At 42.7% G+C, this 70866-nt stretch overlaps 3 protein-coding genes across 4 annotated transcripts in view; 2 read left to right on the top strand and 1 right to left on the bottom strand.

Moving 5' to 3' along the window:
• The window catches only part of LOC136099463 (endonuclease domain-containing 1 protein-like), a 14012-nt gene extending 9030 nt beyond the window's left edge, over positions 1-4982 (top strand). Inside the window, exons 2-3 of the mRNA XM_065833704.2 lie at positions 799-1116; positions 3284-4982. Coding sequence (XP_065689776.1) covers positions 835-1116; positions 3284-3829 — 828 coding nt within the window. The 5' untranslated portion in view covers positions 799-834 and the 3' untranslated portion in view covers positions 3830-4982. The remainder of the gene's footprint in view (positions 1-798; positions 1117-3283) is intronic.
• Positions 4983-11761: 6779 nt separating this feature from the next.
• Positions 11762-29672, bottom strand: LOC136112338 (interleukin-2 receptor subunit alpha-like). Its single transcript, XM_065856935.2, has 8 exons — positions 29323-29672; positions 19341-19526; positions 19013-19147; positions 18499-18735; positions 16791-16832; positions 15815-15862; positions 14837-14900; positions 11762-13778 (listed from the first exon to the last, which is right to left on the bottom strand). Exons 1-7 carry the CDS (start codon positions 29381-29383, stop codon positions 14857-14859), a joined length of 753 nt encoding a protein of 250 aa, XP_065713007.1. The 5' UTR covers positions 29384-29672; the 3' UTR covers positions 11762-13778; positions 14837-14856.
• Positions 29673-52569: 22897 nt separating this feature from the next.
• RBM17 (RNA binding motif protein 17) lies at positions 52570-67482 on the top strand. Of its 2 annotated transcripts, none has more exons than XM_065853804.2 (12): positions 52570-52650; positions 54666-54806; positions 56294-56410; positions 57317-57483; positions 59043-59137; positions 60088-60144; positions 61989-62130; positions 63997-64148; positions 64856-64929; positions 65300-65398; positions 65718-65790; positions 65936-67482. In XM_065853804.2, exons 2-12 carry the CDS (start codon positions 54684-54686, stop codon positions 66037-66039), a joined length of 1203 nt encoding a protein of 400 aa, XP_065709876.1. In that variant the 5' UTR covers positions 52570-52650; positions 54666-54683; the 3' UTR covers positions 66040-67482. The 2 variants fall into 2 exon arrangements, with proteins under 2 accessions (XP_065709876.1, XP_065709867.1); XM_065853795.2 differs by having other exon boundaries at positions 59040-59137.
• The last annotated feature ends 3384 nt before the right edge of the window (positions 67483-70866 follow it).

Genomic DNA, 70866 nt, shown 5'->3' with positions numbered 1-70866 from the left:
TGCTGCCATCTGCTTGGCCTGTAAATTCTGTCCGTAAATGCATTGTTTGGGGTTCAACAACCCTAAAATGCAAGCTGAGTAGCAGGACAAACACCTCCCGATGTCTCAGTGTCAGGACCTTAAGCTGGACCACTTTGTGTTAAACACCTGACCTAACTTTGGGGGACATTAACCCTGCTGTGAGCACAGAGGAGTTGTGGAAGAGCTGCATGTCTGTGTGGACATGGATGGGATTAGAGATGTGTAGGAAGCATCGCTGCTATTTCCTTTCCTAATCCTCCATGAGACTAAAGCCCAGCTCAGCACCGCAGGTGGCTGAGCAGAGTATGTGCCCAGCTACAGGTCCTCTGCAGTGGAAAGGTCCTCAGAGCAGAAGGGAGCGAGATGTAGGGGCTCCCAACCCCTGGTTGCTTCAGGCTTTTTTCTCCAGTGCCAATGCAAAAACTGAGCTCTTGCCAAACATAAATCGGCTGGAAAAGGTGTCCTTATCCCAACACCATGCCGCAGCTCCAAGAAGACTTTGCTGTGTGAGCTGATTAGACACAGGGTGGGTTTGGATCCCTCCTTAGACAGGCCAAAGTCTCCCACTGCTACTGACTCCAGGCATCTGAAACTTATTTTAAATGTCATCCTTATTTCCCTGTTGATTTTTCCATATCCAGGAGGGCAGAAAGTTGTTCCCTTCTTGGTCTCTCATAGCCCCCTTCTTCTAACATCCATGTTCCACAAGCACAGAAATGACTCGAGGCCATGATGAGCATTCTCCAAGTTGAATGTCTCTCCTCATTTTCCCTCCAGGTGAGCAAGAGCTCTTCACTTGAAATCCTCCCCGTGATGCTTCTGCTACTGCTGCAGGTCTCAGCAAGCTGCTTCTGGCTGGGACGCAGCGAGGTGGTGACATCCTTTGAACATTCATGTCCTCAGTTTTTCTTCCGGGAAACCCCCCCAAATGAAGCCCTGGAGCCAGAGAACCCAGCCTGGATCTGCCAGCACTACCAGAACCACTATTACTTTGCCACCCTGTACGACAGGAACAGGCGGATCCCCGTGTATTCTGCTTACCTCTACGAACCCGCATCTGGCACAAGACCCAACACGTGGCTGGTTGAGCCCCAGGTAAGTGTCTTCTCTCATTGCACGTCACCCTCCAGTCACTAAAAGATGAACTACAGCATTTAACCACACGCTTCTTTTTCCTCCCACCCCCACGCACATGCAAATGGACTCGCTGGATGGGATTCGTCTCATCTAACTTCAAACACCTTCACCACACGGGGCCTCCAATGCATCTGAGACATCAGCAGGAGAATGAGTCATATCCTAAAAGTGCCCACTTTTATGCATTGACCTCACAGGAGTATTAAGTCAAATTACATTACATTACGTTACATTAATTTACGTTACATTAAGTCAAATGACCCCCCCTTCTCTGTCCCATGCTGTGGTGGGGGACTGAACGATGGGGAAAAGACATCCAATGGCAGTTAAATTTGAGGGACCAACTGTGCTGGGCTCTTATCTTCACCCTGAGCTGTCTTACATTCCTGACAACTTATTTGCTCCCAGTTAAAGAGTGAATCTGGCTTTTAAAATGGCATGAGAGAAACTCAGAATTGGGTGAGATGACCCAGTGAAAAAGTCTATGCAGAGGCACTCAGTGATGAGAGGGTTAGGTTAACACTGGGTGAGTTTATTGAGTGATATTTCAGGCAGTGGAAAGTGAGTAGGACTGGTATCAGCCAAGCCAGAAGTGCGTGTTCTCCATCCACCGGCACTTGCCCCATCCTGCCATTGCCTTAGGCTTGGGTCAGAAGGGTCCACCAGACACATGGACCTCTGCAAACTATAGAGTCCTCCCAAACATCCTTCTGACAAACCTCAGACCATGCAAATTATGGAACAGAAGAAGAGGAAATTCAAGTGATTGCTAGGGATACATTAGCAATAGGGAATTTAGGTGAAAATGAGCCGTAGAAGACAGCCATATGCCCTGTTCCAGAGGAAAGCTAAATATGTTTCCTTAAATAAGAAAAGAAAAATGTTATAGTTATTAAAAAAAATGCACGTTTACTCACATGGACTCAAGCAACTAATTCGGTGTTGCACCTGCAGCTTCCAGATTTAGAGGGAACAAAAACTTCTGTCTTTTCTTCCCTGGACCATGTATCCAGGCCATCTGCAAAATCCATGCTTTTTTTAATTGTCTTCAGAGGTCTTTTCACAGTATTTTGGTTCCGTAAGTCTCTTGGGGGATTTTGAGCTCCCTTAAAAGGCTGATCATTTCTAACTTATTTTCAGTGATGCTGCAGAAGGAACATATCTGTGCTCCCTTGCTCAGATCAGCTCTGAGACACATTATTAGTACTGCAGTAACAGATCCCACTTGCGTTGAGGTATTTTTGCTTACTGAGCAAAAAGGTTTCATCCTCACAATGAGCTATAGCCCAACACATCTCCCTGTGGGCTCCACGGCTCTTCTCCTCATTCTCTTCCCATCCTTTCCACCATCAAGGACTCCCTAAAGCACCCATCCTTCAACGAGGATATCTGTCCACTTGTTTTCTCTAAGCTTGTAAAACTCTAGGGTGCTGACAGATTGCATTAAAAATAGGCAGGAAAACCTTTCATAGAGACTGTGGAAATGGGGCTGAACGGAGCAAAGACCAGGGCTGATGACAATGTGATTAGATGCAGGTGATGAAAGTTGGATGTGATTAATTGGGGTGGGAGGAACAGGGGAGAGCTCTGGGTAGATGTAAGATGTGAAGAAGGGAGGAACGAGAACCAGATGTGACAGGGGAGATGTCTCGCCAAAGTCACCTTTCAAACCTGAGAGTGGAAAATGCTCATTGTCTCATGTGTCCACCCACACTCCCAGCTCAGGCTGGATTTTAAAGGTCACAAGTCAAATCGAGAGCAGTCAAATTCTGAGCTTTATATATTTTTTTCTCTCTCGTGTTTGTCGAGGAGGAGCAGCTTTATGATTTCTGCCTGATTCATGCATTTTCATACACTGAGATGACAAAAAACGGGTGCTCAGCACCCAAGGACTTTTGCTCCAGGGAAACCTGCTACATTGCCCCATCCCTGGAGACATCCCAGGCCAGGATGAACAGGGCTCTGAGCAACCTGATCGGGGTGAAGATGTCCCTGCTCATGGCAGGGGTTGGACTGGATGACCTATGAATTTCTCTTCCCACCCAAACTATTCTGTTATTCTATGCTTTTTATGATTGCTCCCATCCTCAATACTAACAGCTTTTTCTTGTCTTCACCTATCAAGCTGATGGGTCCGACTTATCCCAAAACTATGGAAAAAGAGCGGACCCTCTTAAATAATTTCGACCTCAGCTTAGATCAGATCAGTGAGAGCCAGGCCGTCCTCCAAGACTACAAGAACCTGACAGACTTGAACCGTGGCCATTTGAACCCCAGCGGCCAGCACTCCGACTCCAGCAGCAGGACAGCCACCTTCACCCTCACCAACATAGTTCCCCAGAATGAGAAACTCAACGGCGGCGCCTGGAACAACTACGAGCAGAAAACGATGATGAGCAAGACCGAGGGATGTAACACCACCTATGTCGTTGTGGGTGCTGTGCCTGGGAATGACTATATCGCCAATGGGAGGGTTAATATACCCAGTTACCTCTGGTCAAGTGCCTGCTGTGAGGTGGACACCCACCACAGGAAGTCTTGGGCAGTCATTGCTGAGAATGACAAGAATGAGGTCCAGCTCCTCACGCTGGGGGAGCTGGAGGATGTATTGACCCAGCTCTATGGGAGGAAGCAGGTTTCTCTGTTTAACAGTGACTGTCCCCGGGAATAAGCCCCACTTCACTTCCCAGATGTAAAAGGCTCAGGAGCTTTCACCACATGCCCTACACAGTGTCTGTCCTCCTTCCTTCTCTAGCGGTTTTCCAGCTCTGTCTCTCAGAGCACCTTCTCTAATAAAAGGGAGAAAGAGGTCAGCAGAACCTCCAGCTGGTTTGCTTTTCTGCCCACCCTTGGAGGGACCTCTGAGGAAGGAGTCTTTGCCCTGGATGCTCTGGAGGGCCGGTTGGATAGCAGTCCATGGGCAAGGAAATCAGAGCTGGTCACTGAGATGAGAGAGCTTTGCCTTTTCCCCCTTTTTCTCCATGCCCATTTACAGATCATAGTTCCTTCCTCTCCTCTTTAGACGTCACTGATAATGTGGTGCTGACTTGTCCCTGACCTCCTCAGGAAGGGTGTGAGCCTAGGGTTGTTCAGGTTGCCCTGAGAAGCTGGAGTCTCTATCTTTGGAGAAACTCAAAACCCAATTGGACGTGGTCCTGGACAACCTGACTAGAGGATCTCAAGATGTCCCTCCCAATCTCAGCAATTCAGTGATTCATCCTGGCACAAGGAAAGCAAAGAGGATTGCTGAGAGTCTGTAAGAATTATGCCCAACCGAGACAATGAACACAGCAAAGCATAAAGGGAGGGAGGAAGGTGGAAAGAGGGAAGACAACTAAGCATAGGAGGAACATCCCAGCTCTCTTGAAGTCTGCAGATAGGTAAAACAAGGAGAAGGAAGGAAATAACTTACATAAATCATTAGGCTCCTGATCCCTGAACTTACATAAATCACTAGGCTCCCAATCCCTAAACTTACACAAAGACATTGCTTACGTAAATTTATTAGCAGATTTTTGTTTGCTTGCTTTTGGACCATACACCTCGAGAGAAGGAGCTGAGGTACCAGACTGCCAGGCTTGGGCAGCAGGCATAGAGCAGGCTTTGATCAGTCAAAGATAAATTTCTGTGATACACGGGTGGGATATTTCCATTCTCTGCTCTGTCTCAGCGCCTTTTCTGCAGATTTATGTATAACTGATTTTGTGAAATATATTCAATGGGTGTAAAAGATCAATGTATGCTATATAATTTAGGTCCTGAATAGTTTACAATTTGCTACAACGCTGTATCATAGCTTCACCTTATATATAAATCAGAAGTTTCTTCCCACTGAAATTTTGACTACTGGTAATGCCCTTAGTAACTAGAGCATCCTAGCAGGAGGTAGGCTGTCCAAATCCAGTCTGAAGATGCCATAACACCTACAAAAGTGTCACCGTCAGACACTGGTTACTTTTCCTATGAATGTACATGAACAAAGTGGATCATGGTGCAAATGGCTCACACAAATGGTCTCACTTCAGAGATACCAGCTTGAGCCTGAACTTCTCAGCTCAGGAGTGGTTCATCAGCCTCCTGGGTCTCGTCACTCACCCAGGACAAACCTCTTTGGAGGCTGCACAGAAACATGGGGTGGGACTCAGGTGCAAAGTCAGACACCTACTTGCAGGTGTCTCCATGTGCGCTGGGTGTCTGAGCTCTGATTGCAGCCAGCAGAGACCCGAGCACAGTTCAGCTCCACAAATAGAGAGATCCTGAGCCACTTGAGTTGTGCAGAGGTATGTAAGACATCCAGTGGGGCTGGCTGAGCTGCTGCAGGGTGCTGGAGACACCTGCACCCACCTGGGCCAGCAGCCAGAGGCCAGGGAAGTTCCCTAAGGGCATCTCCTGTGACTCTGGACACCTGAGCAACCAGATCCCACCACAGGATAATACCAGGGCAGTGCCTGGTAGCATCATGGACTTCTATTCCTGTTGTCTCTAGGTCTCAGGTCCCCTGCCCTGATGGATTTTTCGTCCTTGGTTCAAACGCTGACAAAATCACTGATGGGTGGAACCATCAGTGCTATTACAGGTTGAGGGACCTCTGCAGGCACCTCTGGGCTTGCTCATGGAGCATCTTCTGACTCGCTCAACCACCTTCTCATGCCTTATGGGGCCTGAAACCACACTCATCCTCACCACTGCCACCCCCACGTCCCAGGCTCTGCTGGAATCCCCCACTCCCTGACCATCCCCGTGAGTCACCCCTCCACCAGCTCCCTGGGTTCACCCCAGAACCTTTTCCCCTGGCAGTACCCAGAAATGCCCTCCCCTCCACAGCAAGCAGGTGAAAAATGCATGGGAAGTACAAAAACAACCCAAAAAGAATCAGTTTGGAGGCTGCCTTCCAGCAGATATCAAGGGGTGCTTCACACAGCACCCCAGCTTGAAGCTGAGCAGAGATGCTGCCTCATGGTCCCCAGCTCCAGGAGCATCCTCCCGGGTAGCCTTCATACGTAATTTACTCTGGTTTCTGCTGCTCCTGGTTATGAACAGAGAATAAGGACACAGCCCTTTGGTGAGCCCGTAGCTGTGCATCACGCTCGTGCCCCTGGTGGGGTGGGAAACTCCTCTGTCCGCCTGGAAGAGACAACTACGCTGAGACGAGAAGGTAAATACACAGTTTGCTCTGTGTCTGTCTGTCTTTGGGGAGAGCTTTGGGCACTAGTGGGTGACTGGGGTTTTAGACAGAAAGGAAACATGATTTTGCCCAGGAGATGCAAAGGGATGCTGAGCTAATCCCATTAACCTGTGGTTTATTGCATCACCCGCTTGAGTTGCCTGAACGGACTTGCAGCTCGCTGAGGGCCCTGCCACTGGCTAAGCTCACTGCACTGCAAAGGGCTGGATCATGAAGGTTGTTTAGTCCTTTTCCAAGAACACGGATGGTTCGAGTTCTTTGAACTGAACAACGTTGTCACATCCTGTCCCCCCTGCTCCTCCCCACAAAAAAGAAGGAAACAGGAAAATCAGAAGAGTGGCATCATCTGGCCTGAGAAAGCAGTTGGGCAAAATGGCTTTGATACATCCAGATATTGAGTAGCTGTAACATTTTGCAGCATGCTTATTTGTAAAGTTCTCCAGGATCGCCTCTGGCTAACACATGGGGAAGGTAGGCTGGGAGCACCTTACTGGGGCTTTGCCATCTCCTGGGCAAAGGAGATGTCATCTCCACCTGCTGGGTCGAAGACACCGAGGCTATTGGATTTCCCTGTCATCTCTTTTGTGTAGCCAGTAAATCACAGAATTATAGAATCATTTTGGTTGGAAAAGACACTCCAGATCTTTGAGTCCAACCATTAACCCAACACTGGCACTAAACCATGTCCCTAAGAACCTCATCTATGTGTCTTTTAAACCCCTGCAGTGATGGTGACTCCACCACTGCCCTGGGCAGCCTGTTCCAATGCCTGACAACCCTTTCTGGGAAGAAATTGTTCCCAAGATCCAATCTAAACCTCCTCTGGTGCAACTTGAGGCCGTTTCCTCTGCTCCTGGCGCTTGTTCCTTGGAAGCAGAGCCCAACCTCCCCTGGCTCCAAGCTCCTTTCAGGCAGTTCAGAGATCAGAAGGTCTCCCCTCAGCTCCTGTTCTCCAGTTGAACCCCCCAGGTCCCTCAGCCGCTCCCATCACACTTGTGCTCCAGCCCCTTCTCCAGCTCCGTTCCCTTCTCTCAAGTCACTCCAGCACCTCAAGGGCTTTCTTGTCATGAGGGGCCCAAAACTGACCCCAGGATTTGAGGTGCATGGTTCTGACCGAAACACGTGCTTTTTTGTGACATTTCCAATCTGATCTCCTGGCTGTGTGTCCCAGGGGAGCGCACATCTCTTCATCTCAACCTGCAGGGACAGGCTCTTTTCTGGTAAATGGGGCTCAAAGCCGTGAGGGTCCTTCCTGACTATCACAGGAGGTCCTACTGGGAATTCCCTCTCTTCAGTTAAATGCAGATCTACAAAAAGTGGAACACAAAAGGGTCCACTTAAATTTGAGAAGAAACTTCTTCTCAGTGAGGGTGACAGACACTGGCCCAGGCTGCCCAGGGAGGTTGTGGAGTCTCCTTCTCTGCAGACATTCAAACCCACCTGGACACCTTCCTGTGGAACCTCAGCTGGGTGTTCCTGCTCCATGGGGGGATTGCACTGGATGAGCTTTCCAGGTCCCTTCCAACCCCTGACATTCTGGGATTCTGTGATTCTGTGAAAATGAAAAAAAAAGAATACCATTTGCATTAACCTAACTCCTTTATCTTGCTGGGAGCTACAAGAAGAGAGGAATGTTCAGTTTATTGAAAAACAAACATCATCTCTATTTTCACATGCGAGTATGCAAAATATTATTGTTAGCCAGTTAAATGGAGGAACAATGAATCATGGCCCTTTGCAGCTCTGCAGCATCTCCTGTCTGATCTTCAGTGTCCTTTCTGGGATCAAAGGGCTAAAATCGTGGTCAGCAACTCCTAGAGCAAAATGCAGAGTGGGATGAACACTGAATATATGAACTAAAGGCTTGACACAGCAGAAAAGTCTGTTGAGAGCTTATAAAAGGGGAACGACATCACCTAAACAACTGGATTGTTGAACATATTTGCATAGAGACGGGAAATGAGTAGATGGGGAAGACAAAAGCTTCTGTCAGACCAGCCATAAACTGGGCTTGGAGGAAACCTTCAGCCAGAAGGAAAATTGGGATTTTAGATCTGGTGTGGAGGAATTAATAAGATTTTAAAGTGGGAAAGAGAGGGAAGAGGAAAAACATGTTCCGAGTTAACACTGCACATGCTGAGTTCACACTGAAAGGCTTTATGCCTTGTCTGTATGATTTTACACAACTCCCAAGATATTTGCCAGGAACACCTTTTTCCTTTTCCACCTGCCATAATGATATCAGTGAGATGAATATTTTCAGATCCAAGATGCCAGGTTGCCTGCTATGAACTAATGTTTGCTTTCAAAGTATCACATTGGCTTCTGTAAAGTACTTATAATGTAAATTCGCACTCTGTTTCTGACAAATTGCACGACTGCAACTCTTTCAGCAGGTACGTTGCCTGAATCTGATCTCTTTTTGAGTAACCTACTCACATTTTCTTAGTTCAGTAAACGATGGCTTGTTTTAACAAATTGGTAAACAGTAATTTACTCCTGGGACTTTGAGATCTTACTCTGAGTGTTCAGAGCACTGGACCAGGACCAAGACCAGTTTACAAAGTCACCTCAGTGCCGCCATTTCCAATCCGTAAAATGAACATAGAATTATATAGAATTATCTTCATTTTACTGTGCACTGTGAGCTAAGGCTGAAAAGGAAAGTATAAAAACCTTCCATTTTGTTATTTTCGTCCTAATGTGCCTTAAATTAGAACTTTACCAAAGACTGAGGGAGATTGAGCAGCACAAAAACGCAAAGAATTGGAGGAGAGAGAAACCTTTGGTTTTGAGCAGAGCGAGCTGGAAAACAGGGCTTCTTGTGCACAGGAAATTTTGTCATTTCAAACTGTGGTTTCAGTCTGAATCAGAACAAAACCCCAAGAGTTTCCAAATTCCCCTTAAAATGGAAATTCTGAGAATTTCAGTCTGGAAATGCTGAAGCAGGGTGTTTCTGATACCCACCCCCTGCCCCACACCTGCCGAACAAAATCAGCTTTCTCATCATCTCGCAGTGGTGCTGCCACCAGCTTCCCTGAGGAGGTGGGAGGTTTCCTGGGGACACCTACGGTGACATTGTCACCAGGAGCCTCTCTGAAGATCTGGGAGCTTTTGGTGCTGCTGGACTTCTAGGACATTGCACAGCCAGGTCCTGGCACCTACCCTGTGCCTGCAGGTGGTACATCATGGAACCACGGAATAGTTTGGGTTGGGAGGGACCTTCAAAGCTCACACACTGGTTGGGGTTGGAAGGGACCTCTGGAGATCATCCAGTCCAACCCACCTGCTAACGCAGGGTCACCAGAGCAGATCACACAGGAAGGTGTCCAGGCGGGTTTGAATGTCTCCAGAGAAGGAGACTCCACAACCTCTCTGGGCAGCCTGGGCCAGGCTCTGGCACCTCAAAGGAAAGAAGTTTCTCCTCATGTTCAGATGGACCCTCCTGTGCTTCAGTCTGTGCCCGTTGCCCCTCATCCTGTCCTTGTACACCACTGAACAGAGTCTGGTCCATCCTCTGACACCCACCCTGGAGATATTTATAACCATTGATGAGATCCCCTCTCAGCTTCTCTTCTCCAGCTCAACAGCCCCAGCTCTCTCAGTCTCTCCTCATCACAAAAATGCTCCAGACCCCTCAGCATCTTTGTGTCCCTCTGCTGGACTCCTCCAGTAATTTCTTGTCCTTCTTGAACTGGGGAGCCCAGAATTGGACACAAAACTCCAGATTTGACCTCACCATGGCAGAGCAGAGGGAGAGGAACAACCTCTCTGACCTGCTGGCCACACTTTTCCTAACGCGCCCCAGGTACCATTGACCTTCTTGGCCACAAGGGCACATTAGTGACTCATGGTTGACATGTTGTTGACCAGAACTCCCAAGTCCTTCAGCAGTGCTCATCTATTCCAACCCCTCAGGTGGCTGAAGGGGCTGTGTTAGGAAGACATGAGAAGGTGGACCCTGTTGGCAAGGTAGAAGAACCAGTTTTGTTTTTTGGCAAAAACCCTAAAACCATTTATGCAGCAGCAGTGCCAGAGCCCAGGCCCTGGGAAAGCACCACTCCACCCTGCAGCTTTAAAAGTAAAATCTAGTTAAAGAATATCTTTCCTGATTTTTTTCTGCAGAAAGATTGGAAGGGAAAATAATTAGAGAATTAGAGACCTGGAAATGACTGGTGGAGCTGGTGCTCGCTGGACTCCTGAAGTCTTTGCTCAGATGCCTTTATATTCCATAGATGAGCACATATTTGCCCTGCCATGCTGTTATTCCTACAGAAAAGATAAAAAGTAATCTAGAGAATGTGTAGGTAGCTGCAGTGCTAAGGTGTTCACTGAGAGGCAGATCTGTACCATTTTACCACCTCCTTGCACTCTCACCCTTGCCTTATATCTACTTCCAAAACTGTCTAAGACAAGGGCTGTTTTGGGGCACTGAGCAGTACCTGTGCATAATCTTCTGACCTGTTACTGGTTTTTATTTGTCATTGCAACCAAAAAAAAAAGCTTAAATTTAACCTCAAGGAATTATTTTGTATTAGGACAGCAGGAAACGTTTTTGTCAGGTTCCTTCAGCAAGGTGAGTAGTAGATTCTTCAAGGTCTTGGTGACTTCTGAGGCTGGAATCTGGCTCGCTTATAGTAGGTGTATAACACATGGGGGCAATTCTGCAGGCTTGTCTTCCAGCTAGGAGTGTAGAGGAGGACAGGCCTCCCATAGGTCCTATGTTGTAGCTTCCAGCCCTATGTAGGTGGTCCTGACACTCCTGGGTGTCTCAGATCATACCTATATTTAGGCAACCAGATCAATCTGTAGGTGTTTCCATGTGAGTCTGAACTCCCAGTAGAGTCACTGAAGATCTAGTTGATACTGTTCATGAGGTCTGGACAGCTATTCAGCCTGGGTGGACACCTGCGTTTGATAGCCGAGTCTCTCTAGACCCCTCTCATTACCCCAGTGACCAGCTCACATGGAGACACCTGTATGAAGATACATACAATGGCACGTTGCATTGTGCAGGATGACTCTTACACAGCAGACTTCTGGCAAAACACATTTTCTCACTCTTGGGTTCCTGGCCATGGTACAAGAATGTACAAATCTATTAATTGTTTCCATTATCTATTTTGTAGACATGGTTGCTGGAGTTGCTTTTGCCCAAATATTTTTATTCTTCTCCTGCATTTTAAAGGTCAGTTGTGATATTACGTGTGTGATGTGAGCTTCAGCACAGGTCTTTAGAATAAAACTTCCTGCAATGCATTGCTGAGTTTGTGATACCTTTTGTTAAAATGTGTGGGTAACAGAAAATAAACATTTGATTTTTCAAAGATTCGATCAATAGCAAGAAGTACAAGCTGCCTTTCAATCACCCAAAACAATTTATTGTTATAGTTTATTAGTTGTTCCATGCTGAGAAAGTCCAAGTCTACAAAATAAAAATATTAACCACCACATCTCATAAGAGTAGCCATGGAGAAGGCACAACAGTGATGATGTCCCTTCGGTCACAGCCTCTTCCAGGGGTGGGTTTTTGCTCCCAGGATGGGTCCTACTGGTTTCCATGTCCTCTGTGTGTGTTGCGTTGGAGGATCAAACCTCAGATGCAAACATTTCTCCAGAGGGCTAACAAACCCTACTGAGAGGTAAAGTACAGCTCAACTGAGAGTTATAGCTTCCCCACAAAGTGCAGATACAGCTCCCATGCTGGAAGTGACCTGGGTTCAGATTCTTCATGTAGACACTAATAGCTAGGAAAATTAAACACTGTAATAGTTGTCCAGTATGTAACCCATTATTGCTTGCAGGTCCCTTACCAGCAGTGTGTCTCCCTTAATTTCCAAGAAACAAAGACAAAATGCAGAAAGAGAGATTCCCTGAACCAAGTTGGCCAGGGGAAGGATGAAAAACCACTGGAGCAGTAGGAGACATAAGACTCTTCTCTTGTTATCAGCATAAAAACGTGCATGCTAGGAGCAGATGAAACATTAGCCTTCTCCAGCAAAATGCCCTGAGCAGGACAAGACATGACAGCATAACTGCAGGTCTTAACCGAGGTCTTTTAGCAATAAGTAACATGCATCGACCGAATGAATCAGAAGAGCTTAGTACCACTGCTTGCAGCCTCCAGAGCAGCTGACAGGTGTGAAAACCTGTCATCTATCGCGTAAATACAGATTGTTGTTTGCTCCCATACAAAATAACAGCATGTAAGAGACCATTACATATCCATCTTTATAAAGATACATAGTACAAGTATGTCCTATTCCAACAGGAATAAAAAAAGCCATGGAAAATATAAATATCAAGGGTATGGAGTGAGAATAACTCAACAGGAATGCACGCTAGTAAATCAATGACATGTATACTCTATCATAAAATAGAAAACGATACTAGGATCTCATGCCTCCTGAATTACAAGGAAGGGATGAATCTTGTTTTGCTTTTAGCCATGTAAGCATCTATAGCTAGTCTGGTCAATCTGGGCATGATTTAGAGTCAATGTAGAGAAACAAGTGGCTTCAGACCATTTGGCCTGTATATAAATATATATATATATATATGGCATAAATAAACAAATATGCACATATATATAGGCAATAGGGTGAGAAGAACTGCTCTCTAAAGGGACTTGTTCCTTCCCATTCTCAGACATAGATGCTTGCATCTTGTCAGATGAACCACAACCTATCAGGCTGAATGTGGCAAAAAAAAAAAGAGGCCAAAGACTATTCGAACTCCACAGATTCCCAGTAATACATGCCAAGTACTGTGGATGCTTGAGTCCGTCCTCAAATGCCTTTGTGGCAGGTTCTTTGGTGCTCTGCAGCTACGAAAGGAGCCGTCGAAATAATCAACTGTCACAATCTGCAGCATCCTTCTCTGAGCTGGAGGAATCGTGTAGTAGTGGTGACGAATCTATGTGACTGGGTTTGACCTGTCTGGGTAGGGAAGGGGCAGGGGGACATCAGGTGTCCAGCATCTCTCTTTGTGGGAAGGTGGTGTGTGGGCTGTAATGACGGTGCCTGTAATCTAAACATGCTTGGGCGAGTGGTCCATGTGTATGCCTGGTTGCTTAGGAGAGGCTGCAGTTATATTCTAATAGCAATACATCTGCTGTAAATCTCCTCCTCCTATATGGTAGGAGGAGGAGAAGCGTTTCTGGGAAGCAGTTTCAGGCAGGGCTCTTTCCCTGTCTGTCAATGATAAGGTGCGCTCCCTCCACCCACGCTCTGTAGGTGGAATGTCACTCTGTCCCCATAAGAATTAAACGGTAATATTTTTGGCCTGTTTCACACATTGGATTTGAGGCTCCAGGCTTCCTTCTCTTTTGCCACCACTGGTCTTGGAGTTTCTGGTACAATTTGATTTCTTCTGTGGCAAGGCACTGATTTCATGAGCTTGGATCCAAATGCTGCAATTCCCTGAGAAATCTTCTCTACAGCAGGAAAAAGATTTTATTACAGCTAGAAAGAGGCAGTTTTCTATGATTTCTTCTATATTTACTATGAGAAACCACTCAGTACTTTTTGCAGAAGACACCACTTAGGATCTCGGTTACTATTTCATCTGGTATTGGCTATTTCATCACTTGTTCCCCCACAGGGCCAATGAAATGCAGATAATTCTTGACAATTTTTCACCTCTCATATTCTCAGAAATCACACAATGGCCCAGGCAATCTAAACCATGGTTCACCATCTTCACTAAAACATGTTTTGAAGTGTTGTCTAGACTTATGGCTTTATCCTACCATAAACTGGCAAAAAAAGCAGGCTGATGGTGATTTCACAAAGTCCTACCCTCCTCCTTTTCAAGAAAAATCCCCATTCAGCAGAGCAGAGCTGATCAGTAATTAGTAAAGAACATTAAGAGAAATTGGGATGAGGATTAGCAAAGAGAGAGGAGAAATGGAGAACTCTCAAGTGTCAAATAGGGACATCTTGGATTAACTAGGCTGGGAAGCCTGCGAACAGGAACAGCCTTTTGTGCATCTCAGAGTAGTAACAGGAACAGTGAGAAGGCCAGACTAAAATAAGTCTGAAGTACAAAGTTGACATGACATGACTGAGAAATCAGGGGGATGAAGGAAAAAGAACGACGTGGTTGTGGTGGCAGATGCTCCACCAGACTTCCCACAGATTAGACAGAGAGAAAAAGACTGGTCGTGCAATCTATCTGAAACCAACATATTTGCATAATTAACCTTAATTTCCCCACCGGATTCATTTTCCACCTGTTATTTAAATTGCCATTCTCAGTTCCACAATGGCTGGGACAAAGGGTGCTTTTTGGCTTCAAAAGCTCTGATTCCTCCTTTTATTGTGCCAGTATTTAATAGCTGAACCAGACAACCCCGAATCCAGGGGCATTCATTTAATACCAAAGAAGATACCCAGAAATCTAAGCAGTGCAATAGTGAGATGCCTGATCCAGGTGATAAATTTCCCCTTTCTTCTTTTAGACTTCACATTTTCCTGATTCCTTCCCACTTACCGTATTCTCTGCTTGGTGAGTCACACAAAGACAGTAGGAATGATAAGCAGAACAAAAACGATAGCTGTTAAAACAGAAAATCATCACAATTAGCACCTGGTTTTATCGGTAGTTATTGCAATTACTCCAACTGGTAGAAACAGGCAAGACCTGTGATAGGGGCTTATCTTGCCTCCATGCCCAGAGCCAATATGTCTTCCATATTGCCCCAGTTCTTTGCTCCTTGGGGCAAACAAGACCCAGCCAGAGAGGACCTGGGCAACTAGAGAGCACCCACGGCCAAATAACCAGGGACTAGTGATGCTGCGGTCTCCGGCACAGTTTGCAATGCTCCTCCTTCCCTTTCTTTATCTCACTCTGTTATCCCTCCTTACTACAATGTGCGCTACAGTTGTCAGTGGACTCCAGCTGGAATCAAGAGTCCTTACACAAAGTCTTGAGGGTATGCACAGTAAGAGATAATTTCTGTTTTAGCAGGTAATGGTTGAATGGAAGACAGGGGAAAAAAATCCCTTCAGACTCATCTAAATGCATCAGTTTAGCTATGACAAAATATTTTATTTGCCCATCTTTTTTTTCTTTTTTACTCCTTTGAAAATGTGAAAGAAACACATCATTTAAATATTTATATTTTTCCTTTTTTTTTTCCCATTGAAGTTATTCACTGAATTCACAGAAAGTCCCAGAGAAAGAATCTGAAAATAGTTTCATTTAAAAACTAGACTTTAGGTTGGCCTATTTTCTTTTATATCCCTTATGAGTCTTTGACAACCTCTTTAAAAAAAGCTTAAGTGCTTGAACAGTCTCTATTTACATTTTCTTTACTAACTTCTCACTCAATACATGGATGTAGAGGGATCTTGCAGTATATTTATTATCTCTTGTAACAGAGATGGGTTTCTTTGGTAGAACAAGGCAAAGTAATGGCCCTGCGGGCTGGGGTGAAGTCTGTAATTAACAATTAACAAAATGGCATACCTGTCACTGGCAGCATCACAGGTGAGGAACAGGATGGATGAGCCGAACCTGAAAAGAGAGAGAAAGTCTTGGTTTTGTATCAATTTGCCCTTCGTCAAAGCAATGATGAGGATGGAGCCAAGCTACATCTGACAGCTCTCCCTCTGCAGACAAGACAATAATTACCATGTTTGCTTCTTGGCCACCATTAGGTGTTTCCAACCTGGATATCAACATATATGCTGACCTAATCCCTGTTAATGGTGGGCATGAAGTGAACTGTATTTTCCAGGGAATGGGATCCAGCAAAGACCTGTATTACATATGAGACCAGGAAGGATTACTTTAAAGGTGCCAAGCTGGGATTTGGAAACATGGTTTCAAACAGGAACTCCTTTTCCCCAGAAATGTAACTCAAAACTTGCCTAGTGAAAGAAATTAATTGAATTTTTTCCTTATCCTGAACAAGAAGCTCTGAAGTTGAGCCAATAAATCAGCAGGTTTTTAACAAGAAGTCATATAAGAGCAGTCTCTTGATAAATATCTTTGTGCTGGATGCTGGGAGGAGAACAGAGAAAGGGGAGGATACTCCTTACCTAGCCCCATTAAAGACATCACATCATAACGAAGAGGAAGGCAACACTTTATGGAAATAAATACTTGTTGCACCAATTACAAAGACCAGACCTTGCTCAGGTTTGAGTGTACTTCTGCAGTAAACTGAAATTATTGTTCTGCCGAATGCAAAGCCAAGATGGCCTATTTTATCCTTCAGCCTTATGCTTTTCATAATCTTAATTTTAAAAATTTCAAATATTTGTAATCTCCGACTATTCAATAGGTTGTATAATTTTCTAGGACTGGCATGTTGGTGGGTTATTTCCATCACAGCAAACAGTTCCTTCATCGTGATAGTACCATGTGAAATTGTCAATGGGGAAAAATGACTGTCCTGAAGAAGAAGGAAAGACCAAACAACAAATTGTGACTGCTGTACCTGGATCACTCTGAACTGGGCACCACAGGGAAACAGGTGGATCTATAAAGAAGGGGAAAAAGTCCTCGGTTAATGCTGAAAAAGTGTGCCCAGTGAGTAAGGAGATTCATCCCTACACTCAGGGCAGTAATGAGAGGCAACGATGGCCAAGTGCTCAAATCATCCTGCTCTACCACATGGCCTGGTATGGAAAAGTCCTCTTCTGTTGACCTTGCATTGTCTCCCATCTCTTTAAAATTCAGCCCATCACACTCACCTGCCTCAGAGGAGGTTGGGAGCATAATGAAAACCTAAGGACTCTAAAGGTGCTGGACAGCTGGGTCCTTCCACCTTCAATAGCTCTGCCTGACACCCAGAGAGAGCTCCAGACCCTCAGTGCTATCACAGACACTTGGGAAAAAGGGCTCTGTTTTCTCTCTGCGTGTTGAACTCATTCATTGTAGAGTTAGAAGAGGTACCATCAGAAAAAGGTAGGTGACTTGGGTAGAGTAAGAGCCATGAAGGTCTGAGTTTTGTTTTTATGTTCACACATCTAAAGGCCTAAAAGCAGGAGGCAGAGGTTCTGCAGCCTCAGTTGAGAGCCCTGCTGGCTCCCTGAGCAGTGAGACTCAACATGTCAGATGACAATGGTGCATGTCCTGGTCAGTCTGTGTCCATAAAGACTACAGGGCAATATTGGTGGGCTTCTTGCTGTCTCTGTTCAAAACAGCATCCTGGGTATTAAATTAAGAAATGAGCCACATTACTTAAGTTTAGCTATGGAATAGCTAAACTCTGGATCCTAAAATCCTGAGCAATCATGAGGGAAGCTTAGATATACCTTTTGGAGTACCTTACTGTGAAGTGGCAATAGATAGCATATAGCAGCCAGGAGGAAGGAGAAAAGGAAATGCTTATTCTATTATTTTAACAGAATCACAGAATAATTTTGGTTGAAAGAGACCCTCAAGATTATCAAGTCCAACCATTAACCTGATGCTGTCGCTAAACCATGTCCCTAAGAACTTTATCTATGCATCTCCTAAACCCCTCCAGGGATGGTGACTCCACCACTGCCCTGGGCAGCCTGTCCCAATGCCTGACAACCCTTTCCATAAAGAATTTTTTCCTAGTATCCAATCTAAACCTCCTCTTGCACAACTTGAGTCCTTTTCCTTTTCTCTTATCACTTGTTACTTGGGAGAAGAGACCAACCCCCTCCATGCTCCAAGCTCCTTTCAGGCAGTTCAGAGATCAGAAGGTCTCCCCTCAGCTCCTGTTCTCCAGCTGAACACCTCAGGTCCCTCAGCTGCTCCCATCACACTTGTGCTCCAGCCCCTTCCTCAGCTCCATTCCCTTCTCTCAACTCGCTCCAGCACCTCAGTGTCTTTCATGTCGGGAAGGGCCCAAAACTGACCCCAGGATTTGAAGTGCAGCCTCCCAGTATATGACAGCATGGCTCTTTCTGCTCACAAATTCCTGCAATTTTGCAGTTAGTATGAAAGGACACCCAAGACAAAGTAGGATGCAGCTATGTTCTCCCCAGAGATGTCATCTCCATCAATCAGAGATGACATCTCCATCAGTGTCAGAGTCCTGAGGCCATTGATCTCTCCATCCTGAACCTCAAGCAGGTTGTTCCTTAGGACTGATGTGCTGAGTTGGTGGGGTTCTGGACCCTGCATGAGGAGATCATGACATTGATGTGATGCCAAAGCAACCACCTTACCTGGCTCAATAGTCTGTGGAAGTGACTCATTGCTATAGCTGCTGTCATTGGTGCATCGCATGGCAAGGGGAGTCCAGGTAACTTCACCATTCACCTTCACGCACGTGCTGGTGCCAGAGGTGGGGGGTCGCTTATCGTATCCGCTCTGGCATTTGAAATGCAGTACTTGCCCCACATAATATTGTCTTCTCGGACTTAAAGATGCATGTGGAATAGTCTTGGGAGGCCCACAAAAATCTGTGAGATCACAAGGCAGCACACGGTTAAAACAGGTTTTACCTACTGCTTTTGCTCTTGAAACATCATAATTTGTATTGCTACAAGATACAGAGAAGCAGGATATACCAAGCCTTCCTAATTCTTTGTTAGGATATAAAATGCTCATTCACTCATTCAGCCAAGGTATTAGAGCAATTGTTTCTTTCTCTCTGTCTGACAAAATAATTTGACATTACTCATCATTGTTACACCACTTCCACAGAAATCAGTGTAACAGTAATGAATGGGGTCTTACCTTTCTGACCAAACTCTGTCAGGTTTTCTTGCTTCTGGGGTGCAGGGCTCTGTGTTTTTCTTTCTGGCTTCTGTGTAAAATCTATCTCCTTTGTGGGAGACGTTGACAACAACTTTTTCTCATCTGTGGGAGAAACTATATGTGCTGAATTACAGTAGGATGAATAGAAGTGCAAACCCAGAGCACCTACAATTTTAGAGGCAGGATAGAACGGTTGCGAGTTCTAATTGGCAAAGCACAGAAGAACAATACCCGGATGCATCTTTTACTGAGTAAGTCATTGGAAAAACACTACTACAAGTGTAGAAAAAGGACAATAATCACTTACCAATGCATTCAAATTCCTTGTAGACCCAAGAAGCGACCCCCTGTTTCTCTTTACATTGAATTCCCGGGTACTGGCCACTTCTTCTTGTGTAGCCACTGTCACATTCATAATACAGCTTGGTCCTCAGTGAATACATTTCAGCAGAAACATCAGCAAATTTGGTCCGTGGAAGATCTGGGCATTCTTCTGCAAACAGAAACCTGAGAGTCAGGACGGCCTGTGCATCTTTCTGTGTTATCAACAGCAGAGCTCAGTGAAGTGAAGTAAACTTAATTCTGTTCCCAGGGCTGAAATCCCAGCTGAGGGATGAAACTGGATGTCATGAAAGAAACATGAGGGTGGCAAAACTTTGTTACTTCGATTGTCTCTAAGCCATGGAGGGGTTCAGAGTGTCTAGCGAAACTATTAGCTATTTCAAGTGAATGTTTTTTAATCTTAGAACAATCCCACTATCCAAAGCCTTCTTCACATTGGAGTTACTTGTTGCTGTTGATTTTATAAGTATAGATTTGTTCAGGATGCAGAAAAATCCCTTGGGATTGTCTTCAAAAGTGCTGTGGAGCCTGTATTTGTCTACACTCTCTTAGTTAGGAGGGTCTGATTTGACACCCTTGTGTTTCTCCTAGAGGAGAAAGGATGCTGAATCAAGGATGTTCTGCAGCAGCTTCTTAATGAAGCTGTACACAATCAGAGTGGGCAGCCCTGTATCTATGGAGTGAGGCAGAATAAGGAAAATTAAACATTAAAAGTTGCAATCATCTATAATCAAACATTAGAAAGGGCAGTAGGCTCTTGGTTCTGTTTGAGCACACCAAAGAGCAGCTTACTAGGAAAGAAGTTTGCAAGCCTAGATATAACTTGTCCCAAAACAAGGACGTGAAGTGCAGTGCCATCAGCAAATCACATCTAAATATACTTCGCAATCAGTTGCAATGAATTAAGTTGGATCCTTTCAGTGCATTTGAAAAGACCACTGAAGCTGAGCGGGAGACCCAGAGGTTGATAAAGGCGCTACTGAATGATTATTTAAGGCCTAAAGGCTGAGTAATTCAAAGCTGAAACAGGCTGTTTGCATTGGGGCTGTCACTTGAGATCTTCGGGTGCATGATCTGTGGCCCTTCACGCTTACAAGTAGTAGCAACAACTATTAGGAGTAAAATTTCTTAGTCATCACGTCTTCGCATTTTCTGCAGCCATAATTGATGCAGCCTTAGCAACCAGCAAGAATGACTGTGAAAGGGCCTTGAATCCCTGATAGTTGCTCATCATTTGGCACCTGCCCTTGACTCCCAAAGTGGCTTCTTGAAACGAAGCCATGTGTTGCCAACAGCAACCCGGTCAGTGACTCCCAGACCCAGCCCTGCAATGCCCTTTTCTTTCAGGGTCACCCATCATTTTCTCACTTGGATATTTTCTGCCCTTTTTTACTTTTCATTATCTTGACGCTAGTAAAAGTCATGGAGTTTGAAAAAGGCAACCTTGAAAAGCATTGTGAGTGTTTTAACAGCTAAGCTGCACAAAGGGTATTTTAATCCTGTTTTGTCTTTGTGTTATCGAAGGATTCGCCTTGTAAACTACATCAGACTGTGGCTTTGAGAGAAGCGGCTGTACCCGAAATAGTTAACCACATGGTTTACCACAGACTGTCAGGGTGATTAAAATTAAAGAGTTATCAGATTAGCAGCAAGTTGAGATCATGTACTCTCACTTTCCCTGAAAGCTAAAAGCATGTTTCCCTCAAGACTTCAAAAGCTGCTTTGAAGCAGACTGCAGATCTGAATCTCGGCACGAGGCACTAAAACCTACAAGTCTTTAGTCTCTTCTTAAGAAAACCCACAGCATTTAACCTACTCATCATAAAGGGCAACTGTTGTTTCAATCGATGATCAAGTGAAGTCAGAGTTCTTCTGAACTTGCACTGTCAGATAGGGATTGTGCAGAGATGGTGCACATGGGTGACAGTGAGCAAAATCCACTGTGCTGGTGCTCTTGGATCAACTCATCCATGTGGCAGATGGATCTCATGCAGCATTCCTAGGATCCAGCCTTTTCATCTCACCCACATCACTCAAGCTCTGCTCCTCTCACATCTAAACCACTGCTGCTTTGGCCTTTACAGTCACCTTCCTGTCTCTGATCCAGAAAGCATTTGGAAAGATGAATTTCCTAGGTTTCATTGTCACCTTCTGTTTGCTTCCCTCTGCTGACTGCTAACTGCTTCACTGTCATGTCAAGTATTTTGCTCCCATTTTCAAGAACTTTCTCCTTATCAACCATCATATCCTTTCAAAGCATTGGCTTCTCGTCCCATGCTAGATCTCCTCACCAATGGGTTTGATATCAAAGTCATCAGCTTCTGGGTTTCTTGTGGCAATCTTCACACTAGGAGGAGCTGTGCCAAAATATGGACATTTCAAGATACCAATTGCCATTATTCCTCTTCATTGTCTATAAGTATCTTAGATATCTTCAGAGGTGCTTTTTTTAAGTGGTCTTTTACCCATCTTTCAAGAACAAGTAGGCACCAACATACTGATCAGCATTACTTCTGTACTTTGTTGCTTTGTATTTGGATTCTAAACTACATGTGTTGATCAGCTATTCATACCATGCCCAACACAAATGAGTCCTAACTATCAGCCAGCACTCCAGGCATTGTGGCAGTAGATGTGATAATAACTCATGATAATGACTGCACGCTCAAGTAAGTCTACCTGAGAATGGAAGCTATGGTTTGGCCATCAAACCCAAAAGAGCTCCCTGTGCATTGACATTTAGCAGCATCCCAGGTTCAAGCTGATTACTGTATTTAAGCTCCCATCAGGAAAGAATAAGTGTCCTCCAAAGCTGCAGGGGCCACGGGTGGTGGCATGTAGGTGTGCATGGGTGTTTGATGGCACTAGACCTCCTGGTATACTGTGGACAGACTGTGCAGAGAAGAAGAAGACCTGATGAGGTCTGGATCAGATTGCCTACACAGAACGACCTTTGGAGTGAATCATCTCTAAAACTTCAGTCTTTGTGCCTGAGGAAACTGCATAGTTTGCCCCTAAAAAATCAACAACCCTGTTGTGTGGGTGATAACAGAACCAAGGGATGGGAAGAAGCCAGGAAACTAAGGAATGGCAGTGTAGATTTACTGCTTGACTAGTTTTCTGAGTTTTTACATTTATAGGGCAGATTAACTTTGGGGTTTTTTGCTGGTTTGGACCTGGTTGGGAATTAGTTTGTCAATTTGTTTGAGTTAGTGTGATATGCAAACACGAATCATATACAAGGCCAGCACTTCTAGGTGCCACCTGCCTCGTAGCCTCTGGTAGCCCAGTTTTGCACAGCCCAGCTCTCTCTGGATTCTGCATCCCTCCACAGCTACTCCAGGGCTACACTTCTGCTAATATTGGATTAAAAGACTGTCTTCACATCACCTTCACATCTTTTGGGGTTTCGGTTGCCTCCTCATTTTCCCTCCCTACATCCTCCAATTCTCCATTCCTGCGACAAGGTGCTGTGTGTCCCTATTTCCTTCTCTTTTCATCCCGATGTCCGTAGTCCTCCCTTTCCTCCATTCACAAGCTTCATCAGCCCCCACCTACCAATCTCGTCTCCTACACCCCCAAAATTCCCTGTGACTCCATTTCTTTGCACTTAGAGGTACTAACATGATGTATTGAAATGGGCCGAACAGAGAGATTGGTGTAATAGTGTTATGGGATTTAGCACTACTACCAGGTGCAGAATTGCTAGAATACGTAGCTCTCCTACGGCAGCTGAGAATCCACGTTTCTCTCCATATTATCGGATTTTTGGTGCCTACAGCATTTCTGGATATTTTGGAACTGGTTTCAAATATTATCATATAGTAGATCGAGACATGCCCTTGGAATTAGAGGGAGACTAGTGAATTCAGATGCTAGACATCTGTGAAACATAACATTTAACAAGCAGTTATTGCTTCTTCTGGTGTGCTCCTAAAATTAAGTTGGTAAATTTTCTGAGACCTGCAATCCATTCCTTATCATCTGAGCCACAAGATAGGTGGGACTCCTGCTATTCCTGCTTTAAGCAATGGTGCCTGATGCCATTTGAGGTGTCTTAGGGAATCTGGGACCTCCACATAAGCCATCAGATATCACATAGGAGTTATTGGAGGTTGGTACCAGGCAGAATACCCTGCCATGCCCCATTTTTGTGATTTCATTGCCATGTGCTAAATAAAGCTTAACTGCCTTTGGTTACCCTCAGCATCCAGGGTCATTATTTAGGCTCAGGGAAAATAAACCCACTAGCTAAATCACCATCAGTTCTTTCAGCACTTGGGTTTCTTCCCAGAGTTTTCCCATTCAAATATGTTACTGACCCAACACAAAACACTCTCAATAGATGTTCTGGCAGTATTAGGATTTATGAAGCTCTCCTGCCTGTTTCTTCTGCACATCTGAGTTGTTAGAGTAGTGTTAGACAAGGCATCAGAACAACACCTTTTGTCCAGAAGCAGCAAATGGGGAAAATTTCTTAACAGGTGTTTTTAGTGTGAGGTAAACACAGACAGTGAGTCATGCCCTGATAACCTAAACTCAGTTTCCTCTGTCATGTGGCTGTGTGTCACCAGCGCTGACACTATTCTGATGTCAAGTTAAAAAGGCAAGGTGCAAAAATAGGGCCATTTTCCACTAAACACGAATGTGGTAAGACAGGATCAGTAGGAAACCGACTGTTCTGGGTAGAAGCAGTGGAAGAAACCAGGCACTTCACACACCTGCCCAGTTCAGAGATGAAGAGAACCTTTCCCCAGAGACACCAAGAAATCAGAACACGGCAAAATGAGGACGTTCCCCGAGATGTGTCTGAAAAGGTAATTCAGCCCTGGGGGTTCATGTGCTGTTGGAAACTATGCACTCTCTAAATAGAGCATGTTCTTGAAGATGCAACTGATACGGGTGAAGAGAAGGAATCGATACCAACAACAGGACTGAAATGGTAATGAACTTTTTCTGACTTTAAAACTTATTCCCAAAAGGTCCGTTAACAAGGTAGCTACAGCTCTGCCTGCTTCTTTCCCCTCTGATTAATGTAATTTATATTTATTTTCGGTGTAGATTTATAAACTGGCAATAGATCCCAGCTCTGGGGCTGGGATGCAAACCTGAAGTTTATGGTAATTTGCCTGCCAGCTGTTGGTTAGCTATAGTGTAGATGCAAGATTTAATGTGATGAAGGAGAGATCAGCCTTTTGGGGGAGGAGATGGGTTTTAATATTTCTAGTAGTGGAGAAAAGGCATGTTCTGTTCTAAGGACTAAGTAGTTTCATGCCTGTTGAGTTTGCTGTACTAGAATTCAGCTTCGTTGGAAAGAAGTGTAAAATCAACCAGGATATTGACCAGCAGGATCTGTCTACAAATTCTTTGTAGGACCACGGAAAATAAGGTTTGGGAGAGATGCACTTCCCCTGTCTTTTGACTTTATCAGGTTAACCAGCTGTTTGCCACTGACCTTGGCAGTGAACTCTAATGCAAAAAAAAAAAAAAAGGAAATAAGATGTGTTCTCCATCTAAAGCAAGGCTAGAACTGGTTTTACAGTGGAGTAAGCTTTCTCATGCTAAGCATAACTTAGCCTCAGGAACTGCCTTAGCTCCTTCTGGAAGGAGCGGAGGTGGGCAGACCTCTGTAGAGGACAGCAGACACCTAACTCAGGTTCCCCAAAGCAACGTTACAAGTTCTTCTCTCTTTTTATTGGCTTCAGTGGTGGAAGAACAGTCCCTAAACATGCTCACACAGATAATTAGTGTGGCTTAGCTAATGCACTGATTTCACTTTAAACCCCACTTTGCTGAGATCCCAGCAGATCAGCCTGCAGAGATTGTTGTGTCTTCTGTTGATTCAGATGTTTCTTGACTGAACATCTGCTTCCCCTCTTCCTAAACACAACTATCCCCTTTCATCACCAACTCGCTCCTGTTTTAAGGCTTGGTCTCAATGCCAACCAGCCGACATGAACCAGACATTTCAATTCCTTGTGTGGTCACTAGAAAGAGACTTAAAGGACATGATTCATTGTACCCTTATCTGCAATCTGGTAGAAGAATTGTGCCCTGAAAGGTCTACTTTCTCTTCACTATGGCTGTGAAGGGGGTCCACATGTCCAGCTCGACAGAGAAGATGGTGCAGACAGTTGAAGTTAAGTTGAATATTAATCCCATGCCTGGTCTGGCAGGGAGGTTGAGCTGGGGACTTGGGCTGCAAGAGGGGAATTGGAAGAGGCAGTATTAGGAGACAGGAAGAGGACAGAAAGCCCTAGCACAGTGCACTGCGTAGAAAATGTACAAAGCGGACAATTTGAAACATTTGTTTTTCCTATTCTGTTGTTTCTGGGTGTTTATAACCTTCTTGGTTCTGTGGTGAAGCCACAGAGCTCAAACTCTTTCAAGACAACCACTGCACATGGTAGCAGAACACAGTGTCTGGTTTTGAGAATAACATACGTAAAAGCCTTGTTTTGGCGTGTGACATTTGGGGTTTGAATAGGTTTGGCTGCATTTTTCCTTGAATCTGTGACTTCAGTAACACCTACCTCTATGGTATTTTCATGTAAAGGGAAAAACACATAACTGAGAAAGAAAATTGGCTTTTTAAATAGCAGCAGAAATTCAGATCCTTTTATTCGGCTGGAACTTTCTCAGCCTTGCCTTTTGTTGGGTTAGAAGGGCAGTCGAGAACATCCCCTCCGAAAATAATTGAACTGGCTGACAAGCATGTGCCCCAGCCTTGGGTAAGAATGACAAAAAGTCTGATGGGACTCTTTTGATTTCAAATGTGGCTTTAGGACTCACCTCAGTTGACTTGTGGCCTTAGCGTGGTCATCGAGCTTTTCGCTGGAGCTCTCAAGAGCAGGATGGAAATGATTTGTTAATGTTGATGATTTTTCTGACCTTGTAATGCATGAAACAATTTGCCAAATAAAGAAGGCTGTGTATTCCTTATCTGTGGGCTTGCACTTTACAAATGGAGAACATAAAGAAAAAGCAGCAGGTGAAAGGATGGCAGGGCTGAGGAGCAAGGAGTCAAGTGAAGTAAGTCATGGGAGGGCTTTGGAAATGTGAGTTTTGGGGAAGCATTGGAGTAGATGGAGAGAAGACTCGGCCAGGTTGGGAAATTTGGGAAATCCAAGATTCAGAACCAGAGTCAGGAGATGGAAACGATGGGTAGAAAGCATCCAAAAGCTGGGCTTTGAAGGTTCAATTAATGCAACAGGAAAAACAGGAGAGAAAAAGCTGAAGGAAGAAAGCCGGGACATCAAAATTGCAACACGATGGAGGCAATAGTGAGCAAAGTCAAAGGCAGTGGCTTTCTAGCAGTAGTTAATAAGTGGATTCTTTTTTCTATGATAAAATAAAAGATGTAACATTTCATGAGGTGGGGAGAAGATTTCTCCATCTCAAAGCAGAAGCAGATACTGCAGGATCTCTGCCCATAGTATCTGCTTTACCTCAGCAGGATCACCATTTAAACAAAATATTAAACAATTTTTTAAATTGTAGCTGTATGTTGGATACCTTGGTGCTGAGGGCCACTGTAGCCGGAAGGTTTATAAAGGTATTTGCTCTCTGGTTGACCTTCCAAGAAAGAAACACTTGTACGTGTTTGACAACTTTAATTTATTCTGCATAGCATTTCAAATCCATGGGAGCGAGCACTAATATGCAAGTATAATGGGAAAGAAATTCCTCTCATTTAAATGACTGAGATCTGGTACCCATCTTGTGTGAATGAAATTCTTTCTTGTGCGAGTTTTAATCCTTTCCAGGTTTAACTTGCAAATCTGTTCAGTGTATTCCTGTATGATGAATACCAAGATGGAAAGGTCGTAGGAGCACAGACCAGCTTTTATCTTGTATTTGACCCTCACTTAGCATACTGCAAGCCTCATCCATTCTAGGCACTGCTGCTGTGCAGAGTAAATGAGATAAATGCAATCCTTGTCACTAGAAAAACAGCACTTCTCTTATTCTTTTTAGCCCTAAGGTGTAGTTTAATTTTTACTGAATGATCATCCCATGCCGTAGTTTCCCCAGTTGAGAGGACTTTGCCCTCTCAAAGCAGTTTGAGATCTATCAGTGAAACTGTTCTGTAAAACAAAGGCTTTTTGTTTTTCTTTTTTCCCTAATTACATTTATTCCTGAAAGTGCATTTTGCCAGCAAACCTCTTGCAAACAACATCTATAGCAGGATCCATTTACAAAACTGGGATGAGCTGAAAAGACTAAGGCAAAATAAAATGAATGGCACTGTATGTACTGAGACGTAGCTGATTTTTGTCCAGTTTGACGTAGCCTCTTTCCCTTTGCTTTGCTTATGTCTATTCCCAGGTCTCCTTGTTGATCCCATGAGGGAAATAAAAACAATAGGTCTTACAGGCATCTCTACAACAAAGCCCCTAAATTGGTAAAAGGTGATATTTCTACCTTAGTTTATTATTTACAGGGAGAAATGTAAAAAAAATATATCAAGATTATGTTTAAACACTGAGAGAGGCATTGAAAATAAATGCAGGAAGCTGAGGAAAGAATAGCTTAGTGAATCAGTGAGGAATGCAATGCTATGCATTTATTCATTCATCGGAGAAGTAAATCACATCAAATAGCATAAAGTGCAACTGCTCTAACAGCCCTCAGTTTTTTTTCCAAAAACCAGAAAGATTTCTGATAAATGAGACTTGCCAGCAAGAAACTGCACAACATGTCCCAGGCACAGTAATACAGAAAACGTGATATAGGGAACCTGACTCATCCCAGAACTGATTCTATTTACGTATCTCTGGATGAACGTCTCGCAGTGAAGCCCTTGCATGCAGCTCTTAAACATTTGTCATGGGTATTGGCACTTTGTTTGGCAATGAAAATGCCTCATGAACCACAGGATCAGAGGATCATTTTGACTGGAAGAGACCCTGAAGATCATCGAGTCCAAGCGTTAACCCAACGCTGTCTCTAAGAACCTTATCTACATGTCTTTTAAACACCTCCAGGATGGTGAAGGTAAAGCATTTACTGGCAAAATACTTTAACAAGAGTAAAATAAGCTGAGGGTTATACATTTGTGAAGGTACTTTCTGCATTAACGAGCTTGTTCATAAGCAATGCAATCTTCCCTTGAGATGCCCAGCTCCTGGTAAAATTTGCAGCCCTGCTAGAAATAATCCATTAGCAGTTACAGTACCAGTGTATCCAAGAACTGCCTGAGGCTGTATCTGCTCATACATCCCAACCTGGACATCACCATTAGATACAGAAGGAAATATCAAATTTATGGAGCACTGAGAATGTAAGGTTGTGGGGTTTTTTTCCCTTTGAACAAAGCAGTTTAAATTCAAATGCGCTAATATATCACCAGACCATTTCTCAATGCACACACTTGTCACAATAAATAAGCTACATATAAGCAGTATCACAATTTATAGATGTGTAAATTTATGCTGAATGAATTAGCTGCCTCCGTTCACAGTTTATAGGCACCACTGGTTGGGAGGTGTGGCTGAAAGAATACTTGATGTCTATAGTATCCATAGCAAACTTGGATGGCACTTTTTAACTAGCAGCATTGCCATCAATTTTACCTACAAGGGTACTGACATTTCAGTGTCTATTTTTAGATTTCCTAAAGTTACATGCAAAATGGAAAAAAAACAAAAAAGAGCTACCTAAGGTGCACAAGGCTGCTTTGATCTGCCCACTATTCCAACAATGGGTTGGAGGGTACATACATTACTCACACAAAAAAACATCCTGTAATGCTGTGGATTGTCTGCAGTGGATGTTTTGCGGGCACAAAACCCTTTTCTCTCATTTCCTTAGAATAATAAATTCCTTAAGCTCTTAATACCTTTCCTTACTTGAAAGGAGTCAGGATGTTGCGAACATCCTCCAGCAGCCACCACAAAAACGCAAATCATACTTTCCCTCCCCAGAAGGCAGAAATAGTCTTTTACCTGTCTTGTTCCCCTTGATGGATCCAAACAAGAGCCACATCAAAAGGCACTTGAGCTCCATGGGACTTGTTCACATCTTTTCCCTGCAACGCTGAGGATGCTGAAGTTTCTCAGAAGCGATGGGCTGGTGCCAACCAAGCCAAGGAACCGTCTACTGCCTGGTTAGACCGGTGGGGAGCATCACCCTGCGTGCGCGGCAAGGACTTTGCTCTTTGGTCGGCAAATCGTTGTTTCACTGATTGGCTTCGCAAGAGAGAAGAAAAGCCGTTCTCTGTTTGGGTATTAGTAGCTTTTATCCAGGAAATCAAACTCAAGGCTCAGCGTGGCGGAGCGCGCCGTCGCGTGTAGGAAGTGGTTTGACACATCAGAGCTACTGACTCCAGAGCTGTTCCTCTCCAGCTGAGGTCAGTAGAGGGGGGCAAGACTTTAATGGGTTTGTGCAGCCACTCAACCCCAAGCCTGTGGCTGGACAGACATTTGAGATAGACCATGGCTGTAGAAGAGTTGTCTGGTGTATGACAGTGAACCTCAGACAACGTCTGTGAGGTCTACCTACAAAGAAAAGGTCGTGTGGGGTATTGTTTTGGCTTTTTGCAGGTTTTCTGATGATAGTAAAGCCACACTCCATTTGTTTTTTTGATGTATGCATGTTTGCAGTTTCTCTGGGTGACAGCTGAGCTTCTGAAGGATGGACACTTTGATTAAAAAAGAAAGAATATATGACGATGAGGCTGGCAGATTTGGAAAGGGTTGTGCTTGCTCCTGAATTGTCTGGGTTTGTGTGAAATTCGTTCTTCCAAATGTCAGTGGAAAAACAGAAACTATCAAGGAAGTATCACACTTTATGTAGTTTTTCTTCAGCCACTTCCAGAGAAATTATCTGTCAGCACCTAGAGAATTAGTTCGGATAGACTATACAAAAACAGATTTAAACTACCTGTGGTATTCTACGATGATCACTACATGCTGGACATTTACTTCTCCTTTCTAAATCCTTAATGAAGTAAGTCTATCGAACAGGCATGCCAAGAAAGAGGTGTGATACATTTTTAAACATTGCTACAGCCACATCCATCGGTTGTAGGCACAGATGCAGAGGATGCTGGTTTATTAGTATAATATCAGTGTAATAATATCTCTGTTCCTCACTATCAGAGCTTCTCGTGTCCTCCCACCCATAAGGGAGATGATCCTGTGAAAGGCAGCTGGCAAAAGGGAGCTTCTTTTGAGTGAGACCCAAAATACACCTTTTTGGGGGGGGTAAATGATGCTATATCCACGGGAGGTTGCACAAATGTGTATCTTCTCCCCCAGCAAATGAAAAGGTGTAAACAAGGCAGCGCTCATGAGAGCAGCAGACAGAAGAGATGCCACAGCCCCTGATCCCTGCCTCCTGATAAACCTCATGAAAGCTTCTGTGCAGCTTCATTGATGCAGGTGACAAGTCCTCTTGGAAGGTCTGTTGGCAACAAGGCTTTGGCCAGGAGATTACTGCCCAAATCCAAATGCAATAGGGAACAGAGAACGAGTAAGACATCTGGAGCAGCTGCTGTGCACTGCTCCATGTTCCACAGATATTTACTGCCTTTGCTTTAGTACCAAATCATCTTCCGTATTTAATAGCATAATAGGAAACACTCATGCCAAAGCCCACTGAGGGACTTGGAAAGATTTTCTCTTGAAACATCTGTCTGAAAGTCTTAGACAGCAATTCCTCACCTTTTTTCCAAGATATCTGGAGATTTGCAACTGCACATGCAGATCCACAGCCATCTGGGTTGGTAAAAAGTATTGGTTACATTGCCTGGAAAGAAATCTCAGGCTTTTAATCAAAATTTATCCTTCCCCTACTAAACATGGGGTCTGTTCTTTGGAGGTGCAGGGATTTACTCCCCAACATCTCCTTCAATTTCTTGCCTGGTCAAACTATTTAATTACACAGCTATTTGTACGATGGAGGCAGAGGTGGGGGACCTTTTCTGCAGTCCTTCAGCTCAATCTGCCTCTCTCAGCTATTAAAAAGATCCTGCTGGTCAGTTAGTGATTGCGAGCTCTGAGCAGAGGGCAGCAGTCTGGACTGCAGATGCAGATCCTCAACAAGCTGAATTTTTCCTTTTGCTGCAAAAAAAAAAAAAAGGACCTTTTTTTCAGCAAGCGAGCTGAATGCGCTGCCTCTTTCACACAGCCATTTGCTTTCAAGCAGCAAATCTCAGTGTAGGTGGATAAAAGCCACTAAGATTTTTATTAGAAATGGTGAGTTTATTTCCTAGCTACAGTCAGTTGTACTGGAAGGAACGGTGACCCCAGGTGGCTGACTCCTACAAGCACAGTTTGCATGTGAAGGACCCGTAACTTGGCATTTAGACCTTTTAAAGGTCAGGGAAAATAAAAAAAAAAAAACAGTTCGAGCTTGTGAGAGCAATTAGTTAGGTCAGCTTTGTGAAATAGGTCACCTTGCTGAGCGATTCCAGGAAAAAACAGTGCTGCTTCTGCAAGAAACTGACCCAAAACAGAGCGAGGCAGAGAAGGGGAGCATGAGAACGGAGGGACCCAGCAAGGGGGAAAGTTATCTAGGCACATTAAAAACCAGGGTTTTATGAGAACAAAACCAATATTTATAATTAGAATTATAATTTAGCTGATTAACATTAGATGTTAGCAACAGAGGTGTGTGGCAATAAAGGAGGGGACGTGCTGTGAAAACTCAGTAGCAACATGGGAACTGATGAAGGGAAACAGGAGCATCTTAATTTCTATTTAATTATTCACAGAAAGGATTGCCAGGCATTGGAACAGGCTGCCCAGGGAAGCGGTGGAGTCACCATCCCCGGAGGGTTTTAAAAGACATTTAGACAAGGTTCTTAGGGACATGGTTTAGTGCTAGAGTTAGGTTATGGTTGGACTAGATGACCCTGAGGGTCTCTTCCAACCAAAATGTTTCTGTGATTCTATCTTGAGCATCTAGGAAGGCATAAGGGGAACAGAAGGTGCTGGTGTCTGTGTTGCTTTTCGATTTTCTTCCATTGTTCACCAGAAAGTCCCCTCTTTCATCAGAGAGCAGGGAGGAAAAGAGCCTGTCACGTGGCCCAGGCCACCACAGACAAGATTATGAAGATTATTTTTATACAATGCCACAAGACCAAGAAAAATGCAGAAACGGAGTTGCCAGGGAGTAAAACACAGACACAGCTCCAGCCTTCTTTAGGTCTGGGTTTAACAAGGGCCTTTTGAAACCCTGCAAGTGCTTTTAAAGCTCTTAGTGCACAAACTCGTTTGGTCTGGAGGTTTGAGTGGCAGAGGCTTTAAGCAGATTTCACAGCGTATCTGATGCTGTTTTATCTGATGGAAAAAAGCAGAATCGTTCAGGAGCAGGAGAGGACACAGAAATTCATCAAGGTCTGTATCAAGATCTCCTGAGACTTGGGAGATTTGGCCCCTTTACATTACCATCTGAAATAAAACCTAGCAGTATTAAATTTTCACTTGGGCATTGGTTATTTTGTAAATTCAATGATGTTGCAAACAAAAATATGCCAACTTAATGAAAGGACAACACTGCGATCGTATTACAACCATTCCCAGCCTCCAAACAGTGGTAAATATCCGCACAGCTCACTAATACAAGCAAGCTTTATGATTTCTTTCGTTAATTCAACTTTTCTGTTGTGAATTGCTCCTACATGAGCCCTCTATTCACGGGAATAACACTTCATATGGACTTTGCCTGGCGGGTGTCAGGCTGGCTCTAATAGCTAATTAAACTCTTAATCAGTATATTGCTTATACAGCCTTGAAATGATGGTAATGGTGGTTGTAAATGAACATTATTTATTCTTTTATTTGGGAGGAAATGTATCAGGAATTTGACTTTAAGTATGGGATACAGCGTTACTCTACTGAACAGCTGAAGCTCAAATAGCTAGGTTTTGCACTTAAATAGGTCACTCTTGGCTTTCTTTACAGATTACTTAGAGACTTTACTCCATATTTTCAAGAAAAGCCATTAGAAATACCATGCACAATGGCCCTTCCCATTGTCTACATCAGCAAAGCAGAAGTGTAGGGAGGCCCTAGTTATACCCCATACTAGAAATGATCATGAAGAAATTTTCACCCAACGTAATTATTTATAATGGCCAAACTGTTTGAAACTGCTTTTTGTTTCCCATAAAAGCGAGACAGAGCTGACACGAGGTGCACAAATTTTGCATCTTAAATGAAGCATAACTGTAAGGTCAACAAGGATTCAGGTTTGAGTCAAAAGAAAGTTGTATGGTCAACATAGTTGTCAGATTGAGTCAATGGAGAGAGTCAACAAGTGCATCTAGAGAGTCACCTCCTCTTCTGGACATCAACATCTATGGGGTGAATCACCAATCTGACCTTCTCTCTCTCCTTCCCATCTGCAGATAATCCTTAGACCAGCATAACTAGTTTAAACCAAACACAGACTTTCTAGGCAGCCACAGCTGGATGAGACAAATCCACCCTGAAAATACAAACTGAATTTCTAAAGAAAATTTAAATGCTTTATTTAGTGACTGAGAACAGTCCTCCCTGTTCAACATCCTGGACAAAGTTCATTATACTCTTATTAGCTATTCCTTTCAGTGATGCCAAGTTTTGTGATAAATACGTGAGGACAATAAAACTGAAAGGGAATCTTGAGGATCCAGTATTCAGTGTTGGGATAAACCCACCCTTTTGTCTGTTTTAAACTGATCTCTTACTAATCATAGAATCATAGAATGGTTCAGGTTGGAGGGGACCTTAAAGACCATCTAGTTCCAAACCCCCTGCCATGGGCAGGGACACCTTCCACTAGACCAGGTTCCACAGAGCCCTGTCCAGCCTGCCATTGAACATTTCCAGGTATGGAGCATCCATGGCTTCTCTCTGAGCAGCCTGTTCTTGTGTCTCACCACCCTCATGGTGAGGAATTTCTTCCTTACACCTAATCAAAATCTACCTTCTTTCAATTTGAAGCCATCAACCCTTATCCTATCACTATATGCCCTTGTAAAAAGTCCCTCTCCAGCTCTCTTGTACCTCCCCTTTAGGTGCTGGAAGGCTGTCACAAGGTCTCCCCACAGCTTCTCTTCTCCAGGCTGAACAACCCCAACTCTCTCAGCCTGTCCTCACAGGAGAGGTGCTCCAGCCCTCTGATCATATTTGTGGCCTACACTGAACTCTCTCCAACAGGTCTGTGTCCTTCTTATGCTGGAGGCCCCAGAGCTGAATGCAGCAAATGTCTCCTAGTTCTGTTACTGTGGGACTTGGTGGCTAATTATTGCATTCATGGTGTCCCTCACCTCCACAATACAGTTAACCTCCCTACATCCTCCCTCTTTCCACATTGAACAGTCCTAGACCTCTGCTGACTCTCCTTGTAAGGCTGAGCTTCTGGTTTACATTAAAAACTCTTTGGATATATTTATTTTCCATGTAGTGAGCACTGCCACAACTTCATTAACATAGCTACGCCTATTAATAGATTTGGTTCTTTAACACTTCCCCATGCAAATACAGCTGCATAGTACAGATAACTATTTTCTATAGATATTCTTATTTGCAACCATCATTTCTCTGGCCCGAGTAGAAAATTTCAAGACATTAAAATAAACTGATAAGTATATTGTTGCATGGTCATAACTGTTCCTTCCATTCTCCTTTTTATTGCCATCAAGTTATAATAATTAATCAATTATACTTAATCCTGCAAAGTGCACAAGTCTTAAGACACTCTCTGTAGTGAACTCCTTACCCAAGACACCCTATCTCTTTGTTTGACTTAAGTAAGGATTTTTACACTATCTGTCAAGTTAAGGAAATATAACTTAGTTGAATTATAAGGTGAGTATAAAATTGATTGGAAAACCCCTAAAAAGAAAGTGCCCTTAAAATGGTTCAAAACTGTGTCAGATGGAAGAGCATATTGAGTAGCACCGATTAACTGTCAGAAGAAAAGGATGTATTGAAAGGTCTTCCCCAGCTTATGCTGTCAGTCTTAGGCTATTCAGTATTTTCTACAATTACCTGGGTGATTAATATAGATAATCTTCACTGGATTTGCACAAGATGCTGAGCCAGGAGAGACCATCCACATACTAGAGGGCAGGAAGAGAATTCAAAGTGACCTCAATACTGGACAAAATAAAAAAAAAAAATAACATGTAATTTAAAGAATAAGTGCAAGTATTATATGTAGCCAGATTAAAACAGCCTGTGAAATGGAGTAGTGGCATCACTGGTTGGATAGAAAACGAACTAGGGCTCACATGCAAAAGACAGCCTGCCACTGTCACACATCAAAACTGTAAATCTAATTCTGAAATGTAGAAAACATGCAAAGCAATCCCTTGTTTGATGCTGTGACAATAAAGCCATGGGTAGGATGCTGTGCCCAGTTGTGTGCACTACACATTAAGAAAAATACAGACTAGCAGAAGACACTTCAGAGGAACAATAAGAATGATAAGGGAGTCTAGAAATACTGAATAATTTGAGACTGTCTGAGGAATGATGGTGAAGAAGGGGGCAAGATAACAGTCTTCAGCAGTGATAGATGTGGAGCTGATCATGCTTAGCCATGGACTAGATGAGCCTTCAAGTTTTCTTCCAGCACTAGAGGCCAGGGTCTGTTAAGGATCAGGCTCTTCCATCTCACTTTCTGGACCCACAGCCCAGCAGGCTGCAACCAATGTTCTAACCCTGTAATTCAGAATCAGGGAAAGTCCTTCTGTGTTATTATTAGCTCTTATTTGTCATCTAACCCACTTGTCTGGGCAGCCTCCGGGCCTGACTGATTTTTGTATCGATTATACCTTCTTTAGGCTAGAGGAAGAGCTCGGCCTTCAGTTTTAAAGAGGTCTGTGATTGTACTGGGGTCTAAGACTAAATGAACAAATGTGTGTTTTGCATAACACAATTGTATTGTTGCCATAAAAGCCAGCCAGAAACTTTACATAATATCCATCTGGAATATTGGATATGTAGTATCTGCCTTTGTCTAACCAATAAGGCTTTCATCCCTATCTGAAAACTAGACACCAAAGGTGCGAGTCATAACACCTTTGGAGACTTGCATGGAGACAAACACATGAGCTGGCTGTCTAGACTCCTTTTGCCATCAATCAAGACAAGGAGACTCAACTAGAGCACGGCTGTGTCTTAGAAAAGTTGTTTTAAGTAGGTCAGATAGAACATGCCCTGTAAGGCATGGGAATTGGTTGAGGGGGAGACCTTATCACTGTCTACAACTACCTGAAAGGAGGTTGTAGCATGGAGGGTGTTGGTCTCTTCTCCCAAGTAACAAGTGATAGGATAAGAGGAAATGGCCTCAAGTTGCATCAGGAGAGGTTTAGATTGAATATTAGGAAAAAATTATTCCTGGAAAGGGTTGTCAGGCATTGGAACAGGCTGCCCAGGGCAGTGGTGGAGTCACCATCCCTGGAGGGGTTTAAAAGGCACTTAGTCAAGGTTCTTAGGGACATGGTTTAGTGCTAGAGTTAGGTTATGGTTGGACTCAATGATCCTGAGGGTCTCTTCTAGCTGAAATGGTTCTGTGATTCTATTCTAAGTATTCAGTTTTCCCTGTTAAAAATAAAGGTGATCTAGAAGATAAACTCACACATAGATACCCTTTATTATAGGCATCTAAAATCAAAGGAGACAAATCCGTCTTACAGCAAGTTTTCAAGCACAGACTGTTACATTATACTCTTCCCATCCCATATTCAGCCCTTATATTACCAAGTGAACTTCCCATGATTGAAGACCACCGTTAGAAATCTTTCTGCTGCATGTCATAAGGCAGCTTTCTTCTTTAGTTTTATGAGCTAGTTAGATGCTTCTGTTTAGGAAAGCACAGTTCAGTTGCCTTCCTTTAGCTGGGTGAAGGCACAGTTAATCTCAGCTGTATGAATTTTGTTGAGTCAGCTCTGAATTTACCACCTTATAGGAAACAGTTGTAGATGTTCCAAGAACTGAGGCTAAATACCATGCCACAGAAATAAATGTAAACGGTTGCATTTCAGTTCTTAGATGATCTTAATCTAGTGCTTTTTCCCTGGGCGTGAAAAAAGGCTTCTGAACTGTATAGAACTTCAGGATTCCTTACAGAAACACGAAAAGAACCTCTACATGCAGATAGTAGCAGTAGGAAATATTTACATAAATTCTTCAGCTAGAGTAGCTTGAAGGTTTGCAGGTTTCTAAATCTAACCACTAACCAATAAATGTTAGTGTGTAAGTGAGAAAATTGGTGTGGTTCTCAGGAAGGAAGTAGAGAGTGAGAAAATGAAAAGTTCTTGCTAAAGAAACAGAAAATTAGTTTTTCCTCCTTGAGCATAAATTACTAAAGCTGACCCTTCTACTCACTGCAGAATAAGGGTTCCTGCCTTGTTTTTTGCTCCTGATAAAGCTCAGGACTTTTTTACATCTTTTGACGAGTCCCCCAAATCTCGTCCTACAGTATCAAGAACAATCCTTTAAATTATTGCCGGAGTAACTTGGGCTGAGGTTATGCTACCTCAGTCAGACCTCATGATTTGGGACATAATTTTAAAATCATAATTTCTTTTGGTTGATCTAGGATTTTCTTTGTAGGGTGTTTTTCTAATGCACATTCAGCTGTTCTTAAATACTGCAGTGACACCAGCATTCGAGGGGTTGGGGTGAAATATTAAATGAATAGCCAACTGGCAGGTATCCTTTCCATCAGGTTAGATTTCCATGACCCATTTTGTTACCCTAGCTACGTTTTTGTGGACTGAGCACTATTTGTCCAGTGGAGAAGGTGTGGGGTTGGGATGAAGATGTTGGGATTAGCAAATGATCATGAGATGAAGAATGCTGGATGTGCCAAGCTCTGAGTAACCCAATGGGCCTGTTGAGGATTTCAGAGAACTCCATCTCTTTCTCTAGTGGGAAGCCTGACTTCTAGACAAGAAAACACTTCAGGATCAATGAGGTGCTTTTCATCTTTTCTCACTTAATATTAGATATTGGTGCAGACATAAAATTTTGAGCTAGTCACTCATCTGCCACCGCAGTCAATGGAGAGATGACCTATTTTAGGTGTCTGAATTTGGGTGGGATAAACTGCACCGCAGAAGTGTCTGCTTCTCCACACCAGCTACAAATGAGCCGAATGCCCACCTGCTGCAGATGTCACATTTGGCCTGGAAATACCCACCAAACCTTCCCACCTCACTTTTGACTGTCACAAACAAGCTCCATCTGCTGTAATTAGCAGCAAAAATTGCCTAGCGTTGCTTCAGTGTCTATGACTGTCTTGCAGTGCTTAGGGACCTTGGCAAAAATAATCTCCCTGCTATCAGATTGAACCCCTTCACACAGATAAGCCAGTATGTTTGTGAAAAGTCCTGGGTCCAGACCCTGTCACCAACCCCACCATCTCTTTGGGTCTTCCAGTGTTGTACACAGCTTATAAGGACTGGAGAGCAGCAGGTTTTGGGGAGAGCCTTGCTCTTCAAGGTGAATGCTATTAAAGGTGAAGGCAGTGAATTGCAGCTGGTAAATCTGTCATATTGAAAGGCTCAAGATATCCATACCAGTCCAAACACTTGTGCTGTTCAGGGCCTCCAATGGTCAGTGCCTCTCTGGAGCCTGGGAGGAGAAGAAAGGAGAAAGGTCATAGAATCGTGATATCATAGAATAGTTTGGGTTGGAAGAGACCTCCAAAGCTCATCCAGCCCAACGCCTGCCATGAGCAGGGACATCTTCACCAGCTCAGGTTGCTCAGAGCCCCAACCAGCCTGGCCTGGGATGTCGCCAGGGATGGTTCATCCACCACCTCTCTGGCCAACCTGGGCCAGGCTCTTGCCACCCTTAGTGTCAAAAATTTCTTCCTCATGTCTGGCCTGAATCTCCCCTCCTTTAGTTTAAAACCATCACTCCTTGTCCTGTCACAACAGGCCCTGATAAAAAGTCTGTCCCCATCTTTCTCATCAGCCCCCTTTAAGTACTGAAAGGCCACGCTAAAGTCTCCCCGGAGCTTCTCTTCTCCAGCTGAACACCCCAACTCTCTCAGCCTGTTCTCCCAGCAGAGCTGTTCCAGCCTCGGATCATTTCTGTAGCTCCTCCGGCCCCTCTCCAGCAGGTCGATGTCTTTCTTGTACTGACCTAGGTGATCCAGACAGGGTCAAGCTAAGTGTAAAACATGCTAATGAAGTGCTGGAGTTATTTCCATGAAGCAGTTTGTATTCCATGCCTTTTAGCTGTTCCTCAAAAAAAAATTCGTAGCACCTGTTTATCAGGCTGTTCAACAGAAGTCTTCTTACACCAAGGAAATTCTCCTTTGACCCTCATAAACTGAACTGTCCACACTTCATGGCCAGACTCTATTTCATCACCTGCATCCATCCAACCAAGGCAACTGCCCAGTGGTTGACTTTGCAGGTTGCAGAGGACCGACTTGTCTATGGCAATTGACTTCAAACTTTCTCCCCAAGGCCAGGACAGAGATCATTTGGTGCTGAAAAAGGGTCATCACCCAAGACACCAAGCTCAGACAGTGAGTGCAATCAGCTTCAAATCTGTTTGCATTTCCCAACTGCACAAGAAATGTGCAAACTTTCCTGGAGACCACATTCATCCAGCAGAATCCCATCATGTGTTGGACGGTCTTGTGCTTCAAAGGGTACGGCAACATTTACTGCAGGCAAGAAATCAGATAGAAAAGCATCATGTAGGATCTTTTATATTAATATATCTTCTGGACACACGGACACTATCTTCTCTATTTATACCTCTGATTATCACAGTTCAGACCTTCTGAAGTCCTGTCTGTTTTGATCACTGCATGTCAATAACCACAGACAGACATATAGGAGAATAGGGTCCTATGAAGAAGGTATTAAACAATCTTATAATTACAGGCTGTGTCCTAAGGTGCATGTTCCAAGCTCCTAAGCTTCTCTGTTTCTAATTCCCAGAGATCAACATTTCCTCATCTGGAGAGTTTGATTTGCAACTGGAACTTTCTTTTACTATAGGATTTTTTAAATTCTTTTTTTTCAAAATAGAAGAAAGAAGTCCATGAAACTGAGGGTTTTGGGGGTGGGGATGGATCCACATGGCCCCGTGTTACATGAGACTGATGTTACTTGTGTTGAAGCCGTGAAAACAAGACAAGATTTCCCAGGGCTGATTTAATTCATACCAGTCAGACTCTAATTGCCTCTTGCTCAGATGTCTGCAGAATCATCTTCATTACATCTGTTACCTGCATGATACAGAGAGTAGCACTCAACAAAAAATAATCTCATTAGCCGTTTTCATGGTGAGCAAGTGGAAAATCTGAAATATTTTAAGTGACTAATAAAAGCCAGACATTGAGCCTCCTCAATTTGGAGTGTTTTGTCAGCTCATTTAAAGTTAGAAGAGGAAAGTACTCCCATTACCATGCCAGATATGTACAGCTCAGGTACTACAGAAAGAACAGATAAAGGATGATCTGAAAATATAAAGTATAATAGAAGGATAGTATCTACCTGCTTGACTGGAGTTGATGATCCTGAGGGTCTCTTTGAACTGAAACGATTCTATGATTCTATGACTGTTCAAAACATGTCCACCAAGATGATCATATCTCTATCATCTCTCTTGAGTTGAATAAAGAAGAATAAGAAATCAAAGATTTGCATGAAGACATTAAAATGAATGGTTTCATTCCCAGGTCTTGGCCCAGACATTGTTATGCATAGCTTCCTCCTTTTTTTCCATTTTATCAAGTTTTTCAGTGTGATGGAGTCCAGACTTGGGGTCTTTCTGTCGTGTCTTCAATGGGCACTGCCCTAGAACTTTGCCAAATCAATTTATCAGAGAGAGAAGAGAAGAAAATGCAATGAAACTGGAGGAGCACCAAGGATATAACTTGCTTCAGCTCAGCACAAAACCAGCACCCTCTTCTCACTGTGGGTCGGTGTGGCCAGCAGTGCCAGGCAGTGTTAATGTGTGGGATAATTTTTAGCAGAAGAAACTCAGAAGAAAACATTCTCCTTTGGGTTTCAGGAGGGAGAAGGTAACAGCCCCTGTTGTAACACAATTGGGTTTGTGCTCTGGTGGGTCCGGCATCCCAAACAGCTGTGCACGGCCAAGCCTCAGCTTCTCACGTAGCCCAAAAGTGACACTGTCAGAGCAGAGATGCTGGTACTGACTCATCATCACAAGCATTGCCATGAGCTCCCCACGGTGGGACAGCCGGGCTCTGTCCTTGGAAGGTTCCATCCCAGTAATGTCCAGCTCCAACACCAGGCTTTAAAAAGAGAAATCATAGCAACAAACATAACTGGGAAACCAGATGAGCTAAGAAAGGGAGAGCTTCATTAGAAGGACCTTCTGCTGAAGGCAACAAGCATCAGAAGGGTGAGTCCAGAGGAGGTATCTATGAGCACCTTATCCTAATTTCGGCTCCTCCACCAACTCCAAATGCGGCCTGGGGAAGCCACTTCCCTGTCTTCCCCCCTGCCTGGCACCTGTAAGCTGTTGGTAGCCAGAAATTATTGGTAACAATCTTGGTTGTAACTACAGAAATGTCTCTGTGTTCTCCTGTTTAATGTCATGCAGTCTTTGAGCAAAGACATTACTTTAAAAGCCTTTGTTCAAAGCATCACCTCCTAATTCTGAATAGCTAGGAAACAACTAAGCAGAAACTTAGTAAAAAGGTTTTCTACCTTGTATTTAAAAAGAAAGAGAGAAGAGCTTCATTTGTTTTTGCTTCAGGAAGCTCTCTGCAACAACGGAGAAGAAAGTCCCTTTCTAAAATAACAAGAAATTCATTAGCACTTCTTGTACTTTTTTAAGGTCACCATTATAGATATTTTTGATAACACATCCTTTTATGGGCATGTGGTCTGCTCTGACAGTGCAGATAATGCTGTTTACAAGGCTGCTACTTGAAGAGTGTGTAATTCTTTTTTTCTGATGTCTTCCTTGTTTTTCAGGAACAGAAGGATGGATGATGCTCATACCTGGCCATTGCTCACTTATGCTTAAGGTCTTGGTCTTACACAAATTGGAAAGAGTGTAGAAGGAAAAACAGGAGAAACAGTGAATATTTTCATATTAAAAAAAAAAAAAAAGAGGCAAGCTTAGGGTTCAGTATTCTTCATTTGCCTTCTATGATACCAGGGGACAAGATCATTAAGTACTTTAGGCACTCTATCTCTGGCTACATAGGAATTCCTAGGCTGGGCTAGATTCCCCATCAATGTGTAAAGCCCTTTTACCATAATCAGGATAATATCTCCAAAGGAAGGGGCAAGAAATCCTACCTAGAAAAATGCAGAATAATCAGCCCTTGTCCTTCATTTTGTCTTAAATTCCAGTCATTGGGTTGTTCTATAACACACAGTTTTTCTCTCTTGCATGAGAATAAGCACATAGCTCTTTGTGTCTTATTACAGCAGTATGTTGTGAATTGCAGAATTACCAAAAACCTCAAGGCACACAAACTTCTATATGAAATGAAAACTATGAACAAAAATAAATCCTGTGACATAAAGTGGAATATGAAACTGTCCCAGTAAATTAAGAAAGTGTTGTTCCCTGGCCTGTCTTCTAGATGTTATTCCCCTCCTGGCCATAACTCATGCTTGAAAACTTACTGGGCATCTCGGTTTTAGATAGATAAAAGTGGATGAAATGAATTATACTATAATTGTACAAGACACCTTACCTGGTCTTTTGTGTTCACATATCCAATATACACAGTCCTACCCTGGGAAGGGAAGTGTCATTGCTAAACAGCTGGAAAATGCTGCCAGGCACTTGCTGAAGGTCTGAATCCTAAAGCAGAGTCACAACATTTAGATCAGACTGGTCCATTCCCAATGTCAAGGACAAGGATGTTCCAATATACCTGTCCCTGTTTGTATCAAGCACCTCTATGGCAAAGACAATATCTTGAAGGGTTGATTTGTAAGTCCTCCAGGACAACTCCAAAACAGCAGTCCCTCATTCAACAGATTCTGCATAACACAGCTTCATCTTTGCTTCAAAAATTCACCGCAATGCTATTTGCTTGCACATACTTCAGGGCCAATGATTCTGCACATTCCCCACACAAGAAGAAAGTCATAATAAAAACTGAAAGCATACCCTGGCACAAAAGGCTGCCTACATGGAAAAGAAGTTGAAATTCTGTTTTAAAGTTGTCACTCCCTTGTGATCCCCTTGTGATATTCTTCAGAAAAGCAACCTCTAAAGCATGTGAAATCACCAGATTGGGTACTACGTCCCGTAACTGCAGACCAGCACTTCCATAATGAGATCTGAATCCATCCTAAAGACCATGGACATACTGGAGAGAGCCCAGCAAAGGGCCACAAAGATAATTAAGGGACTGGAGCATCTCTCCTCTGAGGAAAGGCTGAAAGAACCAGGACTGTTCAGCCTGGAGAAGCGAAAGCTCAGGAGGATCTTATCAATGTGTATAAATCCCTGAATGGAGGGTGCAAAGACAATGGAGCCAAGTTCTCTTGAGTGGTGCCCAGTGACAGGACCAGAGGCCATGGGCACAAACCAACACAAAGGAGTTTCCCTCTGAACATCAGAAAACTCTTTTTCACTGTGAGGGTGACTGAGCACTGGAACAAATTGCCCAGGGAGGCTGTGAAGTCTCCATCCGTGCAATTACCCAAAAGCTGTCTAGCTTGGGGAACCAGATCTAGGTGGCCCTGACTGAGAAGCTGGTTGGACAAGATGACCTGCACAGGTCCCTTCCAACCTCAATCATTCTGTGATTCCATGAAATCGTAACCATTAGACTTGCACTATGGTATTTGACTCCATAGGGTCAGTATTATTTTGTGGGATGTAGACTGAGGATCAGAAAGGGGAGGACTGTTTAGGTGGCCTATACCTTTTAGATGTCTGTGTGAGATTATCTTACAGGATATTTTAGGACATGGCTTTTGCATGTGGTCACCAGCAAGAATCCAGAGTGTTTTTAGAACAATTCAGAGAGTTCAAGGGAAATATCTGTGTCTCTCCATTGACCCAACAGGTCTTACCTGGACATCTAACATGACCTCACCTGGAATCAGGCAATAGGAAACTCACTGGGATGCGGTGAGCAGGTGGCTGATTCATGAACACAGCAGTTACCTTCATCCACTTGCACTCTATACTACTCATTCCATTTCTGAGCTACATAGCTAACAGAGGAGAAGGAGAACTCCTTCTGCACATCTTCCCAGTGACCAGAGGACTTGGTCAGTAACCCAGAGCAAGCCAGGAGGAGAAATCTTCTCCTTTGTCTCAGCTCTCTGTAGAATTGCAGCAAGTCACAAAGCCACAGAAATAATCACTGACTCATGGAATAATTCAAATTGGAAAGGACTGGCCCAAGCTCCTGCTTAACCTAAAGGTCGTTATAAGATCCTACCTGGCTTTATTCAGCTGGGTCTTGAAAACCTCCAAGGATGAAGACTGCACAAACCTGTTACTATCCATGAGCATCTTAGTGCCCATCAATGTGCTACTAACACCAAATAATCCTGGTTGTCCTCAGAGTGTCATGATGGCCACCTACAGGAGTTCAAACTATTATCTTTAAACCTTAAGTTCTTGGATTCAGCTGTTTTGGACCGAAAACTGTTGTTCACAAGAATTTGATATAAATCTGCAGCAAGCAAAAGGGTAACCTTACCTATCTGTAAATCATCAGTGCAGATGCATCTCCAGAGCAATGTCATATCGCTCAGTAACAACCCACAGTTCTAAGAATTTTATCTCAAGTCCAGAATTGTATTTCAATTCAAAAAACGTACCTGTAAATTCGAAGGCAGCTTTCTTTCAGACGTTTCAACCGACGTTGAAAGTTGTTGTCTGAGACTCCTGGTTTTGAGTACTCAGCTTGAGATATTTTCATTTGCAGAGAATAGATGGCCAGAATCCTTCAATTGGTTTCAAGCTGGGCTCTCAAAACCATAGGAAATAAATTAGTGTCACTATTAAGCCTGCAGCAGATTGAAGCAGTATTTTAGGATGGAAAATCAAAGGGGCTAAATGATTCTATAAGGGAATCAGCACTTTTGCATAGTAAAGGATTTGGTGAATTTAACCAGTGACCTTTCCTGGTATAAAATCTTCAAACCTGGAGACAAATCTAATAGCAAAGGTTCTCCACCGTAGTACTTAACATCACTTGATCTTTGAAAAGGAGTGGGAGCTATTGAAATTTTGGGGAGAAAAAAAACTAGTTCAGCCAAAGTTTAGCTCTGAAATAAGAGAAAACTAAAATAAAGATGGGAGAAAGCTTTCAGTGCAGGCACACACAGTAATTGTTGGGAAGGCAAGCAAGCCAGCTTGTAAAGCTGATTTTCTCCTTCTCTTCCAAACCCTCCCTTGCTGTTTGCCTTGGCTTCCAAAATCTTTCTCAAAGCCATTAGTTTTAAACCCGATGAGCAGTGCAATGGAGGTTGAACTCTTTTTTTTCTCCCCTCTCTTTCATTTTCATAAACTCATCGAAATTGGAAGTTAGAAGAGACTCTTAAGTCTCATTGAGTCCAACCCCCAGCAAACACAAAACTCCTGAAAACCCTCTGATTATAGTGTTGCCCCAGACAGTGGGATTTAAAGCACGTAAAAACCCCACATATTTGGCACAAAGAGCCTCTTCATGGCTAACGCAGGAGGATTTGAATAACTTCATATCCAAACCCTTCCTCTAGCAGAGCAGCACAATCATGTTTTTTCTCTCAGTGACGGCAGACATCCCATCTGTACCGCGTCTACTCATGTGTAATATTTTCACTGTTACATTTTCAACATGTTTTCTCGGTTCTTCAAACCAGCTTGAGACAGTGACAGTAGGACAAAATGGTCATTTCCTCTTCTATAGAATTTATTTTCCCCCGTTGCTGGCCAAACAAAAACACTGTGCAGCGTCAATAGCGATGGAGCTTTCTTCAGTTTTGATCAAAAATATTGAAATATGTGTGTCGGAAACTTCATCTGTGATGAAACATTTCTGTTCTGAGACACTTCTTACTCATTTTTTGTTATGGAACTGAGCCAAAATATGAAACTAGGTAAAAATGTGAAGCAGAAACTGGGTGAAAAAAGGCCACAATTTTCTGGGGTTTTGAATCATTCTATGTGTGGCAAAAATACACTGTTTTCTTCATTGCTTTCATAGAGGCATTTTCGGCTGTTCTGTTAGCAGAAGAAAGGATATTTCAAATTACTTTCTAACTGTTTTAAGTGCTCTCAGGTTATTACACCTTCAAGTTGTTGGGGTTTTTTTAAAGTCAGCAAACCTAAGGCAATCTATCCTCCCAAGCCAGGGTATATTTTCTTCTGGCATTGTCCTCTTCATATTTCACTTTGCCACTCAGACAACACTGAAGGTCATTGGGAAGATTGCATGATAATCAAGCAGGTATATTCTAAAAACAAGCAAACAAACAAAGAAAACCCCAAGCAATGAAAAAGGTCCAGAAAGATTTGAAGGTGCTGCCACGGCCACCACAAAAATTATCAGTTCTCCACTTGCAACATCCACCATTGGCTGGAAACCACCATCTGATGGGATTTAACCACTTTTTAACCCTATCAACACTTCTCTGAGTGGCCCCGATGTTTTGGTGTTGAGCTACATTTGCGGTTCACATCATTTTCCACCTGGGTGGGTGGGAACTGCTCTTCTCTCCCTGGCCCCAGTGGTTTTGGGGGGGTTTTCTGCAACCACAATTGTCACCCCAAAGATCTCCAGTTTGGCTGTGATGCACTGCCCTCTAATGCCATTAGGGCACATTAGAAACCCTTTTCTTCGGTGGATATTTGTAATATTTAGTACAAATTATCCAAATCCAGCAAAAACTGCCATTGAAGTTGAAGGGAAATTATATGAAATAAGATGTTTAAAGGCTGGGTGGGTTTTTTTGGGGGGGAGGATTGTGTGTGTTTTGTTTTTGTTTTTTTCCCTGGCATTGCTTTGTTTTATGCCTTTTTAGCAATCACTATCGGGGAGAAAAATAAGAACTCCATGTCTACCTTTTCTATACCATTTTGGATGCTAGGTGCTTTCAGGGTCCACTTTGTCTCTTCAGTCCACACATCTGATTTGTTCAAGTTTTTGTGTTGCGCTGCTGCTTCTTGGAGATGATGAGATGCCCAGGAGTGCGTATGACCACTCAAAGGTGCATGTACATGTTGGATTTACATTGAGCATGCTTTCTGCTTATATTTTTTTTGAATTCTTTTAATTTTAATACTTCTGAGCAGCCTGTTTACTTTCGTGCGTCCTTCAGAGCACTGAGTAGGCATTTCTAGAAAATTATCCACAATGAATGCAGCATCTCTTTCCTTAACAGAAGCAGCTGATTTAGAGCCTGCCGCTGTGTGTGTTTTGTTAGTGCTATTTTCTCTTGCGTGCATTGCTTTGCATTCATTAACGCTGGCTCCCATCTGCCATCTCATCACCCAGCCAGCGTTATCCCATCCTCCTGCAACTTTTTGCTTCCAGCTTTTGGCTGATTACTCTGAATAAAATGGGATCCACAGCAAATTTTATCACCCTGGCTATTCACCATTTCCAGGTTACCTGTCAGTACGGGGAGTTCCAACCAGGGTTGGTGGCGCTTCTGACAGTGAAAATCGGGTTTATCCACAGCTTTTTGGTCTTGCCTGTAAACCCATCTCCATAAACTCTCTCCTCTCCTCTTCCAGGAGTTCAGAAGACCCAGCTGCATCAACTCCATCTGAAACTGCTGAGAAAATTGCTAAGTTGGGTGAAAGAGCTGCAAGAAAAGGTACAGAGCAGGGCCAGATGAGATAAGAAAGGCAGGTGCAGAAACAGGACTGCTGAGATTGTGATCATCAGTGCGATTCAAGAGGAAAAACACCAACGTGGACAGGTTTAAAATCCTAAAGGAAAAAAAGAAGATGGTTGGCAGTTGAGGGTCGGACTAGATGGTCTTTGAAGGTCCCTTCCAACCCAAACCATTCTGTGATTCTACGGTCAGACTTCAGCATCATTGAGGGTCTGTTGGAGGGTGCAGAGCTGGTTAATACTTCCCCACCTTCGCAGATCTAGCAAAAAAAGGTATTTCAGTCACAGGTATTACCTATCTCCAAGACATGTAGCTCTGGAGATGATCTCAAAAACATCTCATCCATTTCCAGTCTGTCTGGGACCTCTAGACTTGGCAGCTGGGTGGGATTTTTCTACCTCCCTGCAGCCTTTCTGAATTTTTTGGCTTTGTTCCTGTAGAGGTGTGTACAAGTATATTGTGGTTATTATTACAGTGATGGATAAATTTTCATCCATGCCTAATGTGCCTTCCAGACTTAACCAAGAGCTGCTTCTCTCCTTGTGAATCATCTGGTTCATTGCTTCAGTAGGTAGCTATTTATGGGTCTAACAATTCAGCCTTTGACCTCCCTGTTGTGACTTGTTCCTAGGAGGAATTGAAATCTCCCATTATTATCATGTTTTCCACCTTTGCAGACTCTAATCTCTTTTTAGCTTTTCCCAATGACCGTCATGCTGTGATATTGCTCTGTGACATTTCGATCCAGAGAGATTTCTCTCAGTACTTTTTGATGCAATTAGCTACTTGATTTCTTCCTTTAATGTAGGATGCCAGTTCTTTTCTCAATGGGATTCCGCTACTGTAAAGTTAGTATTCCAGTGTCCTGCTGATTTTCTTTCTTCCACAAAGTTACAAATATGTGAATTATATCAATCCTTCCTTTAAAAATACGAGCATTGCTAGGACGAGAAACCAAAGGAATACAATTGGGAGATCTTCTATAAATAAAGTCAAGCATATTTCTTCTTATGTTTAAGAAGCTTTTACTGCTATTATGGAACCAGACCCACCTGTAAATGCACTGCCTGGAAAGACTGCCTTAGGAGAAAACAGCAGAACTAGGAGGTCTAGAGTCTACTATAGTCCAGAACTTGAAATTAGATCTTTTTTTCAGTAGTAGCTTTACTTATTAGCATCATTTTTTTCAGCTAACCATGGGGAAATAACTTGCTTAGTAGCACGGCTGAAGCAACACTGGAGATAAGGACTTCCTGATTAATCATAAAGTGGCCGTAATTCTTAGAAACCTCAGCTTGACCAGTGCTTGGTATGAGCTGGAGATACACCTGCCCACTGTAAGAAAAAAGGAAAAGAAAATCCAGTCTTGTCACTGCAAAAAAAAGAAGACATTGAATAATTATTACAAGAGTCTGGGGGGTGCTACCTGGAAAAGACGGGAAATTGGTGTGATTGGGTAAAATCCAAGCTTGGACAGATACAGAGTTTTAGGGATTGTTTTTGAAAACAAAAATCATTTCTGCAGCTAGACAATCACAGAAATCAACCACTTCAGCCCGCTCAAAGGACATCATGCTATAAATACTTCTAATAGCCAAATATTTTTCAATAACATGATTATCCAGTGACCTCAGTATTAGTGGGAGTGATGGCACAGTTGAAATGGTAAAAACATGTCTGAATAATAAATGGGGATGTTTAAAATACACTTGATGTGAGATGAGAATGTTTTCTTTCTTCCTAACTTTTTGTCTTCAACTGTGTTGTTAAATTCAGAAGAGTCTCACATTATTGTTTCCATTTTTTCCCAAAAAATTAAGATGCACTTGGTAAGTAATTGGAAATGCTGAATGCCCAAGGAGACAAGCTGCCAGATTACTCATTCAATAAGCTACCAAGTTTTATTATGGAGTTAGAAATACAGTATAGAGAATTGTGATATAAGATACAGAGAAAATACAGTGATGCCATAAATACAGTGCTGCCCTCTGCTGCTCAAATTCCTAAATGTGCCTCAAACTCCAATATAGCTCCAACTAAATAAGTCAGTGCAGCTCATCGTATTGTAGGGACATATTTCTGTGCTCAAAAAACTTCACAATCCAGCTATCATGATTATTTCTTCTCTCCTCAGCAGCAACACGGGCTCTTAAACCTGACGAACCCTGATGGCTCTTAAGGATCATTCAAATACTGAGTGTAGAACTAACAGGTTTGGTATCACTGTTGCCACCGGGATTCAAAGTGGTTGTCTTTATGTGAAATATATGGATCGTCCAATAGTATTTGCTGTTTCATATTAAACCATCCTGCCAAAATAAACTTTACCTTGTGTTCATTGTTGTTTGTCCCTATTTCCATGATCTCACACACCTTCTTTAAAAGGGTTATTGCAGGGATTATTATAGAGACCTGCAGAACAGAGACAGAGAGCTGGGGCTGTTCAGCCTGGAGAAGAGAAGCTGAGAGGGGATCTCATCAATGTTCATAAATATCTCCAGGGTGGGTGTCAGACTCTGTTCAGTGGTGCCCAACGATAGGATGAGAGGCAACGGGCACAGACTGAAGCACAGGAGGTTCCATCTAAACATGAGGAGAAACTTCTTTCCTTTGAGGTGCCAGAGCCTGGCCCGGGCTGCCCAGAGAGGTTGTGGAGTCTCCTTCTCTGGAGACATTCAAACCCACCTGGACACCTTCCTGTGTGATCTGCTCTGGTGACCCTGCGTTAGCAGGTGGGTTGGACTGGATGATCTCCAGAGGTCCCTTCCAACCCCAACCAGTTTGTGGTTCTGTGAATATCGCTTGCAGAATGTCAGTTGAATAACTCTCATCTCATTCAGCTCAACTAGGAACTCCCCCAGAGCTGGGCTGTGATCCATCACAACCCCACAGGACTGAAAATTCTGGGGTTATCTCGATGCTAGGGGACCCCAACCCCACCAACATCTTGGTCTCACCCCACAGCAAGAGCCCCAAGGCACACCAGCAATTGGATTCCATGTGTAGGGAGGGAAACAAAGGTCAGAGCACCAACTACACCAGGTGTGCCTTCTGAAAACCAAAAGGAATTAAGATTTCTTTGGGACTGAGGAAGTCAGGAGGCAAAATACACACCTGCGGTGGAAAATAGGGTATACAATTAGCTGTCACCTGTCCGTCCTTGGAGAATTCATCCCCACACCCCACTTTTCTGCATCCTGCCCTGTCCTGCCTGCTGAAACAACATGCTTTGTAGTCTGAGGTTTATGGAGTCTGAGGTGTAGGAAATTTGGGGTGCAGGCAGGGTCCGGCCCCACTGCACCAGGCAGGTAAAAGGGGGCTGCTTTGGGGGTCCGGCACCTTAATTAGGACTGCAAGTGCAGGGGGAGGTCAGGAATCCAAATAGTTCCTCCGTTCCCTCCTAGAATCATAGAATGGTTTGGGTTGGAAGGGACCTCCAAAACTCATCCAGTGCCACCCCTGCCACGAGCAGGGACATCTTCACCAGCTCAGGTTGCTCAGAGCCCCGTCCAGCCTGGCCTGGGATGTCTCCAGGGATGGTTCATCCATCACCTCTCTGGCCAACCTGAGCCAGGCTCTCACCACTCTCAGCATAAAAATGTCTGGCCTGAATCTCCCCTCCCTTAGTTTAAAACCATCACTCCTCTCCTATCACAACAGACCCTGCTAAAAGGTCTGTTCCCATCTTTCTCATTGGACCCTTTTACACACTAAAAGGCTGCAATAAGGCTTCCCTGGAGCTTCTCTTCTCCAGGCTCCTTTTCTGGGTCAGAGCACCTTCCTCCAGCCCACAGCAATATTGGGCATATGGGATGTGGGTCTCCCTCCTCAGTTCCATACTGGAGTGGAGCATCTCCCGTGTGAGGAAAGGCTGAGGGAGATGGGGCTCTGGAGCTGAAGAAGAGGAGACTGAGGGGGGACCTCACTAATGTTTACAAATATATAAAGGGTGAGTGTCAGGAGGATGGAGCCAGGCTCTTCTCGGTGACAACCAACGATAGGACAAGGGGCAATTGGGTACAAACTGGAACACAAGAGGTTAAATTTGAGAAGAAACTTCTTCGCAGTGAGGGTGGCAGAGCCTGGCCCAGGCTGCCCAGGGAGGTTGTGGAGTCTCCTTCTCTGCAGACATTCAAACCCGCCTGGACACCTTCCTGTGGAACCTCAGCTGGGTGTTCCTGCTCCATGGGGGGATTGCACTGGATGAGCTTTCCAGGTCCCTTCCAGTCCCTGACACTCTGTGATTCTGCGTGATTCTGTGTGACTCTGTGTGATTCTGTGCCTGTGAATCTGTCACTCTGTGGTGCGCACTGGGCGGGAGACGAGGAAGAAAAGAGGGTGCCATGCTCTCCCCCCACCGCCAGGGGGCGGTACAACGGCGGTGCTGCCGCAGCGCCCTCGGCGCCCATTGGCTGAGCGGGCCGTGCGCGGGGTGTGTGGGTCGCAGTGCGCAGGCGCGGCCGCCGTGCGGGGCGGTCCTTCCCGGCTGCCTCAGCGCCGGCTCATGGCGGCGGCGCCGTGACGGGTGAGTGGCGGGCGGAGGGCTCCTAGCAGCCGCGCCTGCCCGGGAGGGCCGCCCCGGGCTCCGCGGGGGTGTGGGGAGGTAGGGTGGAGCGGGAGGCGGGCGGTTGTTCGCCCTTAGCGGCCTTGGCCCTGCGGGTGCTCGCCTTGGAGGGCCCGAGGCCTGTGTGGAGATGGGGGGGGAGGGGAGTCAGGGCCCCTCAGCCCCTGCCGTGCAGCCTGGCTGCGTCCCAGGCCTCGGCCCCTCTGTCCGCATGAGAGAGGGAAATAACAACCTGGTGTTCTGTTGGTGTGGTTATAGCCCCGCTGCTCTGCTGCTTTGTGTCTCCACCGGCTGTAGTGAAACCTTCCCCCAAGGCGTTGAGGCCTTTTTAGCAGGGCCTGTTGCGATAGGTCAAGGGCTGATGCTTTTAAACTAAAACACGGGAGATTCAGGCTGGACACGAGGGAAAAAACTTTGACCCTGAGGGTGGTGAAACGCTGTCCCAGGTTGCCCAGAGAGGTGGTGGATGCCCCATCCCTGGACACATCCCAGGCCAGGCTGGATGGGGCTCTGAGCAACCTGAGCTGGTGAAGATATCCCTGCCTATGGCAGGGGTTGGACTGGATGAGCTTTGGAGGTCCCTTCCAATCCAGATTATTCTGTGATTCTATGCCTGAAGTCTCCCATGCTGGCAGCACTGTCCCTGTATCCGTAGGCATAGCATAAAGTACCCCACGTGCTTCATATGTGCCCTAGAATAGCTGTTGTCCTACTGTGTAACATTTACTTCCCTGTGGCAGATTGTAATTCTTGTAGTGCCCTGTCCTCATCCTGGTCCCATAGGCATTATAACGTTCTTCTATATGTTTCACTCTCTGTGCCTAGATATTTAATAATCTCCAATGGATGCAACTTCCTCCATTTTCGTGCAGTGAACTCTCTTCTGCTGAGCTGTGGTTGTTCATATTGCTTTTCATATTCCAGTGCAAGATTAAATTGTTGGGTTTTAAAATTTTTTTTCTGAGCTTGCAGCCTTTTGGAGTTCTAATATAGTTGCTGTCTGCTGTATCTGAGACAAGTTTAAAATGCATGTAAGTTGTATTTATCGCAATAGCCATCTCTTATACACCAGGCAGGTTCCCTCAAATATAACTATCTGTGAGATCTGTGGTATTAGGATCTTGCTGATGAGTCTTTAAGCTTTCACTAGAGACCGCTAATCAGTCATGTTTGATTCTGTAGTAAGTTAAGAAGTTGAAGTTTTTGGGTGGAGATAGTGTAATCCAGGCCTGTCAGAGACTAAATAATGAACATACAGATTGTTCTACAGGTGACAGAGCTCTCATTGCTTTCAAATTTTCTCCTGTTGTGTTCATGCTAGAGACAATATCAAAGTGATACATTTAATATCTTGTTATTGATGATGTTACTTAGATAGTTATATATATATATGTGTGTGTGTGTGTTGTATGTATATGCATATTTAAGTTCTGTGTACTTCAGAGACCTTTAAATGTTGTGGAAATAGTTAAATACTAATAGTCTGGCAAGTATATTTAGTAAAAGAAAGATGTTCCCTTACAGTGATGCAAAAAATAGTGAAATTTAGGAAGGTGATTGGAATGTTGATATATTTGTGCATGTAGTTTTTAAGGTCAGCAGAGACAATAATTCCTTGGTGTTTGATTTGGAAGTCTTGAGGCTTGTGTGATACTTATTATTGAATGTATTTGTGAACCTCAAGGTACCAGTGTGGACTACAGCTTTTTAAAAGCCTCAAATGATTGGTATCTAATGCTACAAATTTAATTTTAGGAAGTTTCCAATGCCTGTTAATGTTTGAACAGTGTTTGTTACATTTCAATTACCTTTAAACAGCCGTGTGTATCTGCTGCTAACAAGAAAAATGTTATTATTTGGAATTCTCTTTGGCTTTGGAAAAAAAAAGTACAGAATAAAGACATGAAAACTAGTAGCAAATAAACCCTGGACATAGGTTTATTATGTCATCTGGATTTTTTTCTTTTGTCTTTTAGTTTTAAATTGAAGAGAAAATGTCACTTTACGATGACTTGGGAGTTGAGACCAGCGATTCTAAAACAGAAGGCTGGTCCAAAAATTTCAAGCTGCTACAGTCTCAGTTGCAGGTGAAGAAAGCAGCTCTCACACAAGCAAAGGTACAGTCCCTTTGTGTTTTTGCTTTCTATTGTTCAAACTTCTTTTGTCTTCAGAACACTGAGGAAAGTTTATGACCTTAGAATACTGATGTGGGGTAGTTTTTGAGTTTATACTGAGGAACCCAGTAAAACTGATGGTGGAAGAAGGCAAGATGCGTGAATTTTGAAGTCTGTTAGAGGGAGTCTTGCAAAGTTAAAACTGAGTTAGGAAGTGATGTATGTACTGCAAGACTCAAATATTTTAACTAGGTCTAATTTTTAAGATGAAATTTTGGTATTTTTTTAAGTAAGTAAGGGTCATACTGTGATTGATAACAGTACTGACTGCTGGTCATTCTTGGCATTTTGTATCGTTTTTTGTTTTTATGTTTGCATCATTTTGTACTTGCTGTTGAAAAGGCTTTCAGCACTAAAGTGCAAATTGTCATACATTAGAAGTTTTTGCAGCAAGTATTTCCAGTGTACATGGAAGAGAGAAGGAGAGCGAACCAGTTCATTGAGTTTAAACTGTGACAGAGCCAGTTTCTCTTTCTATTGCCACAGTATTTGACCCTTTTTCTTTAAGCAGTGTTGATATTTTGGTTCAGAGAGGACACCTGTGCTTTTTGTGGTGTGTAGGTTCTGGAGTGATATTACTTAATTAAAAAAGAAGTAGTAGCATAGATACTGAATACTTGAGTAGGCACAGCATTTTTTCACTGGAATTACTCCTGATTTATGCTGCTAAAGTTGAGGACAGAATTTACTTGATAATTGGAACAACCTGCATGAATTAAATCTAAATGTCTACTATATTAGATATATTCTTTTTCTGTGTAACTATATGCAGTGTATGCTTAGACTAATAGAAGAAGAGAATAAGATTAGAAAATTCAGAGTTCAGAATAAGTTAATACATTTTATCAGATGATAAAATGTGAAGAATGGTAGACCTCCAGAATAAGTCTAACCCTCTTCTTAAAAAAAACCTCACTCAGTTTAACCTCATTTGAAGATATCATGTGAATTTTTCATGTTTTTCTGGTCCTAGTCCAAAGTAAGGACCGTTTACCTCCTACTGTATGTCCTAGTGCATGCACAATAAAAGTCTGATCTCACTTGCTTAAAAATAAGAAGGTATGCACTGGTTTAGCTGAAGCATCTTTGAAATATTGAGTCAGGTCTATTTGCATAGCAGCTCTTTAGTCATAGTTGGCGAGCACCTGTCTCAGAACTGAGCGGCTTTTGTCACAACTGAAATGTGACATCAACTTAGTTATCCACATCAAGGTTCTTTAGAAATGTTGAGAATTACTGTATGTTGATAAACCGAAGAGAAATGATATATTGAGCTTTGTACAGTGAAGAATTTGAGACAGTGGTTTTCATCCTTAAAAAATAAAAAAAAAAAAAAAAAATAGGCCACCTGCAAGTATATAAAGGAAGCTGGTTTTTAGAAAATTGCTTTGTACTTTTCTTAGACATTTTGTGTGTTGGTGGTTTTTCAGAGTCAGAGAACCAAACAAACAACAGTCCTTGCTCCGGTGATTGACCTGAAACGAGGTAGCTCTTCTGATGAGAGACAGATTGTGGACACACCACCTCATGTAGCAGCTGGCTTAAAGGTAAGACCAAGGCAGCTAAAAGTCTGGCTGTTAACAAAAGTTTTGGAGTTGGAATTCTTTGACGGCAGTCTGTATTTTTATTTTTTCATCATCTTTCCTAGTGGTGAAAAAAGTGATCATTTTCTGAAATGGTTTCCTTTGCTCAGAGGTTCTTTCATTAATGAACGTTTCAACTTTAGACAGACTTCCATGTGATACAGCATGGAATTAATCAAGATTAATGTGCAGTTAAAATAAAACAATGTTCCCAGCGTATTTCTTCTGAACACCTTCAAAGTACTTTGCAAGACAGCAATTTGGTCACATAAATAATGAATGTAATTGCACCAGTGTTGGAACTAGACCTATATAACAATCAACTTCAAAATAAAAGCCAGCTCACCTTTTAAAATTGATCTATTCAGGTAAAGAATGAAAAGAAACTTTCTCCCTGAAACTTTTTCAACGGTGATGGTTCTGGAATAATTCTTTCAGATGAGAGAAGAGCAGTATGCGCACCTCCGTTGGTATTACATTAATAGCAGATGATGAAAAAGATGGAAGAAATTGTGTGTGAGGATCCTTTGCAGTTGGTTGCAACAGCAAGATACCATAATACTTCTAATAGTGAATTAAAGGGTTTTGAAAGTTCTTATCCATGTTGATTTGCTACTGCTCTGTTTCTGATACAGGGAGTGGGTGGGAATGATTCTTTCTTCATGGAAAAATTTGAGATAGTGAGAGACTGGGTGAAGTGTTAATTTTAATAAAGCAAAGAATTTTTTACTAGTACCAGTGGGATTAGGATATTATCTGTCATTATAGAAGTCAGGAATTGAGTTTTGTGTCATTGGAAGTGTTAAACCCTTGGTGTCCAGCTGGCTGTTTTCAGATCTCAGCATAAGACAATCCATTTTCTTTTTTAAGGATCCTGTACCTAGCGGTTTTTCTGCGGGAGATGTGTTGATTCCTTTGGCAGATGAGTACGATCCCATGTTCCCAAATGACTACGAAAAAGTGGTAAAACGTCAGAGAGAAGAACGACAGAGGCAGCGTGAGCTGGAGAGGCAAAAGGAGATTGAAGAAAGAGAAAAGTAAGGCTTTTGTTGAATTTCATGACATATTGACAATTAGATAAAGAATAAGAAAAATCAATTTGTTTTGTTTAATCCCTGTAAACAGTTTCAGGGAAATTCTTAAAGGTTTTGTGAAGAATACTGTATGCCTGTAGAAACAAGCACAATGTTTTCATTAGTATGTTTCAGTACTCTTGCTGGAGTTGTCTAAGAGAGCAAAAATTGTAGGATCTATATTGTTTACAGCCTCTTTGACTGAAAGATGTGTCAAGTTTTTCTACATTTATTTTATTTTGGTAGTAGCTGCAGAATTTGGTACTTCATGCATCGTCAGACCTGCAGACCTTGCAGGTATTTTAGAGCATTTGTTGTCAGGATAACATGACTACAGAAGTATCTTTCAACATTCAATGATAAACACCCCTTTCTGTGTTTAAATACTCCAAACTGATACATGAATGCACATCAGTTTTAAAGATGTAGGTGGCGTAGCCTTTGAGAGACATAGTTGGCATTTTCTTCTTTAATATTTTGCATTCAATTTAAGTTACTTAATCATGTATTTATTACTCGTTTGTCTCTGGACAAGAGAAAATACTACTTGATTACTTTAATGCCCTTTCCCTGGAATAAGAAACCTCTCTGATCATATTAAAGAAGTTGAATGCAGATTCTGTGTCCTATTGAAACAGGTGGTAAAACATCTGCCAGCCAGGCAGTGAGGTTATACTTGCTTATTTTAAGGGAAATAAATAAGCCAGTTTGATCACATACTTTGTGATAACCTGGCTGTTTGAACAGAGAGCCTACATCTCCTTTAAATTCACAGTGTGGAGATTCAGAAATTTTGTCTTGTTCCATAGCAACACCGATTTTAGCATCCTGTAGCACAATTTTGATGGTTGTGCTGGAAATCGGATCTGATTTATGCCCCAAGCTGTGCTCTTAAATTTTTTTTGGGAAAAAAAATACTTTTGCTGTTTTCTAAAGTGTTAAAATGAGTGACATTGTGATCACAATAAATAACAGTTGCATCATAAAAAAAAAATATTGAAGCATTTCTCACTAATGTTGAAAGATTTAGGTAAGTCCACTAAAACTTATTTTAATTACCAAGCTAGCTTCTCAATAATCTGATGATGAAGTGTGATGATTTGTTTTTAATAGACTGAGTAAATGATATTACTCTGAACGGGGAATTTTAAAAGGATTCTGTTCAAAGCAGTGTGATTAATTAGTGTCTTACCTTGCTATCAGTTCTGTTGTAGTCATTCCATCACTGTTGTCAGTTTTGACAAGATTTATTCATATATTGCCTTATTTCCATATATTCTTCCTGACTGACTTGCAAGTGGCAAAAGATCTTGCTTGAGATCTATCTTATATTTTACAGAAAATACTCCGTGAAGATAAAAGCAAAGAAAAAGTAAAGGTGTTTACTCACACCTTCATGGAGAAATTATAAAATGCCTCTTGAAGTGTAGCAGCATAATTCACACTGCAAAGGTGTATCACAAATTAAAGCGAAGAGTTAACTCTGATGGTTTCTTATCCTAACTCACTGTGTCTCCTAGAAGGCGTAAAGACAGACATGAAGCCAGTGGATTTTCAAGGAGACCTGATCCAGATTCTGACGAAGATGAAGATTATGAAAGGGAGAGACGAAAAAGAAGTAAGGGAGCTGTTTGGCTTTTCATGGGGAAAGAGGAGGAAGAGGGTGGGGGGACAGAATTCACAATCCTGTTCCTGTTTCACGGATTCTGTATTTCTCTGTTCTTAGCTGAGAAACATGCTGGTATTTCTGAACCTTTAGAATAAACCTAGCATGTCATTACACCATAACTGTTGTAATGCAGAAAAGTGTTCTTTCCGTGGAGGCAAATGACAGCTAAATTTTTTGTGGAAAGACCTCTTTTTATGTTATTTTGTACATAGTTGTTTTAAGTTTCTGCATGGTGTAGGTTCCAGGGGTGAGGCGTGAGATAAAATTAGGCTACAAGAATCACTGTTGGGTTTTCACTATTCAGACTTACTGTTCCTGCATTTGTCATTTGAATGCCCTTAGATGATGTGGATCTGGGTGATGAGATGTGTCTTTCAGCAACAAAGTTACACTAAATAATTCGGGTCTGTTGTTATTTTAGAAAAGAAAATTTCCTATCAGGACATTTCAAATATTTGCTCTGCTTTGGAAGTTTGGGACTGCATTAGAATATTGCTCATTAAAAGATGGGTTAAAATATTATGTGTACGGTACTGTTTTGAAAGTGTAGTTGAACATAGTATCTTTTTCATTTGGTTTGAGTACTTTTAAAACTGAAGGTTTGTTTCCCTATAACCTTTAAATTTGAAATCCTGTGAAATATGTTTGTGATAGACACAATATGTATAAATAGTACACCATTGCAGTTCGATGTTGTCTCCCTTGATGTGCTTTTTGTTCGCTTCTAGTTCACCGCTGTTGGAAATTCTCAGACTGCTGTCTTGCTGCTTCTCTGTTGATAGAGATATATGTTAAGAATTGGCAGCTAAGGACCCAGCAGCTGTGTTAATATTCAATGAAGCTATTTCAAGCAGCAGACCCTAATCATACGAATGAATTATCTTCCATTTTTCCCATAGGTATGGGGGGAGCTGCTATTGCACCACCTACTTCTCTTGTTGAGAAGGACAAAGAACGTAAGTACACCCAAATCCCATTCTCTAAAAAAGAGTGCTATTTATTTCTCTGTCAATCCTCTAATCAGTTAACGCGTCCTGTCACTCTTCCCATATGGTTCTTTCTGGCAGAAGAACCTGTATTAGTTCTTTGTTGATGATGGGAAGCTGTGGGGAACTTCTGATATTATTGTCCTTCACATCTCTGTTGTAAAGATTCTTTCTGTGTTGCTAGAGAAGTGGCTGAGCAAGCTGGTCTGTTATAACCATGTTCAGTCACTCATTTCTGATGTGAAAGAAGAAATGTTGCAGATTGGTTTCTCTGGGTAGACTAGAAACCTGCACATCATGGAGAAGGAATTTTTCTATTACCCTTTGCTATAGGAGTTATCTTATTAATATCTTTTCTGAAGAGATTGTGCACTACAGACTGAATTTTGTCAGTTTTTGAGGGGTACAATATTTGCTAAAGAGGTGTGAGGTGTGCACTGGGGTTTCCCTCGGTGAAGTTGGCTTGAAGTTGTCCACTAGGTGGCAAAATCTTCCTGTAAGAACAAAACTTCAATTTATTTATGTCTAACTGTCTTAAACATTAAAAAGAATATAATAAACAATATGTTGTGTGTATTTTTTAAAAAAAGGAAAAATAATCTTTTGCACACAAACTTTCCTTTGGGAGTCGTGATTTTATTTATGAGAAGATTCAGATTAAAAAATGAAGCTTGGCGGAGTAAGTGAACGATATAATAGTGAAAGCATTTGAAGTGTGTAAACATTAAAAACAGAAAGAGATTGTTTTGAGTAAATAATTAAGAGCAATTGAGCAGTGTTAAGGAAAAGTAAATATCGGCTGGAAATGGTAGAAATATCCTGAGGGGGAGAGCTTTCAAAGTGTGACATGATCTCACAAGGAAACCCTTGTATGACTTGTTACTTGATGCTCAAAGCTGGGGCTGGAAAAACCTGAGAAAACAGTGCTGGAGCAGAAACCCCATAGTCCAAGACCATCTGCCGCTTAAATGAGGATTCTATTTTCCTCATGCGACATCCTCAGACTTCATTTTATTTGGTAAGATGCAAGCACTAGTTCTCAAGAAAGTAATGTAAAATGAAGTCAGAGTCCATAAATACATTCAAAAGTGTGTTCTGCCTATTGTCTTCAGTGTTCTGTAGGCTTTTTTAATGTGTTTTGCCACTTGACAGTGGAAGGTAGCTCAGTAGTCTGATCAGTACTGTATATACTTATAGATACGTATGTTTGTCTCCCAGGAAAGCTTTCAGTTCAGAAATTGTCAGTGAGATCTCTTAAGATTTTATGCTTTGCTTTGAATTGCATTCATTCTTTTTAAGAGACTGATTTCTCTTTTGTGTAAGTGTACAGTGTAGTTTTCTTTACAGCCCTCAGGCCCCAGGCTGTGTGCATTGATCCATTTTTGTCATAATTTAGTTCCTGATGAATGGGACTTGCTTGTCTCCTGTCTGGATAAACTCATTGTGGTGCAGGTGGCCTCTTAATGTTTCTTTTCTCCATTTGATAAGAGGTTAAAAAATGCATTATAGACCTACGGGTATAAACTCATCATATATCCTCTGAGAACAATCCAGAATAACAACTTAAATCTTGTTTCTGAGAGAGGGACAGATGAGGGGATGTTAAAGCAGCATGTGCAGAGGAACGTTCTTGTGTTTTGCGTTTATGTGGAAGACTTTTCTTTAGTATTTTGTTAGTATGAAGGCAGGAAAAAAGTACAACTTGCATATGAAGAGCTGTCTGTGAATGTGTTAGATTGAAGGCATAATATTCTAGCGTTCACAACAAGTAGGTAGTATTTGATTGAAAAAGCAAATGTCTCTGTTTTCTTCAGCTGTAGCTTCATTTCCGTATGAAGAGGAGTCAAGACCTCGAGCACCATCTTCCAAAGCAGCTATTCCTCCTCCTGTGTATGATGAGCCAGAAAGACCTCGTTCTCCCACGGGACCAAGCAACTCTTTCCTTGCTAACATGGGGTAAGTGTTTGCATTTCTGCACATTTTGTGGAAAAAGGCGGTGGAAACCAAAAGTTAAAATAGTTTGTCAATAGAGAAGAACACAACCCGTTGCATGTATGTGGTTAGTCTGAGTGCATGCTGGCAGGAAACAGAAAAATCAGTGGATTTACTCGATCGAGAGATTGATTTGAGGTGGTTGCATTCAAGGCTGTGCTTTTAAGCAAGTTCTGAAGCCACATTCCGGTGTAAAGTGTTGGTGGCTTTTACAAGCCAAGCTAGTGTGTATACTGGAAAATACAGATGGAACCTTAGTTCCTTTAGTTTTCTTTGTCTTAAATTTGCTAGGTACCAGTGGTCAAATAATTTCAGTTCTGCTTTGTTTGTTTGTTCAAAAATTGAAAGCATACTTGCATGAGTGTAGCAGACATGACTGCAAATCTGTCCATTTACTTTTCTGCCTTGGATTAGCATTGTGTGTCATTCTTGTGTTACTACTGAGGCAACAAAATGAAGTCAAATTTATAATTAGAGACCTCATTTGAGAGCTTTAGTGGTTAGGTATGGTCCTTATCAGTCGCAGTGGGTGTTGTGGAAATATCCAGGAGGAACACAGACATAAAAATGTGGGTTTTTACATTATTACAGTGCATTTCTATTTTGGAGACAATTTTTCATGCTTTTTTTGTTTAATAGAAATGCCTTTTTTTTCTTTTTTTACGTTGTCCAGAAAAAGGATGACCAGACTCAGTACTGTTGGACCTTTATACGTTGTTCCCACCTTTAGTTAGCAATACCCTGGGGCCTTCAGTTCACTGAAGAAAGTGCTAAAAATATGACCTGACCTGCCTTACTTTGACTGGCACAGTTGGCTACTGTTTATTCTGTGACTTAGTGTTTTAAACTTTTAAAGTTATGTAGCCAGATTTTTTGGCCTTTTTTAATTTGTCTTTGTGTGTTTCATATAGTATGCTTAGAAAATAGTCACTGGTCCTGCATTTTCTATGTAATTTTCTATGCCTATTGGTAAAATAGGGGTCACTGAATGTAGAATATTTACTGCGGTGTAAACTATTATACCATGGCGTGTCTTTTGTGTCTTGGCCTATTGAACTATAGTTTCCAAAGCAATATCAGCACGTTTCTATCTGTTAGTTTAGTGGGAATTTTAAAACCTGTCAGTGGAGGTGCTTTTTGTAAGGTACTTACAAAAAAGGTACTTTAAAATAGTTTAGGGATTTTATTGCCTCAGTACATTCTTGAAAATTCAGAAAGATGAGATGTTTAGATAAATACTGAGGATATCCAGATTTGTTACAGGGAGGGGTAGCAAAACCATATACTCCAGAGTTTATGCCAACTTTGAACTAGTAGATAGTGGGAAGTAGATCATCCCACATCTGCGTTTTCTCTCAAGCTCTTGATACCAGTCACTGGCAAAGATAAGAAACTGCACTAAATAGACCCTTTGTCTAATCTGATTTATGATTTACTGTCAGCAGCCTGATCTGGTTGAAGATCTTCCTGCCCATGGCAGAGGGGTTGGACTAGATGATCTCGAAAGGTCCCTTCCAACCCAAACCGTTCCATAGAGTGTATGATGCTGACTTGCACTGCGAATAGAAGTTGGGTTGTATTTGGAAAAGTATGAACAATTTTATTTAGCCAACTTCTCTGACAGCTTTTCTGTCTGTAATTCAGGGGGTAACACTTTTCATGTTCACAGGGTGCTGTGAAATTGCTGGGTTGTCAAGTCATGTAGAAACATGTTTTCAGTCTCTGCGTAATGAGATTTTAGGAGGTAGAGTAAATGAGCACTCAGGAGAAACACAATGTTAATGTTTTGTCTAAGAAACTTTTACTGACTGATGCTTTTTGTCTTTGCAGAGGGACAGTAGCTCATAAAATCATGCAGAAGTATGGTTTCAGAGAGGGCCAGGGGCTGGGGAAGCATGAACAGGGGCTGAGCACAGCACTGTCTGTAGAGAAAACAAGCAAGAGGGGTGGCAAGATCATTGTTGGCGAGTCTACAGAGAAAGGTAATTTTGTCCTATACCAATAAATTTGTGAAAAATCTTCAGGGAAAAATTATAGTTTGGGCTCAGTGGAAGCTCCTGGATTTTTTGTTTTCCATCTATCCTTGCAGAAAATACTAGTTAGATTTGGAAGAATGACTCATGGTCCCTCTTGTGGAAATTCCTCTCTTTTTTTAATCTGTTTTTGAAGTGGTCCTCAATTATTTTAGCTCATCCTCCCCTTCCCCATCAGTTGTCCTCCTTTAGTGTTTGGAAGCCTCTTCAAAGGGTGATCCTGCTCTACTCCTGCTGACTTTCTCTCTATCGCGTGCTTTAGATATTGCCCTCGTTTCCCTGCTGTTGTCTGACGTAGAGACAACATCTCGGCTTACTAGAAACGCACCTCTGCCTGAGCACAGGTGTTGAAAGTCAGATCTCATTTTTAGTTCTTCGAGGATCCAATACAATTCTGAATTTATGAATTATTTCCCTCAATATGTTGTCAGTGTTATAGTTTAATTCACGTTCTGTAGCAGTGATTTTTCTGCTTATTGTCCTTCCAAATAGCTACAAGTTCTGAATAACTCTTCCTCAACAATATGAAACTACATTTTGTGTCTTTTAATCCATTGTTTGATAATAGTAAGATTCTGATAAAAGCCCCTGTATAAGGTTTAAATCAGCTTTAATCTTATGTTATTCCGTGATTCACTGTTCTGTCTTCATACCAGAAACAGGCAAGAAAGCGGATTCTAACCCCTTGACCGAGATACTGAAATGCCCAACTAAAGTGGTCTTACTGAGGGTAAGTTGGGAATAAGGGAACATGTCTTGTTATTTGTAGTGTACATGACTGGTTGAAATGCTTAAACCCCTGTTCCTGTTGCAGTGACTCTGTAGTTTGAACAGTTCTGGCCTGTGCCTGTATGGTGCTTAGCGTTGTGGAGAAAATATGTGTCTTACTGGGATAAAATTGTGACATTAAATTGGCGCTGCCTTAGATCCTGCAGTTACCTTGTCTTAGTACTGGCAAACTGGCTCCTCCTGTGGATCTTGATTAGTAAACAGAAGTTTAAAGTATTCATGATCACAGTTGTGTGCATCTGGGATTTGCCTAAATAATCATCTATATAGACTGCACCCAGTGAGTTGAGTTTTATTCTTTTAACTTTCAGAACATGGTAGGTGCTGGGGAGGTTGACGAAGATCTAGAAGTTGAAACTAAGGAGGAATGCGAAAAATATGGCAAGGTTGGGAAATGCGTCATCTTTGAGGTAAGAGAAAATCTGTCTCTGTTTTTGGCCACTCTGAAAGCGAACTGGGCACTTGTCCCTCACAACTGGCTTGTTACTGCCGTAGAGAAGAGGCATAGATTAGAAGGTCTCACAGGGTCCTTTGCTGTGTTGTGATTGTGTATTTTCCATATCTAAGATACAAACACTTAATGTCAGAAACTGGGCAAAAATCTCTGAGTATTGTGCTTTTGGAACCTTTCCATTGTGTTCTCTTTACTACTTTTGAGAAGAATAGCGATACAAACCAGTGGTTTTGCTGCTGTTCTAATTCCTTCTGGGTTTTTTTGGTTCGTTTCAGATTCCTGGTGCCCCTGATGATGAAGCTGTGAGAATATTTTTAGAGTTTGAACGGGTTGAATCTGCCATCAAAGGTAGGATACTAAATTGTGTCCTGTGAACCTCAGAATTAACTTCTGTAGAGGGATTAAACAGTCTCACTGATCAGACTGTTTAGCTAAAGAAATGTTTATTTTATTGAATTGCTGCTTGCTGACCTGTTCTTGGTTTCCATTCCAGCTGTTGTGGATCTAAATGGAAGATACTTTGGAGGCCGAGTGGTGAAGGCTTGTTTCTACAACCTGGACAAGTTCAGAGTGCTGGATCTGGCAGAGCAAGTTTGATTTTAAAAATCTAGCCCTAGGTGTCACTGTTTTGGCAATCATGTTTTCAGCGGTAGGCTGGGAATAAAGAAAAGTAGCTTTCCTAGCAAACTGGAAACAAGCCTCATTGAATGGATTTTTCGCATTCGTTGTGACTTACGTTTTTTGTAATATAAAGCCCTTTGAAAGTAAGATTCACGTCTGTGTGTTTTTGAATTGCACAATTCTGCTTATTGCTCTGGGGATCCTGGTTTTTTTGAGCTTTCAGATGACTTCGTTCCTTTGAAAACCCACTGCTGAGGAGATGCTTTGCCTGTATTCCTGCTTTCCTTGTCCTGGTGCTTCGTCATGGAGTCCCTGTGCTGCATCCACAATAAGTGGGAAGCTTTGGAAGAGGACTGTGTGTTATGCTTTTCTTCCTTGATGGTGTATCTCAGAATTAAAGCCGTGCTCTCCTAAGTCCTCCATCTGCACACCAGAGCGATTTGGGGTCGTTGGACAGTTGGCAGCTAATTTGTTCTCTCCTGACTCCAGGACAATACTTCCTATGCCAGAATGGAGACTAAAGTAACAAGGAATGAGTCTGTCTGTCTTCCCATGTCCAAAGAAAATACACGTTTAAGCCAGGGAAATAGAAGGAGGAAGGAATTTAAAACGCTGAGCCCTTTGAATCAGAATGAGCGGACTTAGCAGGAGCTCTGTGCTGTCAGGAAGTCTTTGCTAGAAATATCTGGGGTTATCTGGTCACAGGTCATTGAAATGCTGCAGGTAGAACTGAGGGAAACTCATTCTTCTATCTGACCTGCTATCAGATTTTCACTTCCTCTAATCTCACACATAGGTAACTAACTTTTTGTTTAATTGGTTCAAGCTTGGCATTTGTGCTCTCTATATAAATTTCTGTATTTGAAGTCAAATAACATTTGAATTGGGCTTTTTTTTGCGTTGTGCCAGACGAAGTTTTCAAAGTAGGAGGCGATGGAAGAAAATTCTCAAATGAAAATCTGATGAGTTGACAAACTGAACTACTAAACACTACAACTCTTTTTATCTGATGTAAAATAATACATAGCACTCTGCTCCTGATTTTGTCTGCTTTTTTTTGGGAACAGTATGTGACAAGACTTACCAAGAGGTGGCTGTGCAATGATGGCAGTTGTTCCATTGCACCTGGAATTGTGCAGATATTAAAATGGAAGTGAGCTCTGAGGGCATTTTAGCTGTTTGAAAGCTGATGCTGGGTGTCTTTTTTTTCCTGTTATATACACATACTGGGGGGAAGGGGGTCAACGCTGTGAATATCTCCAGTTATTGCCCTTTTATTACGTTTTGGCTGCAGATCTATATGACAAACCTTTGGTCTTGTGTTTCGCTTGTTTTGTCCACTTGTGTTCCACCCACTTCTGTACAAACATTTGCTTGTAAAACAAGAAAACCATTTTTTAAAAAAACCCTTGTATTTTACCTACTGTGTGTTGGCTTTTTTACTGTCCTCTGTTGCACAAGGCCGTCCCACAGAGTCAGTCACTTCTATACCACGTGTGCTGCTGTTGGCAGTAGTTATAATTCACCTTTAGAAAACCTCACTGCAGCGGAGGTAAAAAACCAGCCTGACTAACACTAAAACCACAAGACTTGGGGCAATAACAGAATCCAAATTCTGTTCTTGGCTCTGCTGTTAGTTTTCTGTTTGACTTTGAGCAATGCTTTAAGGCCTTTTGCTACTTTGTAGTAGAACAAATAAATTAGCTTAATGTGAATTAGCATAGAATTGCTTGTAAGAGTCAAATAGTTTGAGTGACATGCTGTAGAAAGTTATAACAGATTCACTATGATCTGAACTTAGCTGGAAATATGACTTTACTTTAAGCAGCGTCATTTATTTATGGCTATTTCAGCAAATACTGCTATGTAAGCATTTCCTAAGGTATATAGACTCTTTTCTCTGTCTTATAACTGCCTTTTCTGCTGTTATCTCTGTAATACCAGCTTCTGAACTTCCAGTTTAATGAGTTGGAAGTCTTCCATTTGCTGAGAATCGCTTCACTGGCAAGTTTTGAACCATTGAGTTCTGAAAATCCATATTGTGGTTGAAGACTTCTGGGTAAAGTTTACCCCTGGAAATGTACGGGTGAGGACTTGTTCATTTAGTGCTTTTTGTGAGAGATTCATTCTGTAAATAAAGTATTTTTCTGTACCATGGAGTCACCCAGACAACATACCTCCTTCTAAAGCGTTAGCAGACCTATGTTGCTTTAATTTCCTCTCTTTGTGGGTACTCACTTTGTGGGTGCTGTACAAATACAGGATGTTGGAGCCTGATTTGTAGCAGTCATCCTCTACGTGCTGCCACATTAAATACAAACACACAGGTGTGGAAACCTGGAGAGGATCAGACAGGCTGACTGATGTTTTTAGTCAAACCTTACTTGTCACAGATAATGTCCTTGGTAGGAAACAGTATTTTGCAAATGCACGTTTTTCCACTTGATGTGTCAGCTCAGACTTTCTCAGGTATGGCTGTATCTTCCATGCCTTTAAAAATTTGGTTGTGAATGTACTTCTTACCTCATCTGGAAACTTCTTACTGATTTATTTCTATTACTAGTAGATTCTCAAATTACTTATTAACACCTCCAACTCTTCCTGCTTGCACACTCATTCTTTTTCCTTCCTCTGTGATTCAGCAGCAGCTTCTCAAAAGGTTCAGCAGCACTTAATTTGCAGTTCTTCATTGCAGCTACGAGTTTGTATAATTGAAATTATGCACCCACCTTTTCCTGTAAGGTATGTCCTTTCAACTATTGTCTGAGGCAATAATATTTTTGTTTCTCTTTGTGTGGTGCCTTAAAAGGTTGTGATTTTACAGAAAATTAAGAGGATGGTGGCCTGTTAAAACGTTTGCCTTAGTGCAGTATTGGTTATACAGCTTCAGATGAAGCATTTGGTATTTTTCAGGCCCGATTTCCTGAAGTGAAGCTTTAATCCCTTGTTTTAAGTACCCATGTAAATACTCTGATTCTCCAATGTGCTGAATAACTGAATCTCCTCTCAAGCTAAGTATGAACTATTCATTACTTCTGAGAATCTAGATTAGGTGCCTACTTAAGAGAGATTTGGCCGTGTCCTGAAACCAAGAGGGACGTGTAGGACGTGTCGGCCCGGAGCTGAACGGGGTGTCATCCCTGGTGTGTGATCAACCCTGAAGTCTTAAGAACAGGGATTTGCATAGCGGCATAACCGCTGCCTTGTTATCTTCCTAAATCATAGCACTGGCTGCTATTTTAACCGTATGGACATGTTGGCTTGATGCTTCTGCAGTTGTTATAACCCCAAGGTTTCGTTCCTGAGCTGGTAGCTATTTCAGAGCCCTATATTTCCAACAACACAAAACCCACATTCCTTGTTGAGTTGCTTTTTATTTCGACAGCAGAAATTGGTAAGTGCTCCTAGCCCTGAACTTTGGACTCTGAAGTGAATTCAGCTGAGGAAAGGAGATGTAATCTGTGTGTTGCACATTTAGAGGTGCTTACCTGAAATTAAGCTCCTGTGGTAGGTTTGTCAGAGTGTGTTTGGGGTATTTTACCCTTCTGTGCAGGAGAATATGTGCGTTGTGACCTCACATGGTTTAGGGGCCTATAAGAAAAAAGGGGACAGACTTTTTAGCGGGGTCTGTTGCAATAGGACAAGGGGTGGTGGTTTTATAAACTAAAGGAGGGAAGATTCAGGCCGGACAATGAGGAAGACACTTTTTACAGTGAGGGTGGTGAGAGCCTGGCCCAGGTTGGCCAGAGAGGTGGTGGATGAACCATCCCTGGAGACATCCCAGGCCAGGCTGGACGGGGCTCTGAGCAACCTGAGCTGGTGAAGATGTCCCTGCTCATGGCAGGGGTGGCACTGGATGAGCTTTGAAGGTCCTTTCCAACCCAAACTATTCTGTGATTGACTCCTTAGGAGAATCCATACCTTCAGGTGATGAGGCAGTTCTCCTTACCAGAGGAACAGGGATTGATTGCATTATTGGTGCGGTATCTGTTAATTTGCCATCAGCTGAGCAGTAAGAGTATAAAGCTTCTCTGCAGCTGGAGGGTTTATTTACTGCTTTGTAAACTCCTGTGTTTTTGCAGGTGCTGTTTGGATTTCTGAACCTCATTTTGAATTTCTAGGACACCCTTCAAGAGAGACAGGCACCGCGGTGGCTTGGTGCACCAGCACTTCTAGATCCACTCGCTGGCCAAACTCAGCTACTTGGTGGCAGTCAGCTGAGCTGGGGCTTCACCCCTGTGCCAGAGGAAAGAACTGAGCTTTATGTGAAATTCTGGATCTGCCAGCCAGCAGATTTGGCTTTCTGCTGCGTGGAGCTGTGGAAGAGGTGAGCTTTTCAGAGATGGTGAGAATCGTCCCTGGGCTTGGAAGGTTTTTTGGTGTGTCCTGTGGGCAAGACTTCTAATAAAGGCCATCCCTCTTGCCTCGTGATGCTGAAGATTTTATTTTAACTGCACAGCAGCTAAAGAGCAGCCCCAGAGCCTGTATCTTCCAATCTGTTTGGTTGATGTGAAACTTTGTAATTTTTTTCATGTCCTCTCTGCCCTCTCATTTGAAACCCCTCGTGGACTTTCAGAAGTGTGAAGGCTTTGAGGCCAGTGCCAGACCAAACCCATTGACAGGGAGGCATTGACGGGCAATATATTTCTCCAGAGGATGCTGGAGATGGCAAGACAGCAGAAATATGGAGCGGGCCTCATATCTGCTCTGCAAATGGAAACTTCTGCTGTCTGAGACTCCAGCACTGATTTCTCTTGAATTCTGTACACCAGATCCAAGCATTTTTAGGAGAGCTTATCTTAA

Source organism: Patagioenas fasciata, chromosome 1 (assembly GCF_037038585.1).
Source record: "Patagioenas fasciata isolate bPatFas1 chromosome 1, bPatFas1.hap1, whole genome shotgun sequence".
NCBI classification, from domain to species: Eukaryota; Metazoa; Chordata; class Aves; order Columbiformes; family Columbidae; genus Patagioenas; species Patagioenas fasciata.
This window is presented reverse-complemented; position numbering and strand designations above follow the sequence as displayed.

Excerpts from the sequence above, each read along its gene's own strand:
- LOC136112338 (XM_065856935.2), bottom strand. The coding sequence starts at position 29,383 with ATGGAGCTCAAGTGCCTTTTGATGTGGCTCTTGTTTGGATCCATCAAG. Across the intron at positions 16,833-18,498 it reads TCCACAGACTATTGAGCCAG|ATCCACCTGTTTCCCTGTGG; the intron begins GTAAGGTGGTTG and ends CCTTCTTTATAG. Across the intron at positions 14,901-15,814 it reads TGTGATGCTGCCAGTGACAG|CTATCGTTTTTGTTCTGCTT; the intron begins GTATGCCATTTT and ends CTGTTTTAACAG.
- RBM17 (XM_065853795.2), top strand. The coding sequence starts at position 54,684 with ATGTCACTTTACGATGACTTGGGAGTTGAGACCAGCGATTCTAAAACA. Across the intron at positions 60,145-61,988 it reads TGTTGAGAAGGACAAAGAAC|CTGTAGCTTCATTTCCGTAT; the intron begins GTAAGTACACCC and ends TGTTTTCTTCAG. Across the intron at positions 64,149-64,855 it reads TGGCGAGTCTACAGAGAAAG|AAACAGGCAAGAAAGCGGAT; the intron begins GTAATTTTGTCC and ends TCTTCATACCAG.